The 72,089-nt window shown below is 40.6% G+C and overlaps 3 non-coding genes and 1 pseudogene across 3 annotated transcripts; 2 read left to right on the top strand and 2 right to left on the bottom strand.

The window, feature by feature from the left end:
* The first annotated feature begins 7,732 nt into the window (after positions 1 to 7,732).
* On the top strand, positions 7,733 to 7,929 carry LOC149222623 (U2 spliceosomal RNA). Its single transcript, XR_016249832.1, has one exon. It is a non-coding gene; the product is annotated as a U2 spliceosomal RNA (small nuclear RNA).
* A 10,548-nt stretch (positions 7,930 to 18,477) lies between these two features.
* On the bottom strand, positions 18,478 to 18,628 carry LOC149222624 (U1 spliceosomal RNA; annotated as a pseudogene).
* Positions 18,629 to 40,641: 22,013 nt separating this feature from the next.
* LOC149222625 (U1 spliceosomal RNA) lies at positions 40,642 to 40,794 on the bottom strand. Its single transcript, XR_016249927.1, has one exon. It is a non-coding gene; the product is annotated as a U1 spliceosomal RNA (small nuclear RNA).
* Positions 40,795 to 56,572: 15,778 nt separating this feature from the next.
* On the top strand, positions 56,573 to 56,765 carry LOC149222626 (U2 spliceosomal RNA). Its single transcript, XR_016249857.1, has one exon. It is a non-coding gene; the product is annotated as a U2 spliceosomal RNA (small nuclear RNA).
* Positions 56,766 to 72,089: the final 15,324 nt, after the last annotated feature.

The raw sequence follows: 72,089 nt of genomic DNA on the forward strand, positions 1-72,089 counted from the left end.
TCAAATTTGCTTCTGGTTTGTTGGTGTGATCTTCATGTTAGCCATGTCATATTCTAAACCATCATTGCACCTGGCACGACCAATTAGGATGCCTTTATATACTTTTTTATTCAACAAAGAAAAAACTAACAACTTTATATTAAGATGAGGTTGTTTACATGTAGCATGTGTCAAAAGTCCACCATTTCCAACATACATCCTAATCCGCAAAAATATATCCCAGTCACAGATCTAAACTAGCTATGTTTGAACAAACACATTTGCTCAAATTTTGTCACTCGTACAACATAACAATAGAAAGCCATAAAAAACAAATCTAAAGAAAAACAAACATATCCACATCATGAAAAATATTAGCTTATGTGAAGTAGATCTTTCCCGAACCCTGAAATGTGTTGTCTATGAAGGCCGAGTATAAGATCTCCTCGGGCAATTGGGGATGCCCCTCCTTAAATTTTGCATCCACAATTCTATTTTGCTCCCTGTGCATATGAGAGAAGTTCACCCCCTTTAAAAAATACCTCCGAATTCTTTGTAACCAGCTTGTCATTAATGGAGGATTGAAAGAAGATTGCTTTGCTACCCACTAAATAATCACCATAGAATCTCAAAATACCTCCAAAGTCTCTTTAGATAACCACTTAGCAGAGTATAACAATCCCCATAATGCAATAATCTACGCACGAGTGTTGGAAACTCCACCCCCATGCCAACAAAAATGATAATGTATACGAGGACTAATAATAATGTGTGTGCCACAACTACATTTGTTATTCTTGGCAGCTCCACCAAAAAACCCACCCATAAAACAACCACCGATATTCCTGAGTCATATATGTCTCTAAGAGGCCTTGTCAAGAACATGCCCAAATTCTCTGAAATAAGAAAAAAGATAAATAACAGATACTATTGATATTCTGAACCTGCACTTAAAAAACTCATGAATTTCGGCATCTCCAAATACCCCAGATGATAAATAGAGGCAAGGAATGATATCCTTTACATTCAGACATCCATTCCTACAAGCATAATTCCAACGTAGATGAGTTCAAATCAGCGAAAATGTTTAACTATGCGTCACATCAAACCATATAGGCACCACGAACAGGCATTTAAAAAAAATGTGCCACATCTTCCAGGTCCGATTTGCGCAAGGTACATCTGACAGGACCACAGAATCCCCCCCCCCGACAAAGATTGTCCCAAGTGAATATCTTGTTATGCCAAGCTAACCAGCCAAATCATTTGAGCTTTAATGGAATGTTCCAACTCCATACCTTTTTGAACCATCTTTTAGACATAGAAAAAGGAGACGGCGACGTGATGTGCAAATATGCTTCCTCAACTAATACTTGTCCTGGTAATGTATTTCCATCCCACGAATAAATATCCTCACGATCACTTAAAAATATCTCATATGTATTAAGATTGTACACATATATGTCCCAAGCCATAGCCAGTGTACCAAATAAGCCAAGGTCCCACAAACCAGGCCACATAGGATGCAATATAAAAGCGCTGGTTGGGACCTGCAATTGGTTAATGTAATAAATGCCGAGATTGTGAAGATGTTGAATGAGTGGGAAAGGTAATGTATGCTCACCGACAAAACCATAGATGGGATCTAGACCGGTATCCACCTCGAAAATAGACCCAATATGCCATTTTAAGTTCCCCAAGAGCCAATGTTTAATTTTCATCTTGCGCCGCCAAATATATGAGATAGCACCTGGGACACCAGCCCCATCCTTAATCCAAGTTACCAAAGGCTGGTTTTTCAGATACTTATCGTTAATGATTTTTTCCAAATACCAACACGATTTAAAGAACGCCACAAACTCTTCATTGATAAAACCCAACTGGATTCTCCAATATCCATGATTCCCCAACCCCCATCCTCCTTACTTGAGATGATATCCTCCAGTCAAACAAGTTGAATTTTGTAACCATCTTTAGTACAAGCCCAAATGAACTTAGACATAATGGATTTAATCCTCTCGATGATGTATTTGGGCATCAGATATAGATACAACCAGTATACTGCAATACTCTGCAAAACCGCTTACACCATAATCAACCTTCCGCCAATTGTAAGCCACTCGTGTGACCATGATAACAACTTATGCTCAAATTTTTTCGTTAGCCAAACCCAATCTTTAATGCCATAATTATTAGGTGTAAGGGAGAAACTAAGATACTTAAACCCTTCGCACAATGAAACCTTCTCACCATCAAATAATCTCGTTGTCTCCAAAACATTGGCCTCCGCCTGAGATGAAGAAATCAACTGAGATTTAGCTTTTCTCATGTATAGACCCGTGGCATCACCAAAAGTGCATATAATCTTTTGCAATACATGTCATTCCACAACAGAAATATTCCCAAATATGAGGACATCATCCACAAAAATGAGATGGGTAATAAAAATGTTCCTCGTAATCCCCATACCCGAGAATGACCCACGGGAGTGTGCCACCGAAATCATTCTGCCCATGCCTTCAATGACAAGTAAAAATAACAGTGGAGAGAGTGAACCCTGAGATGCCTTCAGAAAGCATGAAGGCACCCCATTGGTTAAGACACCAAAATTTGCAGTAGTTATACAAGCCATAATCCACTCAATCACCAATCTAGAGAGGCCAATCTTATGAAGCACCGAACGCAGAAACTCCCGATCAACACAATCATATGCCTTGTGAAGGTCCAGTTTCAATAATAAAGCATCATTTTTCTTCATTTTGATACAATGTAAACATTCCTGGGCAATGGCCATGGCATCCTAGATTTGATGATTTTTAAGAAACCTGAATTGTTCCGACGCAATATGTTTCTATAGGGTAACTTTCAATCGGTTAGCAATGATCTTAGAGATAATTTTATACACAATGTTGCACAAGGCTATGGGTCGAGAGTCCTTGAAAGAAATTGGGCCTAAGACCTTTGCAATCAACATGATGAATGTAGAGTTTAGCTCACAAGATATGACGCAAGTTGTTCTCAACTCCTCAGCTAAAAGAAGTAATTCCGGCCCCATAATATATTCAATATATGAAACCGGAGCTTAGCATCCTTGGCAAACCCGGATAGTAAAATACCTGCAAAACATTTATAGGCCAAGAAGTTAACAACCCAAGGATCCCATAACACATCCAAACCCCCCGATTGTCCCAAAGCATCTGTAGCATAAACCCTCCACCCATGACACTTTTTTAAGAGTAAAGGCCAGGCATCATGGTCTCCTGCAAAAGAATGATAAAAGGATGATGGAATTTAATAAAATATTCCAGGCATTGTCGTTTAACGGAGCTTCCCAGACCCCGAATATTCAGTGACAAGATTTTCATATCGAAAGTTTACTGACGAGCTTGAGATCTCTAAGATCCCGAGTGGGTGAATTCACACAAGAAGATGGGAAGGTAGGATTTGACCCCTCCAAAAATTTAAAGAGACACCTGTAGGAGCAACCCCCAAATACCATCTGCTTTATGCTTCACCCGTCGCTTCTTTATAATAGTAAAATTCAGTCTAGAGTGGGGGCTCACAGTCACCCCATCTGATGGCGACACTTTCGAGTGGATGGCAAGAGGCTCCAAATCAAGTGCCGGGTTTAATTTCAAAAGTTCAATATCACGCCCCATCGAATTAGTAGGCGGCTGTTGTCCACTAATGGAACCAAATTGAAGCATCAAAGTGGGTGGATACACTGAAGGAGAGCAATACCCTTCCCGGATATAAGTGTCGTCGACCCCCAAATGACCAGCGAAATCCCTATCAGCATGACTAGCACCCAATGAGGGGAGGGTGGAGAAAATAGAGGATACTATGGAATTATCGATGCGGATCACAGGAATAATACAATATGTAGAATGGATATCACCCATCACCACAAAGTTGAGGGTAGATAAGAGGATGGCTTTGGATATTTGCCAATATACACCTTTTGTTTTTCAATGACAAACACAAGCTCGATATTTGGGTTGCATTGCCTTGAACAAATTCAAGCGACTAATTTATTAAACTATCGATGCAAACAAATTAAAAAATTCCCAAATTTTTTGAATCTAAAACTAAATCGTCTTTGGAATTACTTCCAGTTATATTTCAATGTTTTCTTTGTTGTATTTTAGTTGACTGGGATACTCATCTCTCATCTGAGAGACACGGGTTCAACTCCAACCAAGATAATTTATTTTGCAAATGTCTTTACAATAATAAAAAGAGATGTTCCTTTTAAAGGCTCTTACAGCAAGGCAAACACCTAATCCAACGCTTTTGCAGTGATCGATAACTCTTCTATATTAAATTGTTCGGGGAAATGGGAGCATTTTTTTCCTCTGTCTTCTTCACGTATTCTTGTAGCAAATAGTTGGATGGTGATGATGTTCATGTGCGATTAAGGAGATGTTTATTGATTGTGTTGGATACAAATCCTTTTTGTCACGGCCCCACGCTGTGATGCCTTATGATCACTGTGGGCGACGTGCGCCACCGGTGATGTTTCATCGCAGTTGTACAACTACTCTAACCCAGACTGCACCTAACTTCTCATTCGCTTCAACAATTAGCCAATTTTTCATTCAAGTGTTATTATATTCAATTATTTCATTCAACAATTATACAATTATGTGATACTCTAACTTCAGTACAAGCAGCGGAATAACACTCATTAACAGTCTGCGATATCGTAAAAAACAATATGAACACAAGTATTTGCGACAGGAGGGGGCAACTCCCAAAACACTTCTCCCCTTTACTCTTAAACTTGAAATAATATTTACAGTGGAGATAGAAAGGGGCCAGCCGTGTGCAAACTCATGCGCTGCCCAAGTACAAAGAGTGGCAGTGGTTGGCCCAGCCCAACTCACTAGTGAAAAGTGCCAAGTTTCGCAACCAGGGCGTGCACCTTTCCCAACAGAAACCCCAAAACTGGAGTCCCAAAACAGCCCAGAAAACCAACCCTCGGCCCTGCCCAGGAACCAGCTCGCTTGGGCGAGCTCTCCTCCTTCTGCGACGTGCCTTAGCTACGTTTTCAAATTCTGCGATGTAAGCCCCGCGGTTCTGCGATATCAGACCCCTTACATTTCTGCGATATCGCTAACTTTGTCCTTTCTGCGATTAGCTTTTGTGATATTACTTATCTTGTGCGAACTTGCTTGCTACCTCCTCCAAGTGTCGAGCTCCTCATCTTATAGATGCTCTAGCCGTTTGATTTTACGTGGGCCGAGGCCCCTTCTCTTCTTGAGTCGACCCTTCATCTTGTGCGGGCGCGCCCCTGGGCCGACCTGCTCGTGGGTGTGCTGACGCACCCCACCCTAGGAGCTTCGCCTATCGTGATGCCCACGGTACCACCTCTGGTCACTTCTGTGTCGGACAATCCACATTGCGCTGCCTGCTCGCTCGCCTGTCACGCACCTGCTCGCTATGTCTCGGTCGCACTTCCGCTGCGCCTTGCACCGTCGCGGCGCCCGGGCGCCACACCTTGTGTGCGGGCGCGCTCGTGGGTACGGGTCCATCGAGTTAGGTTGTCGCTGCGTTGTGATGTGCGCGTTCTCCCTTGCACGCTCTCCGCTGTGGGCGGGCACTCTTATTCATGTGCCCTTTGATATACCACGTCGTGTGGGCTGGCGTGCCCTCGTGTCGTGCCCGCTGCATCTCTCTCGGTGCCCCGCCTTCGTGCGTGCGCGCCTAGGGCTTGCGCCCCTCAACTCGTGCACGCTGCCCCTTGTGTCGACCTGGGCGCCTCTCCTCCATGCGGGAGCGCTCATCGCACTTGGGCACTCTCATCGTACCTCCAAGTCGGTTTTTCGCCATCAAGTGAGCACGACCCATCAGGGGCGCCCGTTGGCCTTGGTGCCAACTCGGGGTCCTGACACTTTGCCATATGCGAAAGGAATATGAGCGGTCAAGTTGTTGATTACAGGTGGTAGGTCGTTGTGATTTGTTTTAGGGCCAAACTCTATTTTACCCCGATGCCAGAACTTCTCGCTAATTTAACATATTAATATGAATGGAATAGAACGTCGATAGTGGAGGAAGATATAGATCGAATCCTCCCCGAGCTCTCCTCCCGGTCAACCCTCCTCCGGTCGCGGCTAAATTTGATAGGCCAGACGCCGTTCTTGAAGGAAATCCAGCCACAGGAGGACGCGACGGTGGAGGTTGATGAGCAGACATTGGCCCTCATCATCAATGGAGAGCAGGAGGGTCCTATTGGGGGACAACGATCTACATCGCATTCTTGGTGTTCTCGTAGGGGAGCGTCGCAGTCTCCGACTTCTCGAGATCCACAATAGAGATGCGGCTGCCCATGGGCGTCGGACGCTATTTCAAAGGATCGCATTTCCACCCCTGTATGGGGCATCGAGCAGCGTGTTAACGTGCAATTCATGCCTCTCTCTCTATCTCTCTCAGGTAAACCAATCACAATGGGATTTTGTAGGGCTCTCTGAACCGAAAGCTTGCTTCATGAGGGTTTTGTAAAAATGGTTAGCAACACATTTTTGAAACAACGCAGATGTGAAAATTACTCACGAGCAGAGTTTTGAAAGTGTTGTACATTGCACACGAACTTAAACTTTGACTAGGCTTCTGTGCGAGAGAGCTTAAACTTTGACGAGTGTTTTGTGTGAGTGAAGCACCGAATAGATTAAGTGTTATAACCCAAGAACCGACTTAATAAGTGTATAGCTTTAATTCTTCTGCTAATTTAGTTTATGTGAGTATTAGTTTAGTTTGTAACGGTGAATTAAATATATATATATATACATTCATCGCAGCAAAATTAGACCTTGATATACCTTTCGTGAATAGCCAAAATCAAATCATGATATACTCTCCACAAGTAGTTAATATAAATGTCTCAGTGGATTAATCTTTCAAAACCATTAATACATTTGTTTTATGTTAACTTGGTAGTAAACTCATTATGCTTTCTCAAAGACAACTAAACACGCTATATTGTGTCATAATCAACAATTACAACATGATCAATACGTTAACGCGGTGGGTGATTAAATATGGAAAGGCCGACATAACAATAGGTTGTTGATTAAATTTGACTAAGTTAAGACACATCCCAGTGAATTTGGCTTCAAGGAATGGGTAAGCAATGATCTCCATTGATTAGGTCCAATGGCATTAAACATCAGATTGAAGGATTTTTAAATAGTGTAATTTTTTCCTTTATATTAATATATAAATTATTACATCCACCACAAGTTTAAGATAACATGGAAAGGGAAAAAATAGAAATAAAAATCTTTAGTGATTCTTTCCCATATAATTAATTATTTTGATATTATATATATGAAGTTTCATATTTTTAATAGTAGATAATATTGTGATATTTAGTTAATTTTATTTATATATAAAAAGCAATAAAGTTCATATTTGTACTTTCTAGATAATTTTAATTATAACATCCATCTGAATTCGCCGTAAGGCATCAAATATGGCAAACCTCTTTTAGGGTGAAAAGAGATTGGCATCAAATCTGGGAAACCTCTTTTAAGGTGAAAAGAGATTTGATCCCTCAAATGGAAAAGTAAAATAGATCTAGGGAGGTGAAAATGGTGAGAATATTGAAAATATAAGTTTGATATTAAAGAGCATGTCTATTTAAATGGTGAGGGGTATCAGAAGAAATAAAAATGAATTATCCCACATGCATGGTTGAATGGGATAGAGGAGAAAGGGAGCAATAGAAAAAGAAGCGAAAGAGAAGAGGAAAAGCATACCTTTCTCGGCCTTTTGGCTAAGATCAAGTGTAGTATCTGTTCTTATCAGTTTAATATCTGATACGTGGTTCATAGAACCACATGATATTAAATGTATTTTTCTAGGGGGAGGGCCCACTTACAATAGCTTGCTATTGGGGCTCTCGGGCGTCGCTTGTGCGTTGCACTACAGCACCAGCCTGGCGCACCCCACCAAGACAAGACCAAATTTATTTAAATAAATAAATTGTTGAATGTTAATGTAATGGTTTGTTAGGATTGAACAAGTTGTATTTACCGTGAATGAAATGAAATTTTGTGTTCTATATTCTATTCTATTCTATTCTGTTGATTAGCCGCGCATTGACTTGATCAGATATCGTGTTGTTTACCGCGCCCAAGTCCAGCAGGCCAGCAGGTATTATTTTTTTTTTTTTATCGGCAATACTAACTATTGATATATTAATATGTACAACAAATACTTTACATCCAAGGAAGCTGGCTGCCCATGGCCAAAGGAGTCTCCATGGGTGACATTGACCGTTTCATGAAATTGCCACGCAGGGCAATGTTAGCAAAAGGAACAAAATGCTTGACACTGAGAACTATGCTAGTCACACTATGATAACCCGCGCAGGGGCATCTTGAAACATATTTATAACACGAGACAAACTGTGACAAGAGCCAGATCTGCATGGCCTGAAGGCCTAGCTAGGCAATTACAAAAGACAAAAATTGACATATACCAGACACACTACTTCGCGCCTGCTGCGTCCGTGAAGACCGCACGCAGGACTTAGTTCCGAGACACTTAACCATCATAACAAAAACATGGAATTGACAATTAACCAGACCCCTGAACCCAACATGAAAGGACCCGACCTGAGAAAAGAAGACTAAAGCATGAGAGCGTTGGTGAGAGCTAGTCCTCGGACTCTTCCTCCATGCTTCTGCTTCCGCCTTCACCTTCAGACGCGCTTTCTCCCGTAGCCAATGGACTTTGCGAAGGGGATGACTATGCATGGCCTCGACATTGGGGGTGAGGCTGAAGACTTGCCCCTCCAGAAGTGCCCGCAACAGTGGACGACTCCCCCAACAGAACCTTACCTTTGCCTCTCTCGGAGCAGGCCACCAAATTTGACTGCTCCCCCAGTGGGAGTTTCCCCTTCCCCTGCTCTGTGCCGTCCTTCGCCAGAACCAGCGATGACCCATCATCATCCACCGCAGGAGTTTTGGTGAAGAGCACAAAGATATGTGCGTTAATCCCTTCATTGCCCTCAGAGCTGCCCAGTGAGAAAATAACCGAACCAAAAGCTGGAAGCCTGGGCGCCCCTTAACGGAACTGCCAACTTCCATGACTTGACTTGCAGGAATTGGGTTAGCTCCCACTCTGCGATAGCAATAAACACAACAACAATGATGATGTATGTCTGCTGCAGGTGGCAATTGTCCACTCCCAGAACCCCTCCTGCAAGGCATTCTCTCACGCACCATCGTAACCTCCCGTCCTTTGAGCTGAACACCGGCTCCCCGAAACGGTATGCAAGCCCCTTCCGCCTCTTGCCGCCTCCTAGATACAGCCAGACGGAGCTCCAAAGAGCGTAAACACAGGCCGAGATGCTCAGGGGGGAAACTGTCCTCACCCCAGCTCTCCACCACCCAAATAAAACATAGACTATGAACATTCCCTGAACCACAGTGCGCTGCCTTCGCCGGCCAACATTTGCCTTTATTCTCATGTCCAATTCTTGAGAAGTGATCCGCATTGAATGCCTTACGCAGGCCTGCCATCATCTTCAGCGGCTCCATTAAGGATGCTCTGAAGCGGCTCCCTTAAACCTGGATTTCGACGGCTTGGGGCATTAATAGCCCAGTCCTCTTCACGTGGCAGCGTGTGCTTGTCATGTGGCACCGCTCCGTTTACCTCTGAGACACCCGCATCTGGGAAGTCCAGCAGGTATTATTACTATCGCTCGTTTTGGGTATTTTCCAGTTCTTCCCCGTTTGCAGCTTTTCGAACTTCACCATCACGTTCTGATGTCAACCCAGAAACAGTCTGTCTGTAGAGCCTTTGATGGTCCACCTATCTATCTCAATTCCATAGTATAGTGCTCAAGCGTATGTTCCAGCTATCTATCTCAATTTCAATTCCATAGTGTGCTCAATCTCATGGTCCAGCTATCTCAATTCCATAGTGCTCACTCGTCCAGCTATCTCAATTCCATAGTGCTCACTCGTCCAACTATCTCAATTCCATAGTGCTCACTCGTCCTAAATCCAATATGATCGATCAATTCCATAGTGCTCAGTCGTCCTAAATCCAATATGATCGATCTACAGACTCAATTCTTCAACTGTTGTACTTTGAAGAACGCAGTAAAAAGCTTTGAAGGTGGATATATACCACTGATAAGTTTTATCGACTTCCTCAGCTTTTAACGCACTTTCTCAATGTGGTGCCCTGCATGGAAGCGTTTTCCGATCTGAATTTGGTTTATATATGTATGTATATCAGCAGCGATTTCAACTATGGCTTGCCTACTGTGCAAAAGGGATGTCGTGCATATTCCAATGTCACTAACAACATGAGCAGCAGTCTGGGAAACGTTGAAAATTTAATTTTGAAATGTGACAATGTGGGTGAGTACGTTTCTAGAGAGTTCAGGGATTTTTTTTCATTGTCAATGAGATGATGTTGCGAAGAGGGCAGAACAGTCAATGAGATGATGTTGCGACGAGGGCAGAATAGGGATTGATTTCTTAGGGAGAGTGCAGGGTGCGTGCTCAAAAATATATATACAGGATTGCTCAACTCATTTTGGGCAAAAGAATGTGAAGTTCACTTTGATTGGTAAAGACTTAGATGCTCTGTGCTCTGACTCTATTTGGTGCAGCAAGGGTGATTGGACAAAGACCGCCCCTGCCTACAGAGCATCACGCACAGTTTAGTTCAGTTCAGTTCACTGGGAAGTTGGGTGGGACACAAACTCAGGCATGTGCATGTGCTCAAGGAATAATAATAGAAAGAAATAAACACAACGGGTTTTCCTTTTTATTTTATTAGTTATCCTGGTAATGGAATTTACAATGCTTGCACTTGCAACCTCCAATGGCTGTCGTTGTTACAACAATAACAATTAAAACCACAGCACGGCCAAGTCCTTTTTTTCTCCCAACTTACCCATAGGTCTGAGTCTCGGTCGCACTCACATTCACTGTTCAAAATAGCTGTCGATGGCTCCTTTTAAAACTAGGAAAATCTATGGTTACCCTGTTTCTGCATTTTCTCCTCTCCACAGATATAGGATTGCTGGACTCGTTTTGGGCAAAGGCAGATGACACTTTGAACAACATCATCCAAACCCGATGGGCAAATAGGAATGAGAATTTGCGACTTTGGTCTTGGGCCCCTTCTTTCAAGGTAACAAAAATCAATTGTGACATTGGAATGCATGAAATATTGCTGAGCCAAACGTTTGCAAAACTGTTCTCTGCTCTTCCACTGTTCTGTTAGCTAGCCCGTGTTTCACTTGAACCACGTTGGCTCAAAAAATAGATATAACATATATTTCACGCTGTAAAAACCAGAAATCCAATTACTATATGTCCAGTTGTGGAAGTCTCCATTCTAAATTCGATTTCGATCTTGATGGTTCTTCAAGAGGTTGCCCTAGCAATGCAGCTTTTGAGTTTGTAATGAGGAATCGCATGGAAGAACCAGCCTATGTTGCTGTAGGGAATATAGTCTAACCTGCCAAGGATTATGTTGACGTTGTGGCATCCAAGAAGGAACGGAAGCGTCCATAAATTTATTTGAATGTGGAAGCATAAACCTGAAAGGGGACTCAAAACTCAACCGTCAACAATTAAGGAATCGAAAATCTTCCATGGACCATTGGAGGTTGGAATCCATTGTCACCTTCCCTCATAGCCAGTTTGAAACTCAAACAGGTAAGGAGCAGGAAGGACTGGTGCAAGAAGATATCCAGATTTGGAGCATCCTCCAGGGGGATGCGAAAACACAAAAATCAACAACTCCACATCGAGAATCATGCATAGAGAGCATCATATAGGAATAATGTGGGAGGATCAAGGAACTTTAATGATGGCAATTCAAGCCGTCAATCCACCTTGTCGCAAAATGAATCCATCCATCATGGCACTTGAAGAGCATCTGCATGTGAGAGGTGTGGAAACCCCTTGATCAAATTAATCATCATTGGACAACGAAATCTAGAGCGAATCCAAGTACAATGGATGATCCTATCTAGGTTTCTTTAGTGCACTAGTAGGAGATTGCTACCATGGAGGATCCTATCTAGGTTTCTTTAGTGCACTAGTAGAAGATTGAGTCTTCCTCCCTGTTTGACCCAGGTTTTTGTGATTGCTATCATGGAGGGTCCTATCTAGGTTTCTTGTAAATGATCCAGTCTTCCTCTTCCTCCAGGCATCCGCTACACCGGTTTGGCCCTGGGAAGCATCCCTTCCTTATTCCTGCTTGAGATAGAAATTTATTATTTGCTGCCAACAAACACAGCGCTGCTACTTCTAGCCACAGTTGTGGGAGCTACACCTCCTTCTTGGGCTTGTCATTTGACGACACCCAATCTTGATCTTGATCGGTTTGTTAGGTCTCCTTCCTTTGCCTTTGCCAGGGGTATTGTCATTTTTCTTTGGCTTTCCAACCAATTCTGTATTATCTATCCACTTCTAACAAATCATTTTTCTCTTTCCCAGTTCGACACTGATGATTTTGATTTCAAAGATATAGAGCATTGCTCCAACACTTTCCATTTTAGTTTTTTTAACCTGAAATGTTAAGCCCTCCCCTTCCAAAATTGTCAAGTGGTCTTTGACATTCTTCCCATTTTCACCCGGCATCGCGGCTGCCTTGACATGTGTTTGTTGGTGAGCTTGAAACATGCCTTATGTTTGGTGAATTGACTTGACATGCGTTGGTCGGCGAGCCCAAAACATGCCTTCATGTTCGGTGAATTGCCCCGACAAGTGTTGGTCCTCGAGCTCGAAACATGCCTTCTATGTTTGGTGAACCGACTTGACGTTTGTTGGTCGCTGAGCTCGAAACATGCCTTCATGTTCGGTGAATTGACTTGAAATGCGTTGGTTGCTGAGCTCGAAACATGCCTTCTTGTTTGGTGAATTCACTCGACGTGTGTTTGTCGCTGAGCTCATGTGAATTAACTCGACGTGTGTCTGTCGCTGAGCTCATGTGAATTGACTCGACGAGTGTCGATTGTCGAGCTCATGTGAACTGACTCGACATGTGTTCGCTGTTGAGCTCCCGTGAATTGACTCGACGTGCGTCAGTTACTGAGCTCATGTGAACTGACTCGACGTGTGTCGAGCTCGAAAACAAACACCTTCATGTTTGGCAAATTGAAAAGTAATTGGAGAGGATTAAACATCCTCCACACAGTTTCATCCGAAAATTTCTCTCAAAAGTAATTGACTTAACATGCGTTGGTTGCTACCGAGCTCGAAACATGCCATCACGTTTGGTGAATTGAAAATAAATTTAGGGGATGAGATAGGAATATAAAACCCCAAATTCTTGTATTTTGATTTTTCAAGGTTCCCTCATTCAGCGTGCAGCCCCCATTTGCAAGACCGACGGCCTGGCCTATCGGTTGAGAAACCTCTGGGCCTGGAAGAAGGCAAGCCCCTTGGAAACGAAGGGTCTCTTTTCGAATTCTCGCGATGATTGATGCCAACTTGCTATTTGTTATTCTTTTCTAGATCCCCTCATTCGGCGTGGTGCCTCCATTTGCAACACTGTTGGCTTGTCCGTTGAGAGGAGTGATGCCAACTTGTTGTTTAGTACATTTTCCAAGATCCCCTCATTCAGCGTGGTGCCTCCATTTGCAAGACTGCCGGCTTGTCGGTCGAGAGCCCTCGGGGCCCTGGAAGGAGGTTATTGAGAGCCCTCGGGGCACTAGAAGGAGGTTATTGAGAGCCCTCGGGCACTGGAAGGACGTTATTGAGAACCCTCGGGGCCCGGAAGAAGGTAACCTCTTGGAAACGAAGGGTCTCTTTTCGAATTCTAGCGATGAGCGATGCTAACTTGCTTTTAAGAGGGAGCATTTTTAGGGTCCAAAAGGTTGATAATTATGCTTGAATCGCCAATGACGATCAACGTCCTCACTCTATCTGCGTACAACGATGACAATCCATGAAATAGAGCACACGCCTCTGCCAGGTTGTTTTTTGTTGTCCCTGGGCCCCACTCATAAGTCAATTTCCCCCTCCCCGCCGAGAACAAGAACAGAGAAATGTAGGAACTTGAGAATGTAGGGATAGTAGCATGGAGGAACGGCTCCAAGAGGCTATGATCACAAGGAGCCTTCTACGGCGAATGGTAACAACAACGGAAACCCTCTCGAATGCTACAATTAAACTCAAGCTCACTTCTAACATGACAGCGGCAGGGGACATGGCGACCAAGGATTTAACCTCCAATGTCGTTGGGGGAAGAGGTCAAGTGTTTTCAACTCGCAGAGCCTAGACCATAGAGTGCCATATAGCCATAGTGATGGAATTGCCCCCCGCCCCCTAGGTCATGGGTTTAGGGAGTGGTAAATTCAGAACTCCCCCATACAAACTAGTGAAGCTAGGCGGGGTTTTCCCCCATACAAACTAGTGAAGCTAGGCGGGATTGAGAACCTCTGGTGCATGATAAAAAAGGAAAAGACATGTTTACTTGAACAACATATCCAAATAGAGATAGCTGAAACCCCTGATACGATAAAAGGATGGTTTTATTAATGCCCCCACAAATGACCCAAAGCTAGGCCAATGGGGGTGTGGAAACCCGGAAAGGTCCTCTCATTCAAGTCATCCACTAAACTAGAGTTGCTCACCGCGAAAGAAAAAAATCCTGCAAGGATAAATGTATACCCACATATTGACAAAAGTCCTAGACATGGGAATATTTTGATGGACCCTGTCAACGGAGAGCCACCGAAGTTGGGGCAGCAAGGATTTCATATTTGGAGTGAGTTTCAGAGAAGCATTCAGAGAGGCTACAAATAAGTGGGCAACGTTGATCTCCCTTTGATTGCTGATAGGGCTGTTGTGCTTGGAGGATAATCTTCCCAAGGGTCTAGGGTTTGGCATTGATCAATAAGAAGCTTCAATAAGAGAAATTTACCGAAGGGTTTTCCTCTCAAGAGAAGAGAGGTTTTGACCCTGGCAGAGAGCCAACATCTTGTGTTCTTGTTCTTGTGTTTTTGGTAGCAGTTTGATGAAGTACACACACATGCATTAATAAGAAGAACAAGAAGATTAAGCTAACAAGACAAATTGTAAAAAGACTTCACAAATTGTTCTCAAGTCAAGAAGAATCATACTACACCTAATTGCCCTAGATCCTTCAATAGTGACTCACTCTCGATCACATCATTATTACTTCATGGTTCAGCAGAGCAGAGATGTTGCATGACGACAGGATGGCATGATGATGACAGATGGATTGGCAGGTGGAATTCTCCCTAGTTGAGAGGGAGTGTTAAAATTGGCAACTAGGGCCAAATTCCACCTTGGGACAGCACATATGATGGAGATGATTATTGCATTGGATTCCTCTTTTCGAAAGATCCAAGTTTGATATAAAAATCATCTCATTCGGACAAGCAGAAGTGTGAATTTGAACTTATTCTGTCACATGTACAAATTGTTAAGGTCGGCCTCAGCTTAATGTAGGTTCAAGAAGCCCAATAGATGTGCCTCTTCACCCACATCAAAGTGTATAAATAGATGAGACCTCTCTCCTCATTTAGACACCATTCACTCAACAATTCTTGTCTATCTTCAACAGATTGGTTTGTACAGCTTGGGGGTCATCTCTCTCTCTCTCTCACACATGCAGCTAGGACTGTTTTTCTGGGCTGAAACAGAACCGAGCTTTTCAGATTGTTGACCAGCGTAGACCCTTGATGATTTGACCGAATTTTGACTGCGTTTTGGAAGCAGAATTTCACTCTCTTGAGGCCACACTAATTGGCACAGCAATCGAGGTGTTTGGGCCTGTTTGACTAGCATTGACAACAGGGTTGTTTGACCGCAAGGCTGACTGCTGTTTGACTGAGTTTGAACAGCATTTGTGAGATTGTTTTGGGTTGACTTTGACCCTTGATGGAGGCCAAATTAATTTGCCTTTGACCGAGCTTCAAAAGAGGTGACTCGCTGTTGATTTGACCAGCGTTGACTTTCTGGTTAGGGCCCAGGGCTAAAGTTTGACTGCAGAATTTGACAGGGATGATTTGACTTTGTATTGGGCTAGTCTATTTGATTTTTGTACTCTCTCTCTCTCTGCTGAACTATTGAATAATAATAAGAAAATTTGACTTGCCTTGGCTTGTCTTCTGCGTATGTTTTTATGTTCTATCTGCATTTCCTTAGTCGTGGAAGATTTAAGGTATGTTGTCATTGTTCAAGGCTATCACTTTGTGGGTACAGGTCCAATATCTAAGTTTGGAGGAGTCACTCAACTTGGCATTTCAATCGTTGGAGGATGGCTGCAAGGCCTTGTGGGTTTGTTTGATCCTCTCAACTATCCTTGGTTATCTGTCATAACAAATTCAGATCTGAAGTGAGACATACAGTGACATAATCACTCTAAAATATAATAGTGATAAGCCAAAAAACATATAAAGAACATCACACATTAACTATAAAGGCTCAATCATTGTTCTAGCTTCATTTATGATTGACTTCTTGTTGACAGTGGGCTGATCTAATTGACAGTGATATTTTTCAAGGTCTGGTGCATTTCTCTTATTCCTAAATTAATCATCCTGTGCTAAGAAGTGTATTTGATTGCATCGATTTCTCTCCTACTTTGAGGATAGTCTTGTTGGGGTTAGTAACTCTCTCTCATTCTCTTTGTTAGTTACATCTCATTGTGCATTCCATAATTGCAGTCCTAGTCTTGAGTTGCATTGCATAAGTGTTTTTTGCATTACATATTTGAAATCTTTTGCTGGATTTCATTTGCCAACATCACTGTTAGCAATCTCATCTTGTTGCTTTTAGTTGTTCTCTTGTTATTATGTAATTTTCTACTAATAAGTGAAAGAAAGCTTCTAATAAGCATACATAAGTGATAGGAACATATTGGTATCACTGTCATAATCATCTCATTGTGCTTATAAAATCTTGAAGTTTCTCTTGAAATTGCCACATTACAAGTAAGAAGAATTCTAATAAGCACAATTAAGATGGTCCTAATAGCACTGCTTCATTGAATAATCTTGGGGGTGTTTCACTAATTGCATTTGGCATTTTTGTAATCCTGTGTTGAAGAGTGACATCTAACGATCTTGGTTACAAGTGATTTGAAACATTGAAGTGTAATTGTATGTCATTGAAGCTAAGCGTGTCATCATTTGCATCTTCATTCTAGATTAGAAGTGCATATTTAAAAATTTACCTCCAAGCATAAGCTTGGTTGATAACGCTGATCTCTCTTTGATTGCTGATAGGGCTGGCAACAGGAAAAAGGAGTCTGCAAATTCAAATTCGAAGATAGCCATTGACCAGATTAACAGTAAAGTAAATCTCCAAAATTTGACCCTTTCCCCAATCTTGGAAAGCTCTTAATAGTAAAGTAAATCTCCAAAATTTGACCCTTTCCCCAATCTCGGAAAGCTCTTTCCAGAGAGTTGAGAGAGAATTTCAATAAAGTTTCTTTTCAACACGTTTGTAGAGTCAGGGGGAAGAAGCAGAGTCCCAACTCTCGGCCACTGTCAGATGCTTATATGACTATCGGATGCTTAAATGATTAACACCCAATGAGGAGGCTAGCCCCAGCAACTGCAGGACAGATGCTGATAAATCTGCGCTGTTTCAATCTTTTGGCTTTTCCACAGGGAAGATCTGGATCCAAGCTTTTGTTAGGAGAGCGAGCGTGCATGACAATTCTTTTTTATGTATGCAGTAATTGGGCTTTATAGCCTTCCCCCCTCTTTTCCTGTTGTTGGTCAGGCTTTGATATTGACAAAGATCTTTTCCTCAATGCTCAGGCCCATTGCAGCATTGTACATTCAAATTTCTCTTTTCATATAGTAAATATATACCATTTATATTCAAATTTCTATTTGAAATAGTAAATATACCATTTTTTTCTTTTTGTTTCTTTCCCTTGAAAAAGGAAAAGCAGCACAAACACAGTGTCCCCTTAATACGACACAACAAACACATCATGAATATCCAACTACAAGAAAGAAAGAAACGTTTGCCGTATACAGTGAAAACGTTTGACAAATATAAATTCCACTGCTACTGCTACTGCTGGGACATGAACCAAACCAGGATCTCTCTCTCTCTCTCATGTGAGAGCCGAAAGGGAATGGCATCTACAAACAAACAATAATAAGAAGATTAGCACCAATATCAATCTGTGAAAGGAAATGACATCTGCAAACAAACAGTAATAAGAAGATTAGCACCAATATCAATCTGTGAAAGGGAATGGCAACTGCGAACAAATAGTAACAAGAAGACATCTGAACAGCCAACAATAACAAGAAGATTAGCACGGAATCCTCTCGCCTCGTAACAGCAAAGCACTCCTCTCGTCTCTCAACTATGTAATCATGAAATAAGACCACCACGTACGAGGAGATGTAAAAAATAAATAAAAAATTCTGGTAATTTATTCGACTGGATTTACAAATGTCTTGATTTAAAGCAGCTCCCGTAGTTGCAGATAATTTTGAATTTTGGTTTTGATTTTGGGTTTTGTTTGGAGGTCGCGCGAACACGAGCGTCCGCTGCCATAAATTATGACGTGCACTCCCCTCGATGGGAGATGTTAGGTAGACCAGTGCAATGGAAGTGGCCTCCCTAGGCCATCGACCTTCTTGATCATCGATTGACCCCGCCCAAATAAGTATGTTTTGAACATTCCCATCTTACCCCTCTATACCTCTTCCTTTCCTTCTATGCATCCCCACTTTGAATGTAGGATATAAATATCCACCGTACAATAATGTTTTGTTGATTATATTTTCATCTTTATATTATTTTTCTTGTTGATCATATTTTCATCTTTATATTATTCTTCTTCTCGTTGATCATATTCACGCCCAATTCGCTAATTCCATCTTCATATCATTCTTGTTGTTGTTGATGATATTCACTCACAATCCATTAATTTCATACTTAGATTATTCTTGTTGTTGTTCATCTTTGTTAGTGAAAGTGGGTATGTAAGGTGGTGCACTCTCAATTTGTTAATTTCATCCTTGTTATTATCGTCATTGTTGATATCCATTAGTGAAAGTGGGTAGGTAACATGGCCTTCATTAAGGTTCAAACCTTGCTCGCTGCTTGTTCTTACCATTGCGGATATGTGTCCATCTACGCAATAACTGTTGCGGCCACGTGTAAGATATTATCGGTAACTTTGGAACAATGTTGTCAAGTTGGCCTTTTCAACTTTAAAAACAAGTGCCTTTCGTATGGGACGATGTTGTCGAGTGGGCCTTTTCAGCTTTAAAAACAACTGCCCTTCGTATGAAACGATGTTATCGAGTGGGCCTTTTCAGCTTTAAAGGAAGCCTTGTGCAATGCACCCACTTTAGTATTGCCCAATTGCACTAAGACTTTTGCCTTGGAATGTGATGCATCACGTAGGGGTGTGGGAGCTATGTTGATGCACTTGGCGGAAACTTGGGCAAGTCCACCTATGAGAAAAGAGATGATGGCCATATTTCGCGTAGTCGAGACTTGACACCCATATATTATTTAGAGGTGCTTCCAAATCGAGATCATTGTCATAGTTTGAAATATTTCTGGATGATAGGTTGCCATCCTTGGAGAAACACAAATGGGTCACTAAGATGCATCGACATGATTACGAGACCATATACAACAAAGGCAATGAGGCATCTAATTTATTGCAAAAACATGAGGAGAAAGGATCTTTCTTTTCCTTATCCTTACAATACTTGATTGTCTCATAAACTCTTGTCAAGAATGGTTGGATATTGACATGGAGGTTCAATTCATCCAAGTGGTTTAGGAGAATCCCAATCCCCCTAAGGGCTACACACGACAACAATATACCTTGAACCATAAAGCGTGCATTGTTTTGATTCAAAATTGTGCTTTAAAACAATGCCCGTCTTAGAGGATTTGTGTTCATCTCCTACAACGGGCACTTTGGCTTTCAACGTAGCTATGAAACGACTATGCACTCTTTCTTGCGGGAACACATGAAAACAAACATCTAGGCTTCTATACCTACTTGTGGTGCTTGTTAAAGAAACAAGGGTGAGATGGTGAAGAAGTGCCGCCACCACTAGCAATATCAACCACCATCAGGACCAACATTTACATGGAATTCACAGTGGACCTTCTGAAAGCAGAGAACCAATATGTCACCATGGTGTTCATCGACCACGTGTCCAAATGTGCTCAATTTTGTACCTTATCAGACCCATTTACACCTTCTATGGTTACCCATGTTTCCATGGACCCAATGTTTATGTCGCATGCCATCACACTTTCCATTGTGTTGAATCGAGATCCCGCACTCACCAACAATTTCAAGCAGGATTCGTTTAAACTTTAGGGTACTCAATTGAAAGTGAGCATCTATCGTCATCCCCAAATTGATAGCCATATAAAGGTGGTCAATAAGTGCATGGAAACTTGTTTGAGATGCTTTGCCTCAAAAGGGCAACACCAATGAGCATAATGGCCACCCCCAATAGAATTGTGGTGCAATACCTCTTATCGTGATGCTACCAAAATGACACAATGTGTAGCTGCCTATGGCCAAAAACTCCTAGCAATGGTTTCCTATTTACTAGGCACACCCTAGCTACACAAAGTTGACTTCATGCTTCACACCAAAGAAGCCATTCTCCTCACACTACGGGAAAATTTGGTTTTGGCTCAAAATGGAATGAAGCGACGAGCAGACTAGCATCGCTCAAAGAATGTGAATAGGTGTTTCTAGTTGGACAAGGCAATTAGCTCTGATGTCTTTGACAATTTAAGTTCCAAGTCTAGTGATTTCCAATTTTCTCATCTTACCCTTGGTTTTACTGCCATATATCGGTACAAGGTCTCCATTCTTGAATTATTATTATTTATTTATTTTTAAAATTTGATCATGGCGAGATTTCGATGCCAACAAGGTGACTAAGGAAGCCGTCCACAAATTTGAGGAAGCATCCTTTAGGTTTCCCTAAGAAGTCACCTTGGAAAAAAATAAGGCATGCGATCTCTGTGCAAATTAGGCTACCACATTATTACATGGGTGATATTATTTGGATCATTATATTATTTTTCATCCATCTTGATGCTTTCAGAGTGGGAGAAGTGGAGGAATCAACTCACGGGACCATTTCTATGGGTGGTCCCATTTCGAAAAATTTCGATTCAAGAACTTCCAGAGCCATTTTCATGCCTTAAATGAACACCTTTTGTGGTCCTGACCTTACTATGTGCCCAAATTCCATAATATACACGCCAATACCTTTCTAATGGCGCAAGAATTGCCTTAATCGGAGCTTGTATGAGAAAGTTATGTAGGTTTGGTAATGTCCACCTGAAACCTCACCATGTGCTCATTCGTTGATGCCCAACCTTCATGACCAGGGACACATCTCCTCAAGGTATCATTCACTCCCAATTGTACAAGTGTCCATGAGTCAATGTGTAGCAAAAAACCTTCAAAACGACGCAGATTTCTTATGTTATTGCATGTCTAAGGCTACTTGGCTATCACGAAAGAACGATATCTACACTACATCGTCTGCGAAATCTTTGACTTTGACTACATGTTCACGTGGAATTCCATCATGTATACCGTTGGTTCTTCTCTCAGGTTCATTCTTAGCAAGTGGTCTAGCTTGAGGTGAAACTTACGCGTCTTTGCCACAATTTGAAAGTCAAATTCTTGGAAGATCGTGAGCCGCATGCAAAGGTGAGCATGATGCACTCACTTGTTCACAAGGTACATCGCTGTAAATTGATAGGTATAGATAATAAAAGAGTGTCGCGACATATAATGTTATAACTCATGCATAGAGAGTGATGTTCCAAGGCCACCTCTCTTTATCATCAAATAGTTCCTTTCTACCTTACTCATTTTTTTATTGACATAACAATGTGGATGTCGATATTTCCCTCCTTGGTTTGAGGTAGGATGGCACAAACAACACTAATTGTTGGATCAACTTGCGCACTAAACGACTTGTTTCAATCATGGATTCTTAGAGTAAGAGCCTCAACTAAATTTTTCTTCAGCGGATCAAGATATTCTTGGGAATCATTTGAGAATGAAAGCTCAACATTTTGTTTGGGAAGTTCGTCCATAAATAAAGTGATGTCATAATGACACCTTATGAACTTCCTATAGCGTGTTTTTTCCTTGATGATATTCAATTTTTCTTCTGGTTTGTTGGTGTGATGTTCACGTTAGCCATGTCACATTCTAAACGATGATTGCACCTGGCACGACCAATTAGGACGCCTTTGGATGCTTCTTTTTTTAAACAAAGAAAAAACTAACAAATTTATATTAAGATGAGGTTGTTTACATGTAGCATGTGTCAAAATTCAACAATTTCTAGTATACATCCTAATCCACAAAAATATATCCCACTCACAAATCTAAACTAGCTATGTTTAAACGAACACATTTGCTCATATTTTGTCACTTTCTCTATCTGGAAATATGGTTGTAGATACAAATAAGTAATTTTTGTGGTCCGTGGGCTGCTACAGTGCACAAATCCTCTCTTTGTGCTCTACCTCCTATCTCTCCTGGCTATCTTTGCTCAACTATGGAACAAAATGCTCTCAAAAGAATGGAATGCCTCTTCTTCCCAGTGGCCCGGTTATAACACAACCTGATAGCCTACTAGTGGTTAAGTTTGACTACATCAAACCTTAACGAGAGTTACAAAATAAACTCTTATAGAGTATTTTACATCACAAACACGTGGCTATCCCCATTTCCATGAATAATGGGGGCTAACACGACATCCTCCTGAACTATAGGTGTGAAAATAGGAAGGTCAACTTCTGAGTGGCATAACTTTTACATGCGGAATCCGATTGACGCAATTCTTGTGCAGTTGGAAATCTCTGTGTGTGTAGAATACCATTAAAAGGATCTCCACTGTAGCAAAAAATTTCTACCTCCAAAAAATGTTGTTTGATGCCTCAAAATGATCCCGGAAGGTTTTGGACCCTGTTTCGCCAAATTGGGTTCCACCGGTAAAAATGGTCCCATGAGTTGATTCCTCCACTTTTTCCATTCCAAATGCATCGAGATGGATGAAAAATAATATAATGATCCAATTTAGATCACCCCATAATGCAATAATCTACGCACGGGTGTTGGAAACTTCACCCCCATGCCAACAAACATGATAATGTATACTAGGACTGATAATGACGTGCGTGCCACAACCACATATGATATTCTTGGCAGCACCGCCAAAAAACCCACCCAGACAACAACCACCAATATTCCTGAATTATATATGTCCTAAAGAGGCCTCGTCAAGAACAACCCTAGATTCTCTGAAATAAGCAAAAATTTTCTAGCAAATACTATTGATATTATGAACCTTACCTTAAAAAACTAATGAATTTCGGCATCTCCAAATACCACAGATGATAAATAGAGGCAAGGAATGATATTATTTACATTCAGAAATCCATTCCTACAAGCATAATTCTAATGTAGAGGAGTTCCAATCAGCGAAAACGTTTAACATATGCGTTGCACCAAACCAGATAGGCACCACAAACGGGCATTTAAAAAAAGATGTGCCACATCTTCCAGGTCCGATTTGCGCAAGGTGCATCTGGAAAGACCACAGAATCCCCTCCGAAAAGATTGTCCCAAGTGAAAATCTTGTTATGCCAAGCTAACCAGCCAAATCATTTGAGGTTTAATGGAATGTTCGAGCTCCATATCTTTTTGAACCATATTTTAGATGTCGAAAATGGAGACGTCGATGTGAAGTGAAAATATGCTTCCTCGACTGATACCTATCTTGATAATGTATTTCCATCCCATGAATAAATATCCTCACAATCACTTAAAAAGATCTCAGTCGTATTAAGATTGTACACATATATGTCCCAAGCCATAGCCAGTGTACCAAATAAGCCAAGGTCCCACGAACCATACCACATAGGATGCAATATAAAAGGGTTCGTTGGGACCTGCAATTGGTTAATGTAATAAATCCCCAGATTGTAAAGATGTTGAATGAGTGGGAAAGGTAATGTATGATCACCAAAAAACCACAGATGAGATCTAGACTGATATCCACCCCAGAACCGAGCCCAATCTTTTATTTTAAGTTCCCCAAAAGCCAATGTTTAATTTTCATCTTACTCCGCCAAATATATTAGATAACACCTGGGACATGAGCCCCATCCTTAATCCAAGTTACCAAAGACTGATTTTTTAGATACTTATTCTTAATGATCTGTTTCCAAATACCAACACAATTTAAAGAACGCTAGAGACTCTTCATTGATAAAACCCAACTGGATTTTCCAATATCCAAGAACAGGCCCAAATTCTCTGAAATAAGCAATTTTTTTCTAGTAGATACTATTGATATTCTAAACCTTATCTTAAAAAAAACCTATGAATTTCGACATCTCCAAATACCCCAAATGATAAATAGAGGCAAGGAACGATATTATTTACATTCGGACATCCATTCCTACAAGCATAATTCCAATGTAGGTGAGTTCCAATCAGTGAGAACTTTTAACATATGCGTCGCACCAAACCAGATAGGCACCACGAATGAACATTTAAAAAAAAGATGTGCCACATCTTCCAGGTCCGATTTGCGCAAGGTGCATTTGGCAAGACCACATAATCCCCTCCGAAAAAGATTGACCCAAGTGAAAATCTTGTTATGCCAAGCTAACCAGACAGATCATTTAAGGTTTAATGGAATGTTCAAGCTCCATATCTTTTTGAAGCATCTTTTAGATATTGAAAATGGAGATGTCGGTGTGATGTGTAAATATGCTTCCTCAAACGATACCTGTCCTGGTAATGTATTTCCATCCCACAAATAGATATCCTCACAAGCACTTAAAAAGATCTCAGTTGTATTAAGATTGTACATGTATATGTCCCAAGCCATAACCAGTGTACCAAATAAGCCAAGGTCCCACGAACCAGGCCACATAGGATGCAATATAAAAGGGTTGGTTGGGACCTGTAATTAGTTAATGTAATAAATCCCCAGATTGTAAAGATATTGAATGAGTGGGAAAGGTAATGTATGATCACCGAGAAAACCACAGTTGGGATCTAGACCAATATCCTCACCAGAACCGGGCCCAATTTTCCATTTTAAGTTCCCTAAGAGCCAATGTTTAATTTTCATCTTGCTCTGCCAAATATACGAGAGAGCACATGGGACACGAGCCCCATCCTTAACCCAAGTTACCAAACACTAATTTTTCAGATACTTATCCTTAATGATCCGTTGCCAAATACCAACACGATTTAAAGAACGCTAGAGACTCTTCATTGATAAAACCCAAATGGATTTTCCAATATCCATGATCCCCCAACCCCCATCCTCCTTACTTGAGGTGATATCGTCTAGTCAAACAAGTTGAATTTTGTAACCATCTTTAATACGAGCCCAAATGAACTTAGATATATTGGATTTAATCCTCCTAATGATGTTTTTGGGCATCAAATATAGATGCAACCAATATATTGCAATACTTTGCAAAACCGCCTACACCATAATCAACCCTCCACCAATTGTAAGCTAGTGGTGTGACAATGATAACAACCTATGCTTAAATTTTATAGCTATCCAAACCCAATCTTTAATGCCATAATTATTGGGTGTAAAGGAGAAACCAAAATACTTAAACCCTTCCTCCAATGAAACCTTCTCAACATCAAATAATTTCGTTGTCTCCAAAATATTCGCCTCCGTTTGAGACGAAGAAATCAACTAAGATTTAACTTTTCTCATGTATAAACCTATGGCATCACCAAAAGTGCATATAATATTTTGCAATACATGCCATTCTGTAACAAAAATCTTCCCAAATATGAGGACATTATCCACAAAAATGAGATGGGTAATAAAAATGTTACTAGTAATCCCCAAACCCGAGAATGACCCACAGGAGTTTGCTTCCGAAATCATTTTGCCCATGCTTTCAATGATAAGTAAAAATAATAGTGGAGAGAGTGAGCCCCGAGATGCTTTAAAAAAGCATGAAGGCATCCCATTGGTTAAGACAATAAGATTTGTAGTAGTTATACAAGCCATAATCCGCTCAATCACCAATCTAGAGAGGCCAATCTTATGAAGCACCGAGCGTCGAAACTCCCAATCAACACAATCATATGCCTTGTGAAGGTCCAGTTTCAATAATAAAGCATCATTTTTCTTCATTTTGATAGAATGCAAACATTGTTGGGCAATGGCCATGGCATCCTAGATTGGACGATTTTTAAGAAACTTGATTTGTTCCCACGCAATATGTTTTAACAGGGTAACTGATCCAGGTGGATGTTGGTGGCCACCCACCAACCCATTTGGACCCCCACAACTGTCTCTTTCAGCATTTTCAGTTTCCTTAATTGTAGCACAATTTACTATTTTTAGCAGTTTTTCGGGTCCTGAACTTCCGGAGCCGTTTTGAGGCCCTAAACGACGTTTTTTTTTGGAATTCTGGGGCGACCGAGCCCTATGTTGCCTCCCAAAGTGGTAGTACTCGGATAGATCTTTCTAACGAGCTATCGTACGCGTCAAACGGAGATCGGATGCCAAAGTTACGACCCTGGGAAATTGATGTACCAATTTACCCAAACGGGGCCCACAATTTGGCGTTTCATCTTCTAGGGTTAGGTTTCGGTATGTGAAGGGTTTTCCATTGTTTTTCAACAATAAATAGGCCTTCGAGCCTCATTGTAATACAGTTCGGAACAGTTCAGAGGCATGTAGCCGCACATCTCTTCTCAGAGATAGTTACCATCGCCCTAGCTGGTTTATTTCCATTTCTGGTTGTATTCAGTATTTTCCATTAATGAAATGAATCATTATTTCCGCTGCATCTATTTGTTTATGGTTATTGCATCTCTGTATTTATGGTTATCTCTATAATTTGTTGCGTTCCTGCTTAAATCCGGATCAGTGGTATCAGAGCGGTCTGCTTTTTCTCTGTTTTTCTTTGCATGTCCCCAATGAGGTCGGGATATAAGGAGTTAGGGCTTGAACTGGTCGAACCTTTGCAAGACCAGCCGCGCAAATCCCGACGGCCTCCCATGGCGGATGAGAAGAAAGACGAGGGGGCAGGAGATCCTATCAAAATCTTGCTCGAAGAAGCGCTCGAGCGGCAAAGGAACGCGATGATGGATAGCTTTGCACAGATCCTTCAGCGGCTACCCAGAGGCGACGCATCGGCTTCCAACAGCGACTCTGGAAACACCACGCCATTTAAGGTACAAGTTAATTTTGAAATCCCCATCTTCGAGGGTCAAATAGACGCAGATGCCGTGGATAAATGGTTAAATTTGCTAGATGGGTATTTTTCTGTTCACGAATTTTCAAGTTGGGAAAAGATTGTTTTCGCTCTTCTCAAAGCAGCCCCCCACGTCAAGGACTGGTGGGAAACCTACTGCGAGCAGAAGGATGAATGTACAGGCTCACTATTTTCAGCCACACCCACTTGGAATGACTTTCGGGATGCCATCAAGGAGCAGTATTACCCTGTCGGAAGCTATGAGGACAAATACATCAAATGGACCACACTGCGGCAGGGACGAGACCAAGATGTGCCAGAGTTCACAAACATTTTTCATACCCTTCGCACACAGTTGGGTATCAAAGATTCTGAGCTGCATCTGGTACTCAAATACCGTGGCTGCCTGCACAGATACATCCAGGAAGAGATGGTGTTCTTGAACATCTCCTCACTCGGCACAGCCTACCGATACGCTGTTAAAATCGAGCAGAAGTTCAAACAGAAGAAGCGAGACTTTGGATCTGCAAATCCGAAGCCCAAAGGACAAAGCCAAGGCGGGGTCACACAAGGCAACCCGTCGAAGCTGCAAGAAAAGAACAACACCACGAAGCCGAAGAAGGACACGGGAAAGTGGTGTGAGTTCCACAAAAGTCCCACTCATAACACAAGTGAGTGTCGGACCAAGCAGTCACTGGTGGCCGAGTTGAAGGCTTCCGAATCAGATGCATGTTCCGACCCTGAGCCAGAACCCGACAAGGGGAATGGCAAAGGGAAGCAGATCATTGATGCGGATCCCAGCGCCATTGTTGCCACTGCCAAGATCAAGAAAAATGAGCCCGAAGATCCAGAGGAGGGGGAGCGTCTTTTCCACTCACAGATGTGGGTGAAGGGTTCACCGCTGCGATTCATTATCGACAGTGGTAGCCAAAAGAACCTCATTTCAGCAGAGGTCGTGAAGCGGTTGGGCCTACCGACTACACCACACCCACAGCCGTACAGTATCGGGTGGCTTCATGAAGGACGAGATCTCAAAGTTCGCCAGCAGTGCCGCCTTCCCTACAACATCAAACCCTTCACAGACGAGGTATTGTGTGATGTTACACCTCTGGATGTTTGTGATGTATTATTAGGCCAGCCATACTTGTGGAGGCGACATGCTGTGTATGAGTCAAGGCCTCGTGCTGTCATTATTTCTTTGAATAATTCATTATACAGGATACCAGAGGTAGCCCCACCTACTGCCACATCCTTGATCACTACCAAGAAAGGCAGCAAGCTCATATCACAGACCAGGAAATTCATTTGTCTGGTTCACTCCCAAAATAAGGGGAAGATCGTTGCTACATCCATGACCCCTGCAAAGGGTTCCTACACGCAGCAGCAGCAACAAAGGGATACGGTCATGACAGAACACAGGAACAACTTCTCCTCACCCACAGGGGTACCACATAAGTTTCAGGTGGGCAACAAAGTTTGGTTACATCTGCAGAAAGAACGCCTTACAAGAGCCCATCAGAAGCTCCGACCACTCCGACATGGTCCTCACAGCAGTACCAAGGCTATGGGCAACAATGCTTTGAAGCACAGCATTCCTCCATTCCTTCGCTTGCACCGAGTATTCAATGTGGACCATCGTCGATCATGCTTTCCACCATCACTGGACACATCAGAGATTGCAGGACAAGTTCAGCAGATGGAGGAACTCAACGCAATGGGGACCATTGCTTCCTAAGGGGGGAGGAATGATCCAGGTGGATGTTGGTGGCCACCCACCAACCCATTTGGACCCCCACAACTGTCTCTTTCAGCATTTTCAGTTTCCTTAATTGTAGCACAATTTACTATTTTTAGCAGTTTTTCGGGTCCTGAACTTCCGGAGCCGTTTTGAGGCCCTAAACGACGTTTTTTTGGAATTCTGGGGCGACCGAGCCCTATGTTGCCTCCCGAAGTGGTAGTACTCGGATAGATATTTCTAACGAGCTATCGTACGCGTCAAACGGAGATTGGATGCCAAAGTTACGACCCCGGGAAATTGATGTACCAATTTACCCAAACGGGGCCCACAATTTGGCGTTTCATCTTCTAGGGTTAGGTTTCGGTATGTGAAGGGTTTTCCATTGTTTCTCAACAATAAATAGGCCTTCGAGCCTCATTGTAATACAGTTCGGAACAGTTCAGAGGCATGTAGCCGCACATCTCTTCTCAGAGATAGCTACCATCGCCCTAGCTGGTTTATTTCCATTTCTGGTTGTATTCAGTATTTTCCATTAATGAAATGAATCATTATTTCCGCTGCATCTATGTGTTTATGGTTATTGCATCTCTGTATTTATGGTTATCTCTATAATTTGTTGCGTTCCTGCTTAAATCCGGATCAGTAACTTTCAATCGGTTATATATGATCTCAGAGATCATTTTATACACACTGTTTCACAAGGCTATGGGCCGATAGTCCTTGAAAGAAATTAGGACCGAGGCATTTGGAATCAACATGATGAATGTAGAGTTTAACACACCAGATATGAAACAAGTTGTTCTCAACTCCCCAGCTAAGAAGTAAATCTGGCCCCATAATATCCACAAAATGTAAGAATATTTCCACCGACCACCTGTCGAGGCCGGGGCTTTTATCCCTTGCCATTGATTTTAAAGTAGACTCCAATTCTTCCATGGAGATTGACGTCCCCATATTCTCATTTGCCTCCTCGTCAAACATAATCGGATATGACTTAATGAATTCTAGTTGTTTTTCAATATCCACCATATCCTTGGCCTAGTATACATTACCAAAGTACCACAAAACCTCCAAATGTAGATCGATGAGTGAGGATACACAATTACCAAATGCATCCTTTACTTCCCATGTAGTATTTTCCCGCCTAATGTTTGTAGTTAAATTGTGAAAAAAATTGGTGTTTTTGTCTACCCCAGTGATCCAAATGGCATGGATTTTGAGCCACCACTCCTGCTCCTGATACTTAAGAATTTCCCTCTTTCGTCCTTCCAGGTCCAAAGCCAATGATTTATGTGAAACCGAGAAATATCTAGGTAGAGTAGTATCAGACAATGCAAATAATTTTGCAGCAATATCGATCAATCACTAAATGTTTCTTCTCTTTTTTTTTCTTCTCCCATCTGCGCACCACCAACTTTAAATTTTTTAATTTCCGATGTACAACCTCCATTTGAGAAGACCCCATAATGCAAGCTTGATCATCCCATGTGGCCCTCACCAATCCCGTGAAATCCTTATTGCCAAGACAAGAATAGTTAAATTTAAATGGGAATCCATTCCAGTCACAATCCCCACACCAATGGAGAATGATAGGGTTGTGATCAAACATACTCGATGGAACCACCCAAGAAAGAAGCATCCAATCCTTTCAACTAGGTTTTCATGAATCAGAAATTGGTCCAAGCATTTTGCAATCCCCTCCATACCAGTCTAGGCATTCTAACAAGTTGGTCTAAGCAGTGGCGACTATATATCAACCGAATGATTACAGCCAAAAAGTTCCTTAAAATAGTCTCCCATAATATCCAAATTACATTTTGTACCCCAAATCTCATTAGAAGCCACAGTGAGATTAAGGTATCCCACCATAATAGGTGAATCCATCCTCATCAAGCCACAACAATCCATCCGCTCCAAGAAACTCTTCCTAAGAGCATATGGAGCATATATATTCAATATGTGAAACCAGAGCTTAACATCCTTGGAAAACCCGGATAGTAAAATACTTGCAAAATATTTATAGGCAAAGAAGTTACCAACCCAAGGATCCCATAACACAACCAAACCCCGCGATTGTCCTGAAGCATCTGTAGCATAAACACTACACCCATGACAATTTTTTAAGAGTAAAGGCAAGGACTTATCACAAAGCATCATGGTCTCCTGCAAAAGAATGACGAAAGGATGATGTAATTAAATAAAATATCCCAGGGCTTGTTGTTTAAAGGAGCTTCCCAGACCTTGAATATTCAAGGACAAGATTTTCATATTGGAAGTTTATTGACGGACATGAGATTGCTAAGAGCGTGAGTAGGTGAATTCACGTGAGAAGATGGGAAGGTAGGATCCTACCCCTCCAAAAATTTAAAGAGACACCTATAGGAGAAACCCCCCAATACAATCCACTTTATGCTTCATCATCCCTTCTATCTAATAGTAACATTTAGTCGAGAGTGGGTGCTAACAGTCACCCCATCTGATGGTGACACTTTCGAGTGGATGGAAAGAGGCTCCAAATCAGGTGTCGAGTTTAATTTCAAAAGTTCAATATCACTCCCCATTGAATTAGTCGGTGATTGATATCCACTAATGGAACCAAATTGAAGCATCGAAGTGGGTGGCTACACTGAAGGAGAACAATACCCATCCCAGATATAAGTTTTATTGACCCCCAAATGACCAGTGGAAAATCTATCTGCATGTCTATCACTCAATGTGGGGAGGGTGGAAAAAATAGAAGATACTCTGGAATTACTAACATGGATCATAGGAATAATACAATATGTAGAATGGATATCATCCATCACCACAAAGTTGAGGGTAGATAAAAGGATGGCTTTGGATGTTGCCAATATAGACTTCTTGTTTTTCAATGACAAACATAAGTGTGATATTTGGGTTGCATTTCCTTGAACAAATTCAAGTGACTAATTTATTAAACTATCGATGTAAATAAATTACAAAATTCCCAAATTTTTTGAATCTAAAACTAAAGCGTCTTTGGAATTACTTCCAGTTATATTTCAATGTTTTCTTTGTTGTATTTTAGTTGATTTGGATACTCATCTCCCATCTGAGAGACACGGGTTCAAGTCCAGCCAAGAGAATTTATTTTGTAAATGATTTTACAATAATAAAAAGAGGTGATCCTTTTAAAAGATCTTACAACAAGGCAAACATTTAATCCAACGCTTTTGCAGTGACCGATAACTCTTCTTTATTAAATTGTTCGGGGAAATGGGAACATTTTTTTTCTCTTGTCTTCTTGTAGCAAATAGTTGGATGATGATGATGTTCATGTGCTATTAAGGGGATGTTTATTGTTTGTGTTGGATAAATATCCTACTAGGGGGAACTTTGAATGACCATGTTCATTGTTTAATTCATCATTTTTGTTGTTGTCAATGTGTTGTATCCCTTAAAATGCATTGTTTTTTGAAGGTTAATCTGATATTTTATGTGTCACACTGAGTGTGCACTTACATTTCACCCCCAAAATCATATTGTGGGAATCTGAGTCTCAAGATTCAACATTGTTCTTTGAGAGTTCTATGTGAGTGATAAACATTGAAGGGGCTTTTTACCTCTCATAGCCACTGATTTTATCTTACTGTTGGGCACTTTTTCCTTGAGTCCATGAGCATTTGGATGTGCCAAGTCATTCGATGATGGATTCCTTTGTGTCACAACCCCACATTGTGATTCCTTGCGATCATTGTGGGCAACATGTGGCATCAATGATATTTCGTCGCAGTTGTACAACTACTCTAACCCAGACTACACCTAACTTCTCATTCACTTCAACAATTAGCTAAATTTCCATTCAAGTGTTCTTATATTGAATTATTTCATTCAACAATTATACAATTATGTGATACTGTAACATCAATACAAGCAGCAGAATAAAAATTCAATAACAATCTGTGATATCGTAAATAACAATATGAACACAAGTATTTGTGACAGGAGGGGGCAGCTCCCAAAACACTTCTCCCCTTTACTCTTAAGCTCCAAATAATATTTACAATAGAGATACAAAGGGGTCAGCCATGTCCAAACTCATGCGCTACCCAAGTACAAAGAGTGCAATCCTTGGCCCAACCTAACACACTAGCCAAAAGTGCCAAGTTCCGTAACCAAGGTGTGCCCTACCCAAGGTGTGCACCTTGCCTAGAAGAAACCCCAAAATTTGTGCCTCAAAACAACCTAGAAAACCAACCCTCGCCCTTGCCCACAAGCCAGCTCGCTTGGACGAGCTCTCCTCCTTCTGTGACATGCCTTAGCTACATTTTCAAATTTTGCGATGTCAGCCATGCGGTTCTGCGATATCACACCCCTTACATTTCAATGACATAGCAAAATTCATCCTTTCTGCGATTAGCTTTGCGATATTACTCATCTTGTGCGAACTTGCTTGCTGCCTCCTCCAAGTGTTGAGCTCCTCTTCTTATAGACTCTCTAGTCGTTTGATTTTATGTGGGCCAATGCCCCTTCACTTCTTGAGTCGACCCTTCATATTGGTTGGGCACGCCCCTGGGCCAACTTGCATGTGGGCGTGCAAATGCCCCTTCCCTGGGAGGGCGCACCCCATCCTCAGAGCTTCGCCTGCCGTGTTGCCCACGTTACCACCACTGGTTGCTTCTGTGTCACACACTCCACATCGCATTGCCTGCTCGCTTGCCCATCGCACACTTGCTCGCTACATCTCGCTCGTCGTGGTCGCACTTTTGCTACGCCTTGCCCCATCGCAGTGCCCGACCTTGGGTGCAGGCGTGCTTATGGGCACGGGTCCATCGATTTAGGCTGCCTCTACATTGTGATGTGTGCATTCTCCCTTACTTGCTCTCCGCTATGGGCAAAACTCTTCTTCATGCACCCTTTTCTATAGCACGTCGTGTGGGATGGCGCGCCCTCGTGTTGTGCCTGCTACATCTCTCCTGGTGCCCTACCTTTGGGCAGGCATGCCTAGGGCGTGTGCCCCTCAACTTGTGCACATTTCCCCTTGTGTCGACTTGGGTTTGCTCATCGCACTTGGGCACTCTCATCGTACCTCCAAGTCAATTCTTCACTAACAAGTGAGCATGGCCCATCATGGGTGCCCATTGGCTTTGGTGGCAGCTCGAGGAACTGACACTTTTCCATATGCGAAAGGAATATGAGCGGTGAAGTTGTTGATTACAGGTGGTAGGTGGTTGTGATTTGTTTTAGGGCCAAACTCTAATTTACCTCGATGCTAGAACTTCTCGCAGGAAAAAGGAACTAAATCCTAATCCTATCTCAATTAGGCAGATATATATCTAACCCAATAGAGAGAAAGATATTTAAATGATTTGGGATTTAAATATGTCTAGCTTATAATGAATATCAAGCTAACGAAATAGTTCAATTAACTGACATTATGAATACCAAAATATATTCTATTCAGAGACCTCTTAATTTAAATGATCAACCGATAACTTTCAAGAAGTAGTTCACAAAACGATATTGATTGTTAAATCAATAATTCAAATAATTAAACAAGAATATGAGGAAATAGTTCACAACATATCATTATTTGTTAAATCGATATTAAAGGACAGATTTATGAGTAAATAGTTACTCAAAAATCATAATTCAACACATAAGAGCGCAGATAAATAATAACATATGATTGAGAGAAATTACTTACACCTACAATAGTACACAAATATGAATAAATTGACAAATTCCTCCCATTATAAAATTAAACTAGTATTTAAAACAATATTATTAAAAATACCGATTTATTAAATGCATTTCTCTGGATCTGGTCTCCAACAGTCTTTTACAATGCTTGAAATTATGCTTTTAAAACTAGAGCTATAATAGTATGAACTTTGCCCATCAAAACATAATTCAGAGTGCAAAAGAAAAAGCCTCAATAATCCCTTAGATCTGAGTTTTCTCCTGTAACCTACAACTCTAAATCCTTTATACAATATTGCCTTCAAGAATTCATGAATTGCAGAGAAGAGTAGAAATACCATATAATCAACAATTTGAAAAGATAAATTCACTATTTATTTATGAACAAAACAAAGGCACAAAGATAGAAATACCATATGCATGTTTCTTAGCTCATAAAAGAAATAGCAACAGTTTAGTCTTTCTCACAAAGATGACCCCAGGAGTGTAGTAGTGTAACTTCTCAAAATTCTTTATGAAAATTCCTAAAACAATGTTCCAGTCGTTCTATTGAGAAAAGTGTGAAAGTACAATAGTGCGAGCTTTCATAAGCCTTTCTTCATAAAATTCTGGACCTTTATTTCATACAACAAGTAAGCTTAAATAACAGAAAACAACTGAATCTATTGTGCAGAGTGTTGAGGGCATTTAAACAGATCCCTTCAACAATGCTTAAAGGAAAACAATTTTTTGGTAGAAATTTCTGAATGTGATTTGTTGTCTTCATCAACTTTGTTTGTTCCATCAGATTATCTAGATGCTTGTCTGTTTGTTTGAACTGAACTGCTGCTTGTCAGCACAACTGTCCTCTTCTATCATGAACCTGAACAAGAAAAACAAGAATCGATAAGATGGAAATAAATGAAACTGATAAGCGAGTTTTATTTGAAACAAATCACTTTTGCAGGAAATCGGGAAAAACGTAGAGTTGCAATAAATTCTGAATACAACCATCATGGAGAGGAATGCAGAGTGATGCTTGTGATAAGACAAGTTGGATTTTACCGTTTTAACGTAAATCACAATCGCTTTTAGACTGGGGGTAGAACTCAGAATAATCACAATCGTTTTAAACCCTGGAGTATTCTTAAACATAATAAAAAATGGTTTTTCTTAAAACATATCGCAATTGGTGTTCAGAAAGGTGAATGTGATGTTATAAACTGTCTTTTTAAAACTTACGATTGCGAAGTGTGGGATGACGTCATGGTGACATGGAGGATCCATGTGGAATAATGACGTGGTGATTGTGTGGCAGATGACATGGAGTATGACATCATAGATGATGTCATATCGCAATCGGCATGAGGAAGGATATCGCAAGCACAATTCAAATGAGGCATGACCCTTTGGAATTTGTGATAGTTGTAGACACGGGGGTTTTATGAATTGCAACAGATAATCTCATCAGGTCCGGGCTTTATTGCATATCACAATCGGTGGTCGACTGGCCTAATTGCAATTGCAAATTGGCGTAGGTAGTGGGGCATGGACTTTTGGAAACTACGATAGCTCCAGACGCGGGGTATTTATGGAATGGATTTTATAATCTCGTCGGGTCTAGGCTTAATCGCATATCACAATTAGGATAAGGAACGAGTATGGACTTAATTTTTTTGGAACCTTTTGCGATAGCCGTGGATGCAGAGAATTTATGAATTGCAATGGATAATCCCATTGGGTCCGGGGCTTTATCACATATTGTAAAAGATATAGGTAGCAGGATTTGGGCAATGGTTCTTGCGATTGCACAAACGCAGGATTTTAATGAAGTGAAGTTGATTTTCCCATCGGTTCCGGGCCTAATCCCAATCGTAATGGAGTTAAGGTTAAGACTTAAGTTTTTTGGAACCCTTGCGATAGTCATGGACGTGGGGTTTTATGAATTGTATTGAATAATCCCCGCGATCTAGTTTATATCGCAAATCACAATGGAGTTGGCGGAGGGGTCTTTTCCTTGTGAAACTTTGTTTATTTGCGATGCGGGGGAGGCTTAGCCTTTTGAAACTTTGTGATGTGGGATTTGAATGAGCCAGAGTTTATAAAGATAAAACCTTTGGGAATTAAAAACTTCGATTATTTTTTGTTTTTTGATTAAATAACCCATATTTTTTTAATACTTAAGGCTTTTTAAGCCTAAGTATAATTTTGGTCTTGGGGGCTATTAAAATTTGGTTTTTTGGATAATCAAGGTTTAATACTTGAGTTTTAATTTTTAATTAAAAAGCCTAAGTATTAAACTTTGTTTATAGTTCCTTATTAACATTTTTTTAAAACTAAAGGGTCCCTATTTTAATATAAGAAATTTCTTAAGAAATTTATAATATATTAAAATGGGGTTTTTTGAACAGTACAAGATAACTCTATGTTGTTTAGTTCTCCTGATTCTATAGACAAGGTTATGGAAGGTGTCGGTATAGACTGATATAGTAGGATCCCGACCATGGTGGCGTTGTAACCATTTGGGGTATTGGTCCTTGTAGTTCCCCACATGGTAATACTCCTCCTTGAGGGCATCCACAAAATCACCCAATGCGGGGTATGTGTCTTAAGACATAGCACTTCACACTTCTTCATTTAAGGTGCTCGTTCACGATGGTTGTCCCACCAATCCTAGGCATGGGGGTGTAGTTATGGAGGCACACATGCCATTTTCTTGTAATCGAATAAAGTATTGAAAACTATAGGGATTTTGGAGATTGTTTTAAAGCATGTGCATGTCTTTCAATCAAATAGAGGGACGTCCACATTAGCTTGTATCTTGAAAGGCGCAACTCTTGTTGGTGGGATGGCTTGATGAAGTAGAGGCACCGATGATGGTGGAGAGTTGTAGAAAAATATGAGCACACTCATTCAAAACCTAACTTCTTCGCTTTCTCACGATGACTTGGAGTAAGACGGGATCTCTAGTTCCACATGATGTCATCCAGGCATGCAAAGAGGTAGCCACACGGGTCACACATCAGTTGAACAAGCTACTTCTACCTTGATCTTTTTAGAGGGGCATGAATAAGGCAATAGAAGGCTCCAACATTGTTGATCCATAGTGAGGTGGGAATATGTGGACACATTAATCCATGGAAATCAATGTTTACATCAACACTAAATAAGCACAATTGCAGGAATGTGCAAATTAAATGAAACCAAAGATGGAACGCGGTTGTAGAAGAATGTAAGTATTACTATCAAATGGCCTATTACGTGGTGATGATTATCTCTAAGAAGATGTTCTTAGCTTCCTTCGTGTGCAAATCTCCCTCGAGAAGGCGAGAATACACCCTCGGTGTTTACAATGAACTTTGGAAATGAAAAGGCAAGAATGGGAGGATACGAGGGATGGAGCGAAGAGTCATGAGGGCTAAGGTGGAAATTTGATGGTCAACTTGTCAGGGGCATAACTATTGTGTACCAAGTGAGGATGAGGTCCAAATCTCTCGATGAGAAAGACTACGTGAAAAGGCTCCATACTTAAAACAAAATGAATTGGAGCCAAGAATGACATGTGATGCCCGCAAACAACACCATAAGTGGAGAACACAAATTTTGCATTGAATTGCGCAAACTTGCTAGAATGGTCAACAAGGTATGAATGGCGGCATGGATCACATGAGCAGTATTAGAAGCAAATGTGAGAATTTGAAATTCATTTTTCTTCCTCTTTTGGATAGATAAGGGTTGACACATCTTAATTAAGAATCATTTTCCCCGTCTTCGTCTTGCGTATTCAATGTCATTTTCTACGGCGATGGGAAGAAACATTCTTGGTTTAGATATTATTTTGTATCCAAGGTTAGTATTGTAGAACTCTCCTACGTACATTGCATCAAGGTTTTCCTTTACCTCTAGAGTCTGAAAAAATTCTATAATTTTGTTTGTTGCTAGCTTCTTATGAAACAAAAAAGATCCTCATACGGCACAACACATCCCAATTTCTCATATGGATGGAATTAACGGGTTATATGGTCATTGAGCTGGATGAAATTTTAAATATTGTGCATGTGTTCATCACCACCGGTCCAGTCTGTTTTTGAAAGAAACGTATCAAATTTTCATTCTTTTATGCGCATTGGATGTTTCATAAGGGAGCGCACGAGGAAACTTAACCAACGGAACCATGGGGTAGCATGAGGAGGGTGATTGCACCGAGAGCTGCTCCTCGGCCTAGTATATGGGAGATGAGTATGCATTAGTCGTTAAATGTAAACATTTTCTAAATTGCGTCTCTATTAATATGTTTAATTTATACTAATATGTTAGATTTATAGGATGTGAAGTATCCCCAGTCGTAGTTGAATTTGATAGGCCATATTTCGTTCTTGAAGGAAATTCAATCACAAGATGACGCGATGGTGGAGGTTGATGAGCAAACAGTGGCCCTCTTCGTCGATGGAAAGCAGGAGAGTCCTCTTGGGGGACAGTGATCTGGGTAGCATTCTTGGTATTCTCACAGGGGAGCGTTAGATTCTCTGACTTCTCGAGATCCTTGATAGAGATGCAGTTGCCCATGGGCGTCGGGTGCTATTTCATGGGATTGCATTTCCACCCCTGTATGGGGCACCGCGCAACTTCTTTAACCTGCAATTCATGGCTCGCTCTCTCATGTAAACCAATCACAATGGGATTTTGTAGGGATCTATCAGTTGAAAACTTACTTTAGTAGGGTTTTGTAAAATTTGTAAACAACACATTTTTGAACCAGCGCAGATGTGAAAATTACTCACAGGTAGAGTTTTGAAAGTGTTGTACATCGCACACGAACTTAAACTTTAACTAGGCTTCTGTGCGAGAGAGCTTAAACTTTGACCAGTGTTTTGCATGAGTGAAACAAAGAATAGATTTTTATAACCAAAGAACTGGATTAATAAGCATATAACCTTAATTTTTCTGTTAATTTAGTTTATGTTAGTATTAGTTTAGTTTGTAATGGTGAATTTGGAAAAAGAAAAATCAATATTCATTGCAACAAAATTAGAGGGGGTGTTTTTAGGGTCCAGACGATTGATAATTATTCTTGAATCGCCAATGACGATCAACTTCCTCACTCTATCTATGTACAACGATAAAAATCCTTGAAGTAGAGCACACGCTTCTGCCGAGCTGTTTTTTTTTGTCCCTAGGCCCCACTCATAAGTCAATTTCCCCCTCCCCGCCGAGAAAAAGAATAGAGAAATATAGGGACTTGACAATGTGCTTACCCAGGGATAGTAGCATGGAGGAATGACTCCAAGAGGCTATGATCACAAGGAGCCTTCTATGGAAAATGGTAATAACAATAGAAACACTCTTGAACGCTACAAATAAACTCAAGCTCACTTTTAACACGACAGCTGCAGGGGACATGGAAACCAAGGATTTAACCTCTAATGTCGTTGGGGGAAGAGGTCAAGTGTTTTCAACTCGTAGATCCTAGACCATAGAGTACCATATAACCATAGTGATGAAATTGCCCCTCGCCCCCAAGGTCATGGGTCTAGGGAGTGGTAAATTCAGAACTCCCCCCATACAAACTAGTGAAGCTAGGCGGGACTAAAAACCTGCGGTGAATGATAAAAAAAGAAAAGAATTGTTTAATTGAACAACATATTCAAATAGAGATAACACCAATATCAATTTGTGAAAGGGAATGGCATTTGAACAACAAATAGTAACAAGATCATTAGCACGTAATCGCGTAGCATCCCTCTCCTCTCGCCTCACATCAACATAGCACTCCACTCGTCTCTCAACTATGTAATCATGAAATAAGGTAAGACCACCACGTACGTGGAGATTTAAAAAATAAAATAATTTCTGGTAATTTATTTGAATGGATTTATAAATAGTTTGATTTAACTAGAATTACAAACTGTTTGATTTAAATAAGCTCCCGTAGTTGTATATAATTTTGAATTTTGATTTTTTACAGACAATTTGTTTTAAAGAAGCTCCCATAGTTCCAAATAATTTTGAATTTTGAATTTAGCTTTTGTGTGGAGGCCGCGCGAATGCTAGCCTCTGCTGCCACCAATTATGACATTCATTCTCCTCGATGGGAGATGCTAGGTAGACCCCCCTCCCAAGTGCAATGGAAGTGGCCTTCCTAGGCCATCGACCTTCCTAATCATCAGTTGACCCCGCCCATCTTACCCCTCTATTCCCCTTCCTTCCTTCCATGCATCCCCACTTTGAATGTGGTATATATATATATATATATATCCACCTACAATAATGTCTTAATCCATAATTAAAAAATACACCCTCAATTGCTTAATTTCATCTCTATTATTACCACCGTTATTGTTAATATTCACACTCAATTTGTTAATATCATCCTTATTACTATTGGTGGTGTTGAAGAATTTCATCCTTATTGTTATTTCTCTTGCTCATAATTTCATCCTTATATTCTTCTTCTTCTTCTTGATATTCATGCTCAATTTTTTAATTTCATCTTTATATTATTCTTCTTGTCCATCATATTTTCATCCTTATATTATTCTTCTTATTCACTCCCAATTTGTTAATTCCATCCTTATATCGTTCTTGTTGTTGTTGATGATATTCACTCACAATTCGTTAATTTCATCCTTACATTATTCCTGTTTTTGATATTCATGCCCAATTTGTTAATTTCATCCTTACTATTCTTGTTGTTGTTCATCTCCGTTAGTGAAAATGGGTAGGTAACATGGTGCACTCTCAATTCGTTAATTCCATCTCTGTTATTATTTTCATTGTTGATATTCGTTAGTGAAAATGGGTAGGTGACATGGCCTTCATTAAGGTTCGAACCTTGCTCGCTGCTTATTCTTACCATTGTGGATATGCGTCCATGTATGTAACAATTATTGGGGCTACGTGTACAATATTGTCGGTAACTTTGGAATGATGTTGTGGAGTAGGCCTTTTCAGCTTTAAAAACAAGTGCCTTTTGTATGGAACGATGTTGTGGAGTAGGCCTTTTCAGCTTTAAAAACAAGTGCCTTTTGTATGGAACGATGTTGTCTAGTGGGTCTTTTCAGCTTTAAAGGAAGCCATGTGCAATGCACCCACTTTAGTAGTGCCCAATTGCACTAAGACTTTTGTCTTGGAATGTGATGCATTAGGTAGGGGTATGGGAGCTATGTTGATGCAATTGGCAGAAAATTGGCAATTACACCTATGAGAAAAGAGATGATGGCTATATTTCGCGTAGTCGAGACTTGACACCCATATCTTATTTGGAGGTGATTCCAAATCGAGATCATCATCATAGTTTGAATTATTTTCTTGACGATAGGTTACCATCTGGGTCACTAAGATGCATCGGTATGGTTATGAGATCATATACAACAAAGGCCATAAGGCATCTATTTTATTGCAGAAATATGAGGTGAAAGGATCTCTCTTTCCCTTATCCTTACAGTACTTGATTGTCTCGTCAACGCTTCTCAAGAGTGGCTGGATATTGACACAATAGTTCAATTCATCCACCCAAGTGCTTTAGGAGAATCCCAATCCCCCTAAGGGCTACACAAGATACATTGAAGCATAACATGTGCATTCTTTTGATTCAAAATTGTGCTTTAAAACAATGCCCGTCTTAGAGGAGTTGTGTTCATCTCCTACCACAGGAACTATGGCTTTCAACGTACCTACAAATCGACTATGCGCTCCTTCTTGCGGGAAGGCACGAAAACATGCATCTAGGCTTTTGTACCTACATGTGGTGCTTGTTAAAGGAACAAAGGTGAGATGGTGAAGAAGTGTCGCCACCACTAGTAATATCAACCACCATCGGGACCGACATTTCCGTGGAATTCACATTGGACCTTCTTAAAGTAGACAACCAATATGTCGCCATGGTGTTCGTCGACCATGTTTGCAAATGTGCTCACTTTTGTACCCTATTAGACCCATTTACACCTTTTGTGGTTATCCATGTTTCTGTGGACCCAATGTTTAAGTCACATGCCATCACACTTTCGATTGCGTTGAATCGAGATCTCGCACTCACCAACAATTTCAAGTAGAATTCGTTTAAAATTTAGGGTACTCAATTGAAAATGAGCACCGGTCGTCATCCCCAAATTGATAGCCATATAAAGGTGGCCAGTAAGTGCATGGAAACTTGTTTGAGATGATTTTCCTCAAAAGGGAAACACCAATGAGCATAACACCCCCCCCCCCCACCCCCCAACAGAATTGTGGTGTAATACCTCTTATCACAGGACAATTTTGTTTTGGCTCAAAATGGAATGAAGCGACGAGCTAACTAGCATCGCTCGAAGAATGCGAATAGGCGTTTCTAGTTGGACGAGGCAATTAGCTCTAATTCCTTTGACAATTTAAGTTCCAAGTCTAGTGGTTTCCAATTTTCTCATCTTACCCTTGGTTTTACTGCCATATATTGGTACAAGGTATCCATTCCTGAATTGCTTATTTTTTTTTATATTTGATGATGGCTGGATTTTAGTGTCAATGGAGTTACTAAGGAAGTCGTCCACAAATGTGAGGAAGCATCCTTTAGGTTTCCCTAAGAAGTCACCCTAGAAAAAAAGAAGGCATGCAATCTCTGTGCAGATTAGGCTACCACATTATTACATGGGTTATATGATTTGGATCATTATATTATTTTTCATCCATCTTGATGCTTTCAGAGTGGGAGAAGTGGAGGAATCAACTCATGAGACCATTTTTACAGGTGGTCCCATTTCGAAAAATTTCGAGTCAAGAACTTCCAGAACCATTTTCGTGCCTTAAATGAACAGCTTTTGTGGTCCTGACCTTACTATTTGCCCAGATTCCATAATATACATGCCGATACCTTTCCAATTGCGCAAGAATCACCTCAATCAGAGCTTGTACGTGAAAGTTATGTAGGTCTGGTAATGTCCACTTGAAACCTCACCATGTGCTCATTCGTTGATGCCCAACTTTCATGACCAAGGGCACATCTCCTCAAGGTATCATTCACTCCCAATTGTACAAGTGTCCATGAGTCAATGTGTAGCAAACAACCTTCAAAACGACGCACATTTCTTATGTTACTGCATGTCTAAGGTTACTTGGCTATCACAAAAGAACGATATCTACACGGCATCCTCTGCGAAATCTTTGACTTCGACTACATGTGCAAATGGAATGCCATCATCTATACCGTTGGTTCTTCTCTCGGGTTCATTCTTAGCAAGTGGTCTAGCTTGACGCGAAGCTTACACGTCTTTGCCACAATCTGAAAGTTGAATTCTTGGAAGAGCGAAAGCTACATGCAAAGGTGATCATGATGCACTCACTTGTTCACAAGGTACATCGATGTAAATTGATAGGTATGGATAATAAAAGAGTATCGCGACATGTAATGTTATAACTCATGCAGAGAGAGTGTTGTTCCAAGGCCACCTCTCTGTATCATCAAATAGTTCCTTTCTACCTTATTTTTTTTAATGATGTGGACGTCAATATTTCCCTCCTCGGTTTGAGGTAGGATGGCACAAACAACACTATTTTTTGGATCAACTTGCACACTAAACGACTTGTTTCAATCACGGATTCTTAGAGTAAGAGCCTCGACTAATTTTTTCTTCAACAAATCAAGGGATTCTTGGGAATTGTTTGAGAATTAAGCTCAACATTTTGTTGGGGAAGTTCATCCATAAATAAAGTGATGTCATAATGACACCTCATGAACTTCCTATAGCGTGTTTTGTCCTCGATGATATTCAAATTTGCTTCTGGTTTGTTGGTGTGATGTTCATGTTAGCCATGTCATATTCTAAACGATCATTGCACCTGGCATGACCAATTAGGAAGCCTTTGGATGCTTCTTTTTTTCAACAAAGAAAAAACTAACAACTCTATATTAAGATGAGGTTGTTTACATGTAGCAAGTGTCAAAATTCCACCATTTCCTGTATACATCCTAATCCACAAAAATATATCCCACTCACATATCTAAAATAGCTATGTTTAAACAAACACATTTGCTCATATTTTGTCACTCGTACAACATAACAATAGAAATCCATAAAAAACAAACTCTAAAGAAAAACAAAAATATCCTCATCATGAAAAATATTAGATTATGTGAAGTAGATCTTTCCTGAACCCTGAAATGTGTTGTCTGTGGAGGTCGAGTATAACATCTCCTCGGCCAATTGGGAATATCCCTCCTTAAATTGTGCATCTGCAATTCTATTTTTCTCCCTGTGTATATGAGAGAAGTTGACCCCCTGAAAAAAGGTACCTCCATCCTCCGAATTCTTTGTAACCAACTTATCGTTAATGGATGATTGAAAGAAGATTTCTTTGCTACCCACTCAATAGTCACCTTAGAATATCCAATTACCTCCAAAATCTCTTTATATAGCCACTTAGGACAATATAATAATCCCCATGATGCGTAAACTATCGTGGATATTCCACTGGACAGTTCATCACAACAAATTTGATAATAGTATATTAAAAATATGAGATTCTACACTATTACAATTTTATTTAATTTCTAGATCTGTAAAATTAACTGTAATTAGTTCATGCATGTAAAAGTTAAAAAAGCAGAAAATTAAAGAACGACAAAACACACTCATACACACATAATACACAAGATATGCTCTTTGGGAAACCCTTTTGGGAGAAAACCCAACTGGAAGGTGAGGCTGCTTCGTTCTCTTTCTCTGTCTGGAAATATGGCTACAGATACAAAGAAGTAATGTCTGTGGCCCTTGGGCTGCTATAGTGAAAAAATCCTCTCTGTGTGCTCTACCTCCTATCTCTCATGGCTATCTTTTCTCAACTATGGAACAAAATGCTCTCGAAAGAATGGAATGCTTCTTCTTCCCAATGGCCCATTTATAACATAGCCCGGTAGCCTACTAGTGGTTAAGTTTGACTACATCAAACCTTATATAGAGTTACAAAATAAACCATTCTAGAGTATTTTACATCACAAACACGTGTCTAGCCCCTTTTCCATGAATAATGGGGGTTGATGCAACATCCTCCCGAACTATAGGTGTGAAAACAGGAAGGTCAACTTCTGAGTGGCATAACTTTTGCATGCGGACTCTGATTGACGCGATTCTTGCGCAGTTGGAAATCTCTTTGTGTGTAGAATAGAATGAAAAGGTGTTTCGCTTTTGTGGTAATTTTCTACCCCCAAAAAATGCCGTTTGATGCCTCAAAACACTCCTGAAAGGTTTCAGACCTCGTTTCGCCAAATTGGGTCCCTCGGTAAAAAAGCATCCCATGAGCTAATTCCTCCACTTTTTCCACTCCAAATGCATCAAGATGGATGAAAAATAATATAATGATCCAATTTAGATCACCCCATAATGCAATAATCTACGCACAGGTGTTGGAAACCTCACCCCCATGCCAACAAAAATGATAATGTATACCAGGACTAATAATGACGTGTGTGCCACAACCACATATGATATTCTTGGCAGCACCGCAAAAAAACCCACCCATAAAACAACCACCGATATTCCTGAGTTATATATGTCCTAAAGAGGCCTTGTCAAGAACAACCCCAGATTCTCTGAAATAAACAAACTTTTTCTAGAGGATACTATTGATATTCTGAACCTTACCTTAAAAAACTGATGAATTTCGGCGTCTCCAAATACCTTGGATGATAAATAGAGGCAAGGAACGATATTATTTACATTCAGACATCCATTCCTACAAGCATAATTCTAATGTATAGGAGTTCCAATCAGCAAAAACGTTTAACATATGTGTTGCACCAATCCAGATAAGCACCACGAACGAACATTTAAAAAAAAGATGTGCCACATCTTCCATGTCCGATTTGCGCAAGGTGCATCTGGCAAGACCACAGAATCCCCTCCGAAAAAGATTGACCCAAGTGAAAATCTTGTTATGCCAAGCTAACCAGACAAACCATTTGAGTTTTAATGGAATGTTCTAGCTCCATATCTTTTTGAACCATCTTTTAGATATCGAAAATGGAGACATCAGCATGATGTGCAACTATGCTTCCTCAACAGATACCTGTCTTGATAATGTATTTCCATCCCACGAATAAATATCCTCACAATCACTTAAAAATATCTCAGTCATATTAAGATTGTACACATATATGTCCCAAGCCATAGAGAGTGTACCAAATAAATCAAGGTTCCACGAACTAGACCACATAGGATGCAATATTAAAGGGTTGGTTGGGACTTGCAATTGGTTAATGTAATAAATCCCCATATTGTAAAGATGTTTAATGTGTGGGAAAGGTAATGTATGATCACCAACAAAACCACAGATGGGATTTAGACCAATATCCTCCCCAGAACTGAGCCCAATCTTTCATTTTAAGTTCCCCAAGAGCTAATGTTTAATTTTCATCTTGCTCCGCCAAATATACGAGAGAACACTTGGGACACGAGCCCCATCCTTAATCCAAGTTACCAAAGATTGATTTTTTAGATACTTATCCTTAATGATTGGTTGCAAAATACAAACACTATTTAAAGAATGCTAGAGCTCTACATTGATAAAACCCAACTGGATTTTCCAATATCCATGATTCCCCAACCCCCATCCTCCTTACTTGAGGTGATATCCTCGAGTCAAACAAGTTGAATTTTGTAACCATCTTATCTACAAGCCCAAATGAACTTATATATAATGGATTTAATCCTCTTGATGATGTATTTAGGCATCAAATATAGATGCAACCAATATACTACGATACTCTGCAAAATCGCCTGCACCATAATCAACCCTGCACCAATTGTAAGCCACTGGTGTGACCATGATAACAACCTATGCTCAAATTTTCTAGTTAGCCAATCCCAATCTTTAATGCCATAATTATTAGGTGTAAGGGAGAAACCAAGATACTTAAACCCTTCCTTCGATGAAACCTTCTCAACATCAAATAATCTTGTTGTCTCCAAAACATTGGCCTTTGTTTAAGACGAAGAAATCAACTCAAATTTAGCTTTTCTCATGTATATACTTGTGGCATCACCAATAATATTTTGCAATACATGCCATTATGTAACATAAATCTTACCAAATATGAGGACATCATCCACAAAAATGAGATGGGTAATAAAAATGTTCCTAGTAATCACCAAACCCGAGAATGACTCACGGGAGTGTGCCACCGAAATAATTTTGCCCATGCCTTCAATGACAAGTAAAAATAATAGTGGAGACAGTGAGCTCCGAGATGCCTTAAAAAAGCATGAAGGCACCCCATTGGTTAAGATAACAAAATTTGCAGTAGTTATACAAGCCATAATCCACTCAATCACCAATTTAGACAGGCCAATCTTATGAAGAACCGAGTGCAGAAACTCCCGATCAACACAATCATGTGCCTTGTGAAGGTCCAGTTTCAATAATAAAGCATCATTTTTATTCGTTTTGATAGAATGTAAACATTGTTGGGCAATGGCCATGACATCCTAGATTTGACGATTTTTAAGAAACCTGAATTGTTCCGACGCAATATGTTTTGACAGGGTAACTTTCAACCGGTTAGAAAAGATCTTAGAGATCATTTTATACACAGTGTTGCACAAGGCTATGGGAAAATAATCCTTGAAAAAAATCTGGACCAAGATATTTGTAACCAACATGATGAATGCAAATTTTAACGCACCAGATATGAAGCAAGTTGTTCTCAACTCCTCAGCTACGAGAAGTAAATCTGGTCCCATAATATCAACAAAATGTAATAATATTTCCACCGACCACCCGTCAAGGCCGAGGATTTTATCCCTTGCCATTGATTTCAAATTAGACTCCAATTCTTCCATGGAGATTGACTCCCCATATTCTCCTTTGCCTCCTCGTCAAAGAAAACCAAATATGACTGAATGGCTTCCATTTGTTTTTCAATATCCACCATATCCCTGGCCCAGTATAGATTACCAAAGTACCAGACAACCTCCAAATTTACATCCATGAGAGAGGGTATACAATTACCAGATGCATCCTTTACTTCCCTAGTGTTTTCTCGCCTCATGTTTGTAGCAAAATTGTGGAAAAAATTGGTGTTTTTGTCAACCCCAGTGATCCAAATGGCACGGATTTTGAGCCTCCACTCCTCCTCCTAATACTTAAGAATTTCTCTCTTTCATCCTTCCAAGTCCAAAGCCAAAGATTTATGTGAAATCGAGAAATATCCAGGTAGAGTAGGATCAGACAACGCTAATGGTTTTGCATCAATATTGATCAATTCCTCAATGTTTCTTCTCTTCTTCTTTTTTCTTCTCCCATCTGCACACCACCAGCTTTGAATTTTGTAATTTCCGATGTACAACCTCCATCTGAGAAGACCCCATAATGCAATGCTAATCATCTCATGTGACCCTCACCACTCCCGCGGAATCCTTATTGCCAAGACAAGAATGGTTAAATTTTAATGGGAATCCATTCCAGTCACAATCCTCACACCAATGGAGAAAGATAGGGTTGTGGACAAACATACTCGATGGAACCACCCAATAACGAAGCGTCTAATCCTTTCAACCAGGTTTTCATGAATCAAAAATCGGTCCAAGCGTTTTGCAATCCCCTCCATACCAGTCTGACCATTCCAACAAGTTGGTCTAAGAGGTGTCGACTATATATCAACCGGATGATTACAACCAAAACGTCCCTTAATATAGTCTCCCATAATATCCAACTTACATTTCGTACCCCAATTCTAATTAGCAACCATGGTGAGATTAAGGTCTCCCGTCATAGTAGGTGAACCCATCCTCATCAAGCCGCAACAATACATACGCTCCCAGAAACTCTTCCTAAGAGCATATGGAGCATATATATTCAATATATGAAACCAAAGCTTAGATCCCTGGAAAACCCATATAGTAAAGTACCTGCAAAATATTTATAGGCCAAGAAGTTAACAACCCAAGGATCCCATAACACAACCAAACCCCCCGATTGTCCCGAAGCATCTGTAGCATAAACACTACACCCATGACAATTTTTTAAGAGTAAAGGCTAGGCCTTATCACCACGAATCACGGTCCCCTGCAAAAGATTGATAGAAGGATGATGGAATTTAATAAAATATCCTAGGGATTGTCATTTAAAGGAGCTTTCGAGACCCCAAATATTCAGAGATAAGATTTTCATATCGTAAGTTTATTGACGGACATGAGATCTCTAAGAGCCTGAGTAGGTGAATTCATGTGAGAATATGGGAAGGTATGATCCTACCCCTCCAAAAATTTAAAGAGACACCTGTAGGAGAAACCCCCCAATACCATCCACTTTATGCTTCGATCGTCCCTTCTTTCTAATAGTAACATTTAGTTGAGAGTGGGGGCTAACAGTCACCCCGTCTGATGGTGACAATTTTGAGTGGATGGCGAGGGGCTCCAAATCAAGTATCGGGTTTAATTTCAAAAGTTCAATATCACTCCCCATCAAATTAGTCGGTGGTTGATATCCGCTAATGGAACCAAATTGAAGAATCGAAGTGGGTGGCTACACTGAAGCAGAGCAATACCCATCCCGGATATAAGTGTCATCGACCCCCAAATGACCAGGGAAATCTCTATCAGCATGACTAGCACCCAATGTGGGGAGGGTGGAAAAAATAGAAGATGCTCCAGAATTATTGATGTGGATCACAAGAATAATACAATATGTAGAATGGATATCATCCTTCACCATAAAGTTGAGGGTAGATAAAATGATGGCTTTGGATGTTGCCAACATACACTTCTTGTTTTTCAATGAAAAACATAAGCCTGATATTTGGGTTGCATTGCCTTGAAAAAATTCAAGCGACTAATTTATTAAACTATCGAAGCAAACAAATTACAAAATTCCCCAATTTTTTTAATCTAAAACTAAAGCGTATTTGGAATTACTTCCAGTTATATTTCAATGTTTTCTTTGTTGTATTTTAGTTGACTAGGATACTCATCTCCCATTTGAGAGACACAGGCTCAAGTCTAGCCAAGAGAATTTTTTTGCAAATGCTTTTACAATATTAAAAAGATATGTTCCTTTTAAAATCTCTTACAACAAGGCAAACATCTAATCTAATGCTTTTGCAGTGACCGATAACTCTTCGTTATTAAATTGTTCAGGGAAATGCGAGCAATTTTTTTCATTTGTCTTCTTGTAGCACATAGTTGGATGATGATGATATTCCTGTGATATTAAGGGGATGTTTATTGTTTGTGTTGGATACAAATCCTACGAGGGGGAACTTTGAATGACCATTTTCATTGTTTACTTCATCGTTTTTCATTGTCAATGTGTTGTATCCCTTAAAATGTGTTGTTTATTGAAGGTTAATCTGATCTTTTATGTGTCATTGAGTGTGCACTTACATTTCAAACCCAAAAGCATATTGTGGGAATACGAGTCTCAAGATTGAACATTGTTCTTTGAGAGTTCTATGTGAGTGATAAACATTGAAGGGGGCTTTTACCTCTCATAGCCCACCGATTTTATTTTCCCCTTAGGCACATTTTCCTTGAGTCCACAGGGATTTGGATGCGCCAAGTCATTCGACGATGGATTCCTTTGTGTCACGGCCCCACGCTGTTGTGGGCAATGTTTGACATCAGTGATATTTCATGATAGTTGTACAACTACTCTAACCTAGACTAACCCTAACTTTTCATTCACTCAACAATTAGCCAATTTTTCATTGAAATGTTCTTATATTGAATTATTTCATTCAACAATTATACAATTATGCGATACTGTAACATTAATACAAGCAGCGAAATAAAACTTCATTAACAGTCTGCGATATCCTAAATAACAATATCAACACAAGTATTTGCAACAGGAGGGGGCAACTCCGAAAACACTTCTCCCCTTTACTCTTAAACTTAAAATAATATTTACAATAGAGATACAAAGGGGCCAGCCATGTCCAAACTCATGCGCTACCAAAGTACAAAGAGTGGCAGTTGTTGGCCAAACCCAACGCACTAGCCAAAAGTGCCAAGTTCTGCAACCAGGGTGTGCCCTACCCAATGTGTGCACCTTGCCGAGAAGAAACCCCAAAAATGGCGCCCTAACGACCCCAGAAAACCAACCCTCATCCTTGCCCAGAAACCAGCTCGCTTGGGCAAGCTCTCTTCCTTCTGTGACATGCCTTAGTTGCGTTTTCAAATTCTGCGATGTAAGCCCTGCAGTTCTGCAATATCACACCCTTTACATTTCAGGGATATAGTAGACTTTGTCCTTTCTGTGATTAGCTTTGTAATATTACTTATCTTGTGCGAACTTGCTTGCTTCCTCTTCCAAGTGTCGAGGTCCTCTTATTATAGACGCTCTAGTCGTTTGATTTTACGTGGGCCGACACCCCTTCACTTCTTGAGTCGACCCTCCATCTTGGTTGGGCACACCCCTAGGCCGACCTGCATGTGGGCATGCAAACGTCCCTTCCTTGGGCGAGTGCACCCCATCCTTGGAGCTTCGCTTGCCATGCTGTCCATGCTACCATTGTTGGTCGCTTCTGTGTCGCACACTCCACATCCCATTGCCTGCTTGCTCGCATGTCGCGCACTTGCTCATTATGTCTCGCCCGGTGCGGTCGCACTTCCGCTATGCATTGCCTTGTCACGGTGCCCCACCTTGGGTGCAGGCGTGCTTGTGGGAACAGGTCCATCAAGTTTGGCTGCCGCTACATTGTGATGTGGGCGTTCTCCCTTACACACTCTCTACTATGGGCGAGCACTCTTCTTCATACACCCTTCATTATACCACGTCATGTGGGCTAGTAGACCCTTGTGTCGTGCCTGCTACATCCATCTCGGTGCCCTGCCTTAGTGCGGACGCGCTTAGGGCGTGCGCCCATCAACTCGTGCATGCTGCCTCTTGTGTCAACCTAGGCATGCTTGTCACACTTGGGCACTCTCATCGTACCTCCAAGTCAGTTTTTCGCCACCAAGTGAGGATGGCCTATCATAGGCGCCCGTTGGCCTTGGTGCCAGCTCGGGGTCCTGACACTTTGCCATATCCAAAAGGAACATGAGCAGTCAAGTTGTTGATTACAGGTGGTAGGTGGTTGTGACTTGTTTCAGGGATAAACTCTATTTTACCCTGATGCCAACACTTTTCGCTAATTTTAACGACTTGTCTATAGGTTGCTCCCAAGCATGAGATGTCCAACAACTCCATGTTAGTATGCATAGACCATTATGGTACTTTAGAACTCTATTTTGTTTAGTTTTCCTGATTCTATAGACAAGGTAATGGAAGGTGTTAGTATAGACTTATATAAGAGGATCTTGACCCTAGTGGCATTGCAACCATTTGGGGTATTGGTCCTTATAGTTCCCCACATGGTAATACTCCTCCTTGAGGGCATCCATGAAATCACCCCATGCGGGGCATGTGTCTTAAGACATAGCACTTCCCACTTCTTCATCTATGGTGCTTGTTCATGATGGTTGTCCCACCGATGCTATGCATGGGGGTGTGGTTTTGGAGGCACAAATGCCGTTTTCTCGTAATTGAATAAAGTAAACTACGGGGATTTTGGAGATTTTTTTAAAGCGTGCACATCTCTTTCAGTCAAATAGAGGGACGTCCACATTAGCTTGTATCTTGAAAGGCGCATCTGTTGTTGATGGGATGGCTTGATGAAGTAGAGGCACCGATGATGGTGGAGAATTGTAGCACAATCTGAGCACACAGATTCAACACCTAACATCTTCGCTTGCTCACTGACTTAGAGTAAGACAAGATCTCTTGCCCCACATGATGTCATCTGGGCTGGAAAAGAGTTAGCCACACGGGTCACACATCAGTTGAGCAAGCTACTTCTACCCTGATCTTGTTAGAGGGGCATGAATTAGGCAATGGAAGGCTCTGACATTGTCGATCCAGAGTGAGGTAGGAATATGTGGACACATTAATCCACAGAAATCAATGTTTACATCAACAACTAAATAAGTGCAATTGCAGGAATATGCAAATTAAATGAAACCAGAGATAGAACGCGGTTGTAGAAGAATGTAAGCATTACTATCAAATGTCTTATTACGTGGTGATGAAAATATCTAATAAGAAGTGCTTAGCTTCCCTCGTGTGCAAAGCTTCCTCGAGAGGACGAGAATACACCCTCAGTGTTTACAACGAACTTTGGTAATGAAAAGGCAAGAATGGGAGGATACGAGGCATGGAGCGAAGAGTGAGGAGGGCTAAGGTAGAAAGTTGATGGTCAACTTGTCAGGGGCATAACTATTGTACGAAGTGAGGATGAGATCCAAAGCCCTCGATGAGAAAGGCTACGTGAAAAGGCTTCATAGTTTAAACAAAACGAATTGGAGCCAAGAATGACATGTGATGCTCGTAAACAACACCATAAGTGGAGAACACAAATTTGCATTGAATCGGGAAAACTTGGTCAACAAGGTATGAATGGTGGCAAGGATCACATGAGTAGTATTAGAAGAAAATTTGAGAATGTGAAATTCCTTTTTCTTCCTCTTTTGGATAGACGAGGGTTGACACATCTTAATTAAGAATCATTTTCCCCGTCTTTGTCTTGCGTATTCAATGTCATTTTCTACGGTGGTGGGAAGAAACATTCTTGGTTGAGGTCTTATTTTGTATCCAATGTTAGTATTGAAGAACTCTCCTATGTACATTGCATCAAGATTTTCCTTTGCCTCTAGAGTCCGAAAATATTCTATAATTTTGTTTTGTTGCTAGCTTCTTCTGAAACAAAAAAGAGCCTCATACGACACAACACATCCCAATTTCTCATATGGATGGAATTAATGGGTTATACGATCATTGAGCTGGATGAAATTTCAAATATTGTGCACGTGTTCGTCACCACCAGTCCAGTCTATTTTTGAAAGAAATGTATCAAATTTTCATTCTTCTATGTGCATTGGATGTTTCATAAGGGAGCAAACGAGGAAAGTTAACCAGCCAAACCATTGGGTAGCATGAGGAGGGTGATTGTGTCGAGAGCTGCTCCTCATCCCAATATAGGGGATATGTGTAGGCGTTAGTCGTTAAATGTAAACATTTTCTAAATGGCAGCTCTATTAATATGTTGAATTTATACTAATATATTAGATTTATAGGACGTGAAGGATATTACTATGAATTAAACAGATTAATATGAATGGAATAGAACGTCGATAGTGGAGAGAGATATAGATTGAATCCTCCCCAAGCTCTCCTCCAAGTCAACCCTTCCCCTGTCGCGGCCAAGTTGGGGCTGAGTTTGATAGACCAGATGTTGTTCTTGAAGGAAATCTAGTCACAGGAAGACATGACAGTGGAGGTTGATGAGCATACAGTGGCCCTCCCCATCGATGGAGAGTAGGAGGTTCCTCTTGGGGTACAACGATCCATGTCGCATTCTTGGTGTTCTCAAAAGGGAGCGTCGCATTATCTGACTTCTCGAGATCCTTGATGGAGATGTGGTTGCCCATGGATGTTGGGTGCTATTTCACAAGATCACATTTCTGCCCATGTATGGTGCGTCGAGAAACTTATTTAACCTGCAATTCATGGCTCTCTCTCTCTCATGTAAACCAATCATAGTGTGATTTTGTAAGGCTCTCTCAGTTGAAAACTTACTTCAGTAGGATTTTGTAAAATTTTTAAACAACACATTTTTGAAACATCATAGATGTGAAAATTACTCACGAGCAGAGTTTTGAAAGTGTTGTACATTGCACACAAACTTAAAATTTGAATAGGCTTTTGTGCGAGAGAGCTTAAACTTTGACCAGTGTTTTGCGCGAGTGAAGCAACAAATAGATTCGGTGTTATAACCAAAGAACTGACTTAATAAGTATATAGCCTTAATTTTTCTGCTAATTTAGTTTATTTATTTATTCCAGAGTCATCGCATTCATGATTTTTATTGTATTGAGATTTCAAACCAACCTCTGTGGTTCATCATCATGATCAGACCCTGATGATGAATCACAGAGGTTAGTTCGAAATGTCGATACAATAAAAATCATGAATGCGATGACTCTAGAAGACATTGATTTTGAAAGAAAAAAATCAATATTCATTGCAATAAAATTAGACTCTAATATACTTTACATGAATAACCAAAATCAAATCATGATATACTCTCCACAAATTGTTAAAATATGTCTCAGTGGATTAAACTTTCAAAACCATTAATAAATTTGTTTTATGTTAAATTGGTAGTAAAATCATTATGCCTTATGAAAGACAACTAAACACACTATATTGTATCATAATCAACAATTACAACATGATAAATACGTACGATATGGCTAACACAGTGGATGATTAAATATGGAAAGGCCAACTTAACATGTAGGTTGTTGATTAAATTTGACTAAGTTAAGACACATCTTGGTGAATTTGACTTCAAGGAATGGGTAAGCAATGATCTCCATTGATTATGTCCAATGCCATTAAACATCATATTGATGGATTTTTTGATAGTGTAATCTTTTCCTTTATATTAATATATAAATTATTATTATGTTATGATAACATCCACCACAAGTTTAAGATAACATGGAAAGGGAAAAAAATAAAAGTGATTGTTTCCCATATAATTAAATATAATTAATTATTACGATATTGCATTATATATTAGAAGTTTCGTCTTTTTAATTTTAGATAATATTCTAATATTTAGTTAATTTTATTTATATATTAAAAAACAATAAAGTTTATATTTGTACTTTCTAGATAATTTTACATACATCCATCTCAATTCCCTGGAGAGGGATCAAATCCCTTGAGATGCAAACCTCTTTTAGAATGAAAAGAGATTTGATCTCTCGTGTAAAGAGGGTGAAAATGGTGAGAATATTGAAAATATAAGTTTGATATTAAAAAGCATGTCTATTTAAATTTTAAGTGGTATAAGAAGGAATAGAAATTATTTATCCCACATGCATGAATGAGTGAGATAGAGGAGAGGGGGAGTAATAGAAAAGGGACCGAAAGAGGAGGGGAAAATCATACCTTTTTTTGACCTTTTGGCTAAGATCAAGTGTAGTATCTATTCTTATCAGTTTAATATCTGATACATGGTTCATAGAACCACATGATATTAAATGTATTTTTCTAGGGGGAGGACCCACTTACAATAGCTTGCTATTGGGGCTCTTGGGCGTCGTTTGTGGATTGCATTACAGTACTGTGAAGGAAATGAAATTTACCGCATTCATCTTCTATATTCTATTCAGTTGATTAGTGATGCATTAACTTGAATCGTGCTGTTTACCGCGCCCAAGTACTACAGGTATTATGGTGTATAATTGTCGCTCATTCTTCAAAGCATCCACAAACTCAGGCAGAAACTCAAGAACCTTTAACAAGTATGTTGTATTTGACTCACGCATACGCAAGACAATCCATCGTAAAAGAATATCTACTATTTTTGTCATCTCCTTCCTTGATATGAGAAGGTGTTGCCTTCTGCAACTAGTCATCTCCTTCCTTGATGCTTCGTCAAGTTTGAACTCAAAAAGTGACGATGTACATCTTCCCCAAAATGCTTCATGAGATAATTCTCTAGCTCTTGAATCATCATATTATGGGATTTGGTCCGTCTTCACACAGATTTAATCCAGAAGATACAGCGATGGATGATGTGTATGTCAATTTTTTTTTGAGAAATTCAGGAATGGATGATGTGTATGTCGAACGAATTTGAGAAATGCAGGGATGGATGTGTATGTTAAACAAATTTTACTGTACACAATAGTTGTTTTTCGATCTGAATTTGCTGTACACGCTAGTTGTTCTATGACGAATGGTAATAACAACAGAAATCATCTCGAATGCTACAAATAAATTCAAGCTCACTTCTAACATGACAGCCGCACGGGACATGGTGACCAAGGATTTAACCTCCAATGTCATTGGAGGAAGAGGTCAAGTGTTTTCAAGTGCTTTAGGAGAATCCCAATCCACCTATGGGCTACACACGACACCAAGATACCTTGAAGCATAAAGCGTGCATTCTTTTGGTTCAAAATTGTGCTTTAAAACAATGCCCATCTTAGAGGAGTTGTGTTCATCTCCTACCAGACACTTTGGCTTTCAGCTTACCTACGAATTGACTATGCACTCTTTCTTGTGGGAATGCATGAAAACACACATCTAAGCTTTTGTACCTACATGTGGTTCTTGTTAAAGGAACAAGGGTGAGATGGTGAAGAAGTGTCGCCACCCATGACTAGCAATATCAACCACCATCAGGACCGACATTTCAATGGAATTCACAATGGGCCTTCTCAAAGCAGACAACCAATATGTCACCATGGTGTTTGCCGACCACATTTGCATATGTGCTTACTTTTGTACCCTATCGAACCCATTTACACCTTCCGTGGTTACCCATGTTTCCATGGACCCAATGTTCACGTTGCATGCCATCACGCTTTCCATTGTGTAGAATCGAGATCTCGCACTCACCAACAATTTCAAGAAGGATTCATTTAAACTTTAGGGTACTCAATTGAAAGGGAGCACTGTTCGTGATCCCCAAATTGATAGCCACATAGAGTTGGTCAATAAGTGCGTGGAAACTTGTTTGAGATGCTTTGCCTCAAAAGGGCAACACCAATGAGCATAATGGCCACCCCTTAAAGAATTGTGGTGTAATACCTCTTCTCCCGATGCTACCAAAATGACGCCATGTGTAGCTTCCTATGGCCACAAACTCCTAGCAGTGGCTTCCTATTTACCAAGCACACCCTAGCTACACAAAGTTTACTTCACGCTTCACACCAAAGAAGCCATTCTCCGCACACTACGGGGCAATTTGGTTTTGGCTCAAATTGGAATGAAGCGCCGAGCTGACTAGCATCGCTCGAAGAAAGCGAATAGGTGTTTCTTGTTGGATGAGGCAATTATCTCTCATGCATTTGACAATATAAGTTCCAAGTCTAGTGATTTTCAATTTTCTTATCTTACCTTTAGTTTTACTGCCATATATTGGTATGAGGTCTCCATTCTTGAATTGCTTATTTTTTATATTTGATCATGGCGTGATTTCATTGTGTTTTTTGTTTTTATAAGCATTGTAATGCATGTTGTCATCCTATTTATCCCTACTAATGTTTCAAATTGTGGTCGGGATCTTCATCAAAATCTCGTTGGTAGACGCTGCTACTCCTTTGGCCTAAGGGTGACAAAGTGAGCTCTTTATATGTTGAATGATGAATTCTTGCATTAATATCTTAATGGTATGACTTAAAAGTGGGTCCCTTGGTAACGTATTATTAACAAGGGGCATCAAAACGTTATCATGATATTCTCATAAATAAGCCTACTTGTTGTCTTTGTGATATAGTCACAAACTAGTTCCATTTCAACTCGCTTTGTTCAAGTCATAGTTCTACTTTTACGTGACTCACTTCAATCATTGTTCTCTCTTAAAAAATGGACCAAAAAGGCACAATTTCCCACACCTCAAATGGTGGATATGGAAGAAGGGGTTATAATGGGGTCTCATATCTCTATCAAGATCTACCCACTCCTTAAGACTTATATCAAGTACCTATACAAGTTTTATAGTCTTTGTAACCGAGGAGATTACCTCGACCAATTGTCACAAATTTTGATGGGCATTTGGGTAGTTTTGTGCCAACAGGTGCTCAATGTGAATTCCCTTGGGCTAGGTGTATTGGTATATGCCAACGGGGTTACTAAGGAAGCCGTCCAAAAATGTGAGTAAGCATCCTTTAGGTTTCCCTAAGAAGTCACCCTAGAAAAAAAGAAGGCATGCAATCTCTATGCAGATTAGGCTACCCCATTATTACATGGGTGATATGGTTTGGATCATTATATTATTTGTCATCAATCTTGATGCTTTTAGAGAGGGAGAAGTGGAGGAATCAACTCACAAGACCATTTTTACGGGTGTCCCCATTTCAAAAAAATTTGAGTCAAGAACTTCTGGAGCCATTTTCATGCCTTAAATGAACACCTTTTGTGGTCCCGAGCTTACTATGTGCCCAAATTCCATAATATACACGCCAATACCTTTCCAATGCCACAAGAATCGCCTCAATCAGAGCTTATATGAGAAAGTTATGCAGGTCCGGTAATATCCACCTAAAACCTCACCAAGTGCATTCATTGATGCCCAAATTTCATGACAAGGGACACATCTCCTCAAGGAATCATTCTCTCCCAATTGTACAAGTGTCCATGAATCAATGTGTAGCAAACAACCTTCAAAATAATGCACATTTCTTATGTTATTGCACGTCTAAGGTTACTTGGCTATCATGAAAGAATGATATCTACACTAGATCCTCTACTGATCTGAACTTAAATAGGAACGCAACAACTTACATATATAATCATAAACACAGAGATGCAGCAGGAAAACACTTCATTTCATTAATAGAAAAATATTGAACTATGCTTACAAACAAAATGGAAATAAGATAGCTTGGGCGATGGTAGCTTATCTCTGAGAAGAGATGTAGCAGCTACATGTCTCTGAATTGAGTTATAATGAGTCTCAAGGGCATTTTTATTATTGAACAATAAGAGAAAACCATAAATAACCAAAACCATAACTCGAGGAGATGTAACACCAAGAGTTTATGGGCCCCATTGGGGTTAGTTGGGCAGTCAACTTCACTGCGTCGTAACTTGGTCATATTATCTCTGATTGACGCATATGATACCTCATTGGAAAGATATATCCGAGGAATACAACGGAAGATGCGATTTCCTTAAGAATCACCAAAGTAATTTTGCCAAAAAAAATGTCATTTAGAGCCTCAAAACGGCTCTGGAATTTTAGGACCCGAAAAACTGCCAAAAATAGTAAATTGTGCTACAATTAAGGAAACAGATGAAGCTGACTGGGGGGTATAGGTGGAATAGGAGACTTGATTTCGATAACCACCTAGATCATTCCTCCCCACTTAGGAAGAAACGGTCCCCATTGCATGCAGAGCTTCCATGAGGTGAGAAAATTCTGTTGAACCTAGTCCCTCATGAACCACTTGCCCTGGTGAAGGAGTTGGCCTGCTTTGATAACTCGATATAGCCGTATCCTCTGTTGCCGAGTGTTCTTGATCTATGTGTCCATGATATGATCAGGTGTGGCTTGTTCCATGTAGTCCGGGTTGAGCTCTGTTGGTGTGAGCAGTTCTGCAATGTCAGATGCATCCAATAATGGTGGAATGTATGGCCGAAGGTGATCTACATTGAACATTGGGTGTAGATCAAGGAACAATGGGATGTTGATCTCGAATGCATTGTCACCAACAGCCTTGGTGATTGTGTATGGCCCATATTGGAGCGGGCGAAGCTTGCGGTGGGGTCCAGGAAGGTGCTTCTTTTGCAAATGAAGCCAAACTTTGTTGCCCACTTAGAACTTGTGCAACACTCGATGTTGATCATGGCACTGGTTGTAATTAGCATTGGCTATATCCAATATATCATGGACCCATTGGAATATGTGTTGAATGCACTCAATGAAGTTGTTAGACCTTTCAGCTTCAGACTGCATGTGAGCCGAATCTACCTGAGTGGCTGCAAATGGTATGGCCACATCAATGGGGCATAATGGCTAAAATCCCAGCCCTACCTGAAAGGGGTTATGGCCTATTGAGATGTGGAGAGATCTGTTGTAGCTATGTTGTACATAGGGGATACTTTCATCCCATGTGCATGGATGTTCAATGTTGTACATGCGCATAATGTGTACAATCATCTTGTTGACAACCTCTATTTTCCCATCAGTTTGGGGATGGAAAGTCATGGACTTAGTAAATTTTGTATCCAGCATTGACCAGAGACTTGACCAAAATGCACTCAAGAATCTGTTGTACCGATCTGAGATAATGGACAGTGGTATCCAAAAATGTACGCACACTCTCTCAAAGAAGATCTTAGCAGTGGCCTTTGATGTGATACTCTTCTTGCAAGCCGCCATGATGGTCGTCTTAGAGAATCTGCCGACGACCATGAAAACACAACCATTGTCGTGCTTAGTAGAAGGAAGGCCCGACATATAATCCATGGAGACAGATTCCCAAGGTCGACTAGGAGTAGGTGGAGTATACAAGCCTTGCTTCTTGATGGTTGGTTTGGCAATGGCACAAGCGGTGCAGGATCTAATGTACTTGCCAACATCCTGACGAAGTTTTGGCCAATAAAAATACTTCTCAAATACCGCCACTGTTTTCTCTACCCCGAAATGTCCAACGACTGGAATGTGGTGCACCTCCAAAATCATCTTAGCATGCTCAGTTGAAGGAACACATCTGTGTCCCAAGTGGCATAACAGTGCATCTTGAAGGTGAAAATTTGGAACTTGCTTCCCTTCTAGGAGTGTCTAGTATATGTTGCCAAATTCTGGATCACTCTTGTAAAAATGCATCCACCCTAATGTCTCATGCCCACAGGAGTCGAGCACAGTGATTAGTGCCATGAATAGTGGTCGACTGATGTAATCAACAATATTATTGGTGTTTCCCTTCTTAAACTTAATGTTCAAATGGAATTGTTGCAGATAGGTGGACCATTTCTGATGGCGATCATTCTACAACTTCCCTTGTGTTTATATGAACTGTAGAGGCCAGTGGTCTGTGTGGATGACTATTTCCTTCCCCAAAATGTAATGCTTCCATTGACGACAATCCTTCATAATGGAATACATTTCTTTGTCATAAGTGGGATACTTTCAAACTGTGTTTGACGGTGTCTCACAGTGGTAAGCCACTGGATGCCCATGTTGAGTAAGAACAACACCAATTAGCATATTCAGAGGCATTTGTCTCAATCTCAAATGGTTGTTGCAAGTCTGGTAATGTGAGAGTTGGTGCAAAACAGAGGTAATTATTCAACTCGGAGAACGCTCGTTATTCGGATTCTGACCAAAAGAACTTTGTTTTCACTTCGCCCTTGGTGACTTGACTTAAAGGCCAACTTATATGAGAGAACCCCAACACAAACCTACGGTAAAAATTTGCAATACCCAAAAAGTTGTGGAGCCTTGTTAGAGTGGTTGGGGTTGGCAAATCCCAAATGAATTGTATCTTGGATGAGTCCACATGTACACCCTGCTCATCAATGATGTACCTTAGATATTGAACCTGGGTTAGGCCAAAGGTGCATTTTTCCAAGTTAGCACACAACTTGTGTTGTCGAAGGGTTTGAATGACCTGTCGAATATGGTGGAGGTGCTCTTCCCAACTCTGGCTGAAGATCAAGATGTCATCTAAATACACCACCATGAATGCATTGGTGAAGGGCCACAAGATGTTGTCCATCAGTCTCATGAAGGTTGCAGGGGCGTTCATCAATCCGAACGGCATGACCAACCATTCGATGGATTTGAAGGTAGTCTTCCACACATCAGAGGGTTCGATAAGAACCTGGTGTTAACCTGACTTCAAGTCAATCTTGCTGAAATATTTGCCCCCCTTGAGCTGGTCCAGAAGGTCATCAATCTGCGGGATTTGGTACCTATTCCGGATAGTGATCTTGTTCAGCACCTGATAGTCAATACAAAGTCTCCAAGTCCCATCCTTCTTCTGTACCAATACAGTCAGGTTCCCATAAGGTGATGAGCTTGTCTTGATGTGACCTTTCTGCAGTAGTTCCTGAATCTTCCTCTTGATCTCATTTTTTTCTAGAATAGAGCATCGATAGATCGGTCCATTGGGAAGTGACACGCCTGGGGTTAGATTGATGGAGTGCTTGATTTGATAGTGCACAGGTACCCCTGTGGGTGAGGCGAAAATATCCCTGTACTCCTCCACGACCTTGTCCATTTGTTGTTGCTGTGCAGAGGAGCCCTGCCTGGAAACCGTGGCCACAACCTTCTTCTTGCCTTGGGGTTGAATCATAATGAAAACAAATTTCCTTCTCTGGGAAATGATCTCATTTCATTGCTTTGCAGTGATCAAAGAGATGGCGGTAGGTGGGGCTACCTTCGGTATCCTGTATAACTTATTAGCCAAAGTAATAATCACAAAGCGATGTCTAGACTCATATACAACATGTCGCTTCCACAAGTATGGTTGTCCTAATAATACATTAGAAACTTCAAGAGGAACAACATCACACAGTACCTCATTTTTGAAGGGCTTGATGCTGTAGGGAAGACAACACTAATGGCTGACGCGAAGATCTTGTCCTTGGTGAAGTCACCGGATGGTGTACGACTATCGATTTGTTGTAGTCTTTAGGCCCAGCCGCTTCACAAATTCTGTTGAAATGAGGTTATTTTGGCCCTCGTCGTTGACAATGAACTACAATGGAGAACCCTTCACCCACATTTGTGAGTGGAAGAGGCGTTTCCCCTCCTCCGGATCTTTAGGCTCAATTTTTTATTTTTTATTTTATTTTATTTTATTTTTATTTTTATTTTTTATTTTTTATTTATTTTTTATCTTTGTGGTGGCCACAGTGGCACCGGTCTCCGCATCAAATATATGCTTCCCTTTGTCAGTCCCCTTATCAGGTTCTGATTTGGAGTTGGAACCTGTGTTTGATTTGGAGGCCTTCAGCTCGGCCACCAGTGACTACTTGGCCCGACACTCACTTGTATAGTGAGTGGAGATCTTATGGAACTCACATCATTTTCCTGTGTCCTTCTTCATATTCGTGGTGTTGTTCTTTACTTGCGGCTTCGATAGCCCTGCCTTGGCTTGGTCCCTTGTTCTTTGGTTTGGGGGTGCCTTTTCCTTGCTTTGGGTTCGCAAATTCGAAGTCCTGCTTCTTTTGTTTAAACTTCTGCTCAATCTTTATAGCGTACTGATACACCATGCCGAACAAGGAAACTTCTAGGAACTCCATCTCGTCCTGGATGTACTTGTGGAGATAGTCGTGGTACTTGAGCACAAAATGTTGCTTAGTATCCTTGATACCCAGATTCGTGTGAAGGGTATGGAAAGTATTTGTGAACTCTGACACATCTTGGTTCATTCCATGCCATAGCGTGGTCCACTTTATGTATTTATCTTCATAGCTCCCAACAAGGTAATATTGTTCCTTGATGGCGTCTCAGAAAGAATTCTAGCTGGGTGCATATGAAAACAGTGAGTGTTCACACTCATCCTTTTATTCACAGTAGGTTTCCCACTAGTCCTTGACGTGTGGGGTGGCTTTGAGAAGTGAAAATGTAATCTTTTCCCAATTGGAAAAGTCATGAACTGAAAAATATCCTTCCAATAGATTTAACCATTTATCTATGGCATCTACATCTATCAGGCCTTCGAATATGGGAATATCGAAGTTAACTTGTACCTTAAAAGGAGTGGTGCCTCCATAGTGGCTGCTGGATGAAGATGCATCACCTGTGGGTAATCGTTGAAGGATATGGGCAAATTTATCCATCATCACGGCCTCTGTCGCTCGAGGGCTTCGTCGATCAACATTTTGAAAGGATCTCCTACCCCCTCATCTTTCTTTTCTTCCGCCATGGGAGGTCGTCGGGTTTTGCAAGACTGATCCTATGATGGTTCAACCAGATCGAGCCCTAAATCCTTATACCTTGACCTCGATGGGGACATGAAAATAAAAACAGAGAAAGAGCAGACTGCTTTGATACCACTGATATGAACTTAAATAGGAACACAACAACTTATGTAGAATTTTGCATCTACGGATAAACACAATTTTCCTAAGTGGGTAGCTACACCTAGAACAACAAATTTAAAGTGCTTAACCTTTTTCTATAGAAGATAAATAAGACAAGGGACCTACTTGTTATCTTTCGCTTTCCCTTTGTCTCCTTTGTGCGGCTCCTATCGCTCCTTCTCGAGCTTAATCCGCTTGACAAGTACCTGCAATCATAAACAGAGGACAAAAACCAATTAAAGAAAGATATCTATCTACTATAAGCAAATGGAATCGAAGACATTTACACATATAATCATCATACATAAAGACAAGAATATGGGAAAAGATGTAAACATCTTTATTAAGTAGAAGGAAGATTTACAACCATGAAGTCCGATCCAATGTCACTCCTCCAGCTTGGGTTCCAACCAACATCACATCAAAAGCACAACACTCTGGTAGCATAACAATCCTTGCTTACAATCTCAATCCTCACACCAACAATATCTCCTTACAAATTCTCAAAGTCCAGCCCTTGATCACTTACATGAGTGCTCAATTTATAGGAAAATGGATGAGGTTTGGTCATAAATGAGGGTATTGAATGGCCTTCCAAACTTAGAGTTAGTTTCCATGGAGGAAGTGATGAGAGGATCGAAGGTTACTTAACTCATTCCCTATCCAATTTCGAGCTCATAGGAGATGATAAGTGTGGGAATCTTATAGAATGCCCCAAAAGATAAGAATATTCCTAGAACCCTATGATGATTTCGTTCCATCTCGCCCATTGTAGGTCAAAGTGGGCCTAAGTTCTCTAGAAAGCACCCTGACATGGGCCTACCCGCACTGAAGTGCACTTACCCTTGACCAAGGCTACGTTGGTCCCTCAAGGAGGCATTTTTGGAGGGCTTCAAGCCAAGAAACTCTCAGGGAAGGAGGCATTCAAAGTGATGACTTGTCTAGGGCATGTAGCAACTGAATTAGGGTTTGATGAGCCCTAATAGTACTAATATGAATGATGGGAGTGATGTGCCCAAATGGATCTATAACAGATGCCCCCTAAAGCATGAAGTCAAAAATAATAATGTCAAATGATATGCTTTATGATGTGATGAGGAGGTTTCGAAGTGGATAGTGACCTGCATCGATTACAATACATAATATCATGATGTTTTGATTTTTTCTCATGAATTTCTGAGGGAAGGCATACCCATGCTTAACATATAAAATTTCATTACAAGTACATAGAGAGGTCTACAAATATAGACCCATGATGGGATGACCACCAATGTAAAGCCATTGTACGGATGATTTGGTACATTCCTGAAATCGTAGCCTGGATACATGAAACTAGATCCGGGGTCTTCTATCTCGTTCAACCATTCGCTCAAGTATGAGTATAACCATGTGAATATGTGATTTGAAGTCGAACATGGGAAGACACCGTCTGATTACCAACCAATGATGTAAGTCGTTAACAGACGCAAGAGAAATCACCGATAATGATAATGATCCTCAAGGTACTCTAGTACATCCTGCATAGTGTGAATGGATGTTTTGATGTCGAACACCATATAAAGTCTTTCGGTCGAAGGCCAGTGATGTCAACCTATCGTCGGAAGCGATAAACTTGCCGTTGATGTATGCAAGCCTCAATGTACTGAAAGGGTGTTTCTAAGTCAACTTCTTGGATAATGCGCTGATGTGGACAAGAAGAGACTCATCGCAGGAGGGCCTTGATGTATCCCACATCAACGACATGAAACAAGTGTAATGATTTTTGGAGACGGAATGTGACCAACAACACAAGATTCAGGAATGGCGGTCATGAAAATGAAGGTTTATGAGTATTGCAAAGGATGAATTTAACTGAGTGACTTCTCTTGAACATATCGGTGACACTGAATGAATTGGCAGCATTGACCCAAAACCAAAGTAATGGATGGTATGATAGACCAAGGTATGATGACCATCAAGCAGATAACCCAACCCCTGTAGTCACAGTGATGAAGTGAAAGTTTCATGTTCAAGAGCGACCTGCTGCCATAAAGTTGTTTACCCCTTTTCCCATTTTCCCCAGTCATTGCTGACCAATACCTCTTTATTTTTATCAATCTTGAGGAGGATAACATATGCTTGTTGTATAATTCCATCCTTCGGGTGAATCCATTGCTATGTGATGTTTTAACGAGACAAGCGAAGGTGAAACTCGGTCTTGTCATGATGGAAAAATTTGTCACTTTAGAGAGTTTGAAAAGGGACAAAAAGAAAACTCCACAAGTTCTTTTTCGTAGATTTGTCTCTCAAGTTCGAAAAAGTGTAAAACAATACAAGGGAGAACCTATTGACCATGTTTGATCAACGTATTCCTTTTTCATAAAGAATCTATCTCAGTTCGGAAAAGAGTTAAACTTATACTGAGTAGATGTTGTTTCCAATCCGTTAACGAGTTGAAAAGGACAAGTGCTCGACAATCTTTTCATATTTTGAGAGTCTAAAAAGAGATTAAAGAGGACTCGAAGGGGGTTCCTTTTTTGATGTTTAACAAATCTCGAAAAAGAGATAAAAGTATGCTTTGTGGTCAAAGTACAATTCACGATCGTGCACGCCAAATTCTGTAATTCAGCTGTAAATCTATTCAAAGCAACACCAAATGGATCAAACATACCTGTTTCATTGGTAAAAATAGGTAAATACTAAATTTTACTCATTTAATGATCATGAAATAAACATAAAAACAAGATTTTACCATGTTATTTTCACCATTTGATATTTACCATTCAGTTTGTGCTTTGACCCTGTTTTTACCTCGATCTTCAGTCGCTGATTGCGAGCAATTGAGTGGATCATTTCTCGTGCCGTCTGGACCAGGTAGGAGATCTACCCCTCCTTTGTCTTTTTATGTCATTATTTTATAGTTTCATGCAAGTTTTTAGGGTTTTCAGGGCCCCTGGGGTTAGAATATTTTGCCTTGGGATCAATGCAACGTTCCATGTTGAAAACTACGCTGCAGAGCACCCACACAGAAGGGTCGCTGCACTGCAGTGCACTGTCTCCTTGCCTGGCTGTGCTGGGCAAGTTTCACTAATTGGCTTCACCTGTTTGGCCCAAAATTTCTCCAATTTTTTGAATGAAATGAATCCTAACTAAGCTTATGGTTTGATTTCAGGCTTTCATCGGATCAAAATGTCTATTACTTGGTGATAAAGAGAGCATGAAGAACAAGACATGGTTGCCTTAAATAATTCGGGTATGGTTGAGGCCCTCGAAAACTGTGGGTTGCTCAAATACTTCAAGTTGTCCAGGATGAGGCAACAATCAGAACTATTGCAGTTCCTAGTTCATGCATGGGATCCAATGGATCAGGCTTTTCACATAAGGGACAAAGTGGTCCCTATTATGATCAATGATGTTTACTTACTTACAGGGTTGTCGAGACGTGGTGCCCCCATTTCTCGTTCAGTTTCTTCCCATGGAGGAGAATCAGTGAGGGACTATGTTCGAAAATTTTGTCAGCCAGGTTGATCCAAAATCTTTTGCTTCTAGTTGTGTTAAAGAATTACATGCATAAATTGTAGCTTAACGTAGAAAAATTAATGTGCACATGAGAGAAGAGGAGAAACACATAAATCGTGAAAGAAGACAACAAGACTTGATAACGGAGTTCGTCTGACTTGGAATACGTCTCCGGGCCCTGCTCGATCAATGGGGAGGCCTTCATTCATTAAGTGGTATGAGAAAGAAGAGTACACGCATCAGTTACAAAAAAAGGAGTTTAATACCTCCATACTGAAAAATGTCCGAAAAATGTAGAAATCTGATGGAGAAATGGACAACACCATTGCATTCGTGGTGTCAAGAACTGCTGAAACCATATAAAATTTGTCAAATTCTGACAAAGTGAAAATTTGGCCCTCTTGCAAAAGTGTGCCTCGCACTGCATGCACTGCCTCCTATGCTTGGGAGCACTGAAAAACTGTGTTTAAATAAAATATTTTGGGCAGATTTCTCAATGAAGTGGTTTGGTGTGTTGGTTGAGATCCAGTTTAATAGGGAGGAGGTCGGGCGGTCAAACCTTGCCTCCTTTTTTTTTTACACAAAAGTTTGTTTTAACAAATTCAAGGTTGGCTGGGCCCGCCTTGGGCAGCCCGCCCCCGTACCGTCCTCTGTCATCTACGTAGTTGGATGGTGGGGTGGAGTGTTGGGTCCGCACCCCAAGGGCCAAACCACCTCCATTACTTAACATAATATGCGATTATGAGGGTTGGGGGGTGGTGGGGTTAGTGGCCCCCACCCCCCTTTTTTTAATAATTTTTTTTTTGTTATAATAACAAAATGGACCATTTTTAAAAATTCTGTTTTTAAGTCGAAGGAGTTTTTTTAACTAGGCCATGATTTCGGTCGGAATCTGACTAGAGTTGGCCAGATTCCGTCTGCCAGAAAAGTGCAAATTGTGTCCTCGTTAAACTTGCCCAGTCATCAAAAGTCAACCCAACTTTGACTGCCTCTATCTCCTTCATTCAGACTTAGATTGGAGTGTCATTCACACCGTTGGAATCAGGGCGACGAGCACTTCGATCTGATGTCAATTTCATTGCCTTTCCACCACTTTGAATTTTGAGCGTTTTCCATGCCACTGTGTTTGGAGATCCCCCTGGATCAATCCTCCCCATTGAGGAGCTTTTGGACCGCCAAAAGCTTTATCAGTCAATTCGTAAGTGAGGGAATTTTTCCCTCACCCTTTCTTTTTCCAGCCATTTTGCCTTGCTAGGGCGCATCCCCTTGAAACCAACTCAAAGGTATTCCACGTCTCCCTGTCGTGAAGTCCTGGTTCTTCTGTCAAGGATGATGTCTTCAGGTAACTCATCGAGATACTCTAGTGCAAAGTCATCAACTGTGGGAACTGTGCCCACCTCCTCGGTGTCCATTATCAATGGTGGCTCATATAGCTTTAAGTTCTCCACATTCACTACGGAGTACATTTGCATATATATCGGCAAATCGAGACGAAAGGCATTGTTTCCAATCTTCTCCAAAATGGTGAATGGACCATACCGGATTGGTCACAACTTCTTCCCTTCTCCCTTCATCCCGTCCTTGTTGATATGGAACCGTACTTTGTCACCCACTTGAAATTGATGGTCGACTTGATGTTTGTCATGTCAAGCCTTCTAACGAGCTTGAATTTTCTCATACTGCTCCTGTACTACTTGGTGAATCAACTAGATCCGTTGAATGTACTGCTGCACTTTTTCCCTGTCATCATGTCCACTGGAGTCATCTTCCCTTCCAAAGACTATAACAAAGGGGTCTTTTGGCAGGTAGCCAAAACATGTCTCAAATGGTGAACGATGTGTAGATGAGTGCACTACTCGGTTGTAGGATTGTTGCACATATGGAAGATGCTCATCCCACGACTTAGGATGTTTTCCACAATAGCCTCGCAACAAGTGTACCACGGTGCGATTTACAACCTCTATCTGTCCATCAGTCTGTGGATGGAATGTCATGCTTCTTTTCAACTTGGTGTCCATCATATTCCATATGCTGGTCCAAACTTCTCTGAGAAAGCGAGAGTCCCGATCTGACACAATCGATGTGGGCAACCCAAAATGGACCCAAACATGCTGAAAGAAAAGATGAGCAGTCTGCTATGTAGTGATCTGCTTTTTACAAGGCATTAAAATACACATCTTACTAAAACGATCAACGAAAACATACAAATAGTCATGAATTTTTCTAGACAAAGGCAAACCTCCTACAAAATCCATAGGCACACTTTCCCACGGACGACTCAGAATAGGGAGTGGTGTGTAGAGGCCGAGTTTTCTATTAGAGGGATTTGAAACATAACACATCACACAACCCTTTACATAGCGAGTCACAATGTTCTTCATATGAGTCCAAAAACAAAATATTTGTACATGACACAAAGTTTTTTCAATCCCAAAATGACCAGACACAAGGGAGGTGTGGGCCTTTCGGATTACATGTACCCTTTCTCTTGTGGGTATGCACAATTTGCTAAGGTGATACAACAGTTTCCCCTGCAAGTGATAGTTTTCCACCTGTGAACCATGGGTTAGTTTTGCATAAATCTCCTTAAAGTCATCATCGTTAGCATATTGTTCAGCATAAATTTCAAAAGATAACGAAGCATTATGCAAAATAGCAGAAGAAGAAATAGGAGGGCGAGATAGCATATCAGCCACTTTTTTGCTAGTGCCCTTCTTATACTTTATTACCAGATGAAACTGTTGAAGAAAACCCATCCACCTGAAATGACGAGATTGCTGCAACTTGGTTTGTGGCTGAAGATACTGCAAGGGCTGATGATTCGTATGGATGATGGTCTCCCTTCCGATCAGGTAGTGTTTCCACTTTTTCACACGTTGGACCAAGGCATATAACTCCTTGTCATAAGTGGGATAGTTTATCACAGCCTGAGAGAACTTCTCTGAATGGTAACATATCAGCTTCTTTTTCTGCATTAGTGCAACTCCCATGGCATATCCATTGGCGTCTGTTTCAATCTCAAATGGCTGTTGGAGATCTGGTAAGGCCAAGACCGGTGCGGTGCTGATCTTTTCTTTCAATGTTTCGAAGGACTTTTGTTGCTTTCCTCCCCATTGAAAGACTTGCTTTACACTTGTCAATGCATGTAAAGGTGCTGCAATAATAGAGAAATTGGTAATAAATCTCCTCCAATACTGTACTGCACCCAAAAAGCTGCGAACCTCGGTTACACTAGTAGGCTTAAGCTAATTTTCAATTGCTTCAACTTTAGAAGGATCAATTTTTAGCTGACCATGACCAACAATATGACCTAGGTAAACCAAAGAGGTTTTCCCAAACTCACACTTTGACAATTTTACATAGAGTTTTTCGTTTTTCAATACATCAAACACTTTCTTCACATGACATACATGTTCATT

Source organism: Pinus tabuliformis, chromosome Q (genome assembly GCF_031772625.1).
Source record: "Pinus tabuliformis cultivar Carrire ecotype Pingquan chromosome Q, CPIR1, whole genome shotgun sequence".
Classification (NCBI taxonomy): Eukaryota; Viridiplantae; Streptophyta; class Pinopsida; order Pinales; family Pinaceae; genus Pinus; species Pinus tabuliformis.